This window comes from Sardina pilchardus, chromosome 21 (assembly GCF_963854185.1).
Source record: "Sardina pilchardus chromosome 21, fSarPil1.1, whole genome shotgun sequence".
In the NCBI taxonomy this organism is placed as follows: Eukaryota; Metazoa; Chordata; class Actinopteri; order Clupeiformes; family Clupeidae; genus Sardina; species Sardina pilchardus.
Window position 1 is genome coordinate 19,014,836 of NC_085014.1, and position 72,089 is coordinate 19,086,924.

Here is a 72,089-nt window from a genome sequence, read left to right on the forward strand (position 1 = left end):
AAAGTTCAATGTAGAGCGTCTAATTGATGTTGTTGATAGGCAGACTGTTTAGAATGGGTGGATGAGTGAATGGTTTGAAGAAGATGAATGGATATAAAGTTGGATGGAATTAGGAGGACTTATTTTGATACTGTTGTGCGCAGAGGATACAGGGGAACAGAATATGTAGTCTTCAGAGAGGAGCCTGAGAGAAACTGACAGTTGGTGCCCAGGTGGCTGACCAGCTGGGGTAACATTCTAATTGCTGCCGTGATGTCATAATGAGCAATGTTAAGTCTATGGGGAAATTGTTAATAGTTTTTAAGTAATAGTTTAAAAAGTATAAAAGTTACAAAGTTAAAAAAAACAAAGCAGGCATGGCATAAGCAAGACCTACGCAACAACGTTTGAATGAAGTTTCTACGTTAAACGGTTGAAGCTGAATTGGCTGCGTTAGAAGAAGAAGTTTAATAATAATAAGAAGACTTGGAATAACAGTACAGTGCATTTTCATGCACTGTAATAATAACTAGAAATGCAATTCCAAGGAATTACCAGTGCATGAAATGCAAAAATAGATAGATAATGTAGATGTGGTTACTAAGGTGTAGCTAGGGTAAACATGGTGGTTGCATAGTTTACAGAGAGTTGATAGTGTGAAGGTAGACAGTTTAAAGCTGAAACATTCCCAGTTCTAACTTAACTAATGATTACTATTCATGTTAAAATGTTAACTATGGTAACAATGATAACCAGGTTGATTGGTTAACTTAGCTACTGATTTCATGCAGTAATGGTAAAAATGTTAACTATGCTAACTATGCTCACAGTGCTAACCAGGTTGATTAGCTAACTTAGCTAATGATTTCTAGCAGTTATGCTAAAAATGCTAACTATGGTAGCAATGCTAACTTAAACTAACAATGCTAACCAGGTTGATTAGCTAACTTAACTGATGATTTCTAGAAATAATGTTAAAAATGCTAACTATGCTAACAATGCTAACATTGCTAACAATGCTAACTTGCTAGTGAGGACTTTTATTTTGAAACATTTGTTGCTAGGGTATCCATGGTGGCCACTATCAGGAAACAAGAAGTTACTGCAGTATAATCATGTTGGTTGCTATGGAAACAGTCATAAACGCTTAATTTTAATGGTTGCTATGTTGGTTGCTAGGTACATGGAGTTTTCGTGTAGTTGACTGGAAGCATAGTTGATAACTGACAGTTGGAATGGTTGAACAGTTAAATAGTTGAGTAGTTACAATGGTTAAATGATTTAATAGTGTATTATTGCAGTGAGGACCTTTATTTTGAAACAGTTGTGGACAGAGGAAGTAGTGAAACAGGATCTGTAGTCTTAATGCCTGAGACAGAAGGTGCCTCTCATATAGCGTTTACGCGTCCTCTCTCGCTCCTCGATCCTCACTGATCTACATAAAGAATGATGAAGCGGCAACAATGGGATAGTCTAGCCCTTCTTCTATCTTTCTTTATGTAGATCATTGAGGATCGAGGAGCGAGGGAGGACATATAAACGCTGCTTGAGAGGCACCCACAGTAAATACTTTAAAAGTTGTATGTAGATAGTCTAATTAATGTTGATAGACAGAATGTTTCATGGATGTTGATAGGCAGATTGTTTAATAGATATTGATTGACAGTTTAATGGGTGGATGAGTGAATGGTCTGAAGAAGATGAATGGATAGAAGGTTGGATGGAATGTGCCTTATATTCTTGTTGAGAGACACAGATACAGCTCTCTGAGAGTAGTTGATACAGGTGTAATCAATTTAACTGGCTAGTCTTAAGAGAGCCAGAGTGTACTCTTAAAGCCTGAGACAGAGTAAATAATTTAAAAGTTGAATGTAGATAGTCTAATTAATGTTGATAGACAGAGAGTTTAATGGATGTTGATAGGCAGATTGTTTAATAGATGTTGATAGACAGTTTAATGGGTGGATGAGTGAATGGTCTGAAGAAGATGAATGGATAGAAAGTTGGATGGAATGTGCCTTATATTCTTGTAGAATGGAGAGACACAGCTCTCTACTGAGAGTAGTGGATACATATACAGGTGTAATCAATTTAACTGGCTAGTCTTAAGAGAGCCAGCCTGAGACAGAGTAGATTGTTTAAAAGTTGAATGTAGAGCATCTAATTGATGTTTATAGGCAGACTGTTTAAAATGGGTGGATGAGTGAATGGTTTGAAGAAGATGAATGGATATAAAGTTGGATGGAATTAGGAGGACTTATTTTGATACTGTTGTGCGCAGAGGATACAGGGGAACAGAATATGTAGTCTTCAGAGAGATTGTAAAGCCTGAGAGAAACTGACAGTTGGTGCCCAGGTGGCCGGCCACCTGGCGTAAGATTCTAATTGCTGCCGTGATGTCATAATGAGCAATGTTAAGTCTATGGGGGGAATTGTAATAGTTTTTAACTAATAGTTTAAAAAGTATAAAAGTTTCAAAGTTGAAAAATACATCCCTCCAATGTCCTAAGTAAGATCTACGTAACACAGTTTGAATGAAGTTTCTACGTTAAACGGTTCAAGCTGAATTGCGTGCGTTAGAAGAAGAACTAGAAATGCAATTCCAAGGAATTACCAGTGCATGAAAATGCAAAAATAGATAGATAATGTAGATATGGTTACTAAGGTGTAGCTAGGGTAAACATGGTGGTTGCATAGTTTACAGAGAGTTGATAGTGTGAAGGTAGACAGTTTAAAGATGAAACATTCCAGTTCTAACTTAACTAATGATTTCTATTCATGTTAAAATGTTGATTAGCTAACTTAGCTAATGATTTCTAGCAGTTACGTTAAAAATGCTAATTATGCTAGCAATGCTAACTTTACTAACAATGCTAACCAGGTTGATTAACTAACTTAACCGATGATTTCTAGCAGTAATGCTAAAAATGCTAACTATGCTAACAATGCTACATTTGCTAACAATGCTAACCAGGTTGATTAGCTAACTTAGTTGATGATTTTTTGCAGTTATGCTAAAAATGCTAACTATGCTAACAATGCTAACAATGCTAACTAGCTAACTTGCTAGTGAGGACTTTTATTTTGAAACATTTGTTGCTAGGGTATCCATGGTGGCCACTATCAGGAAACAAGAAGTTACTGCAGTATAATCATGTTGGTTGCTATGGAAACAGTCATAAACACTTAATTTTAATGGTTGCTATGTTGGTTGCTAGGTACATGGAGGTTTCATGTAGTTGACTGGAGGCATAGTGGATGATAACTGACAGTTGGAATGGTTGAACAGTTCAATAGTTGAGTAGTTTCAATGGTTAAATGATTTAATAGTGTATTATTGCAGTGAGGACCTTTATTTTGAAACAGTTGTGGACAGAGGAAGTAGTGAAACAGGATCTGTAGTCTTAATGAGATTGTATGCTTAAAGCCTGAGACAGAAGGTGCCTCTCATAGCGTTTACGCGTCCTCTCTCGCTCCTCACTGATCTACATAAAGAATGATGGAGCGGCAACAATGGGATAGTCTAGCCCTTCTTCTATCTTACTTTATGTAGATCATTGAGGATCGAGGAGCGAGGGAGGACATATAAACGCTGCTTGAGAGGGACCCACAGTAAATACTTTAAAAGTTGTATGTAGATAGTCTAATTAATGTTGATAGACAGAATGTTTAATGGATGTTGATAGGCAGATTGTTTAATAGATATTGATTGACCGTTTAATGGGTGGATGAGTGAATGGTCTGAAGAAGATGAATGGATAGAAGGTTGGATGGAATGTGCCTTATATTCTTGTTAAGAGAGACACTGATACAGCTCTCTGAGAGTAGTTGACACAGGTGTAATCAATTTAACTGGCTAGTCTTAAGAGAGCCAGAGTACTCTTAAAGCCTGAGACAGAGTAAATCATTTAAAAGTTGAATGTAGATAGTCTAATTAATGTCGATAGACAGAGAGTTTAATGGATGTTGATAGACAGATTGTTTAATAGATGTTGATAGACAGTTTAATGGGTGGATGAGTGAATGGTCTGAAGAAGATGAATGGATAGAATGTTGGATGGAATGTGCCTTATATTCTTGTAGAATGGAGAGACACAGCTCTCTACTGAGAGTAGTGGATACAGATACAGGTGTAATCAATTTAACTGGCTAGTCTTAAGAGAGCCAGCCTGAGACAGAGTAGATTGTTTAAAAGTTCAATGTAGAGCGTCTAATTGATGTTGTTGATAGGCAGACTGTTTAGAATGGGTGGATGAGTGAATGGTTTGAAGAAGATGAATGGATATAAAGTTGGATGGAATTAGGAGGACTTATTTTGATACTGTTGTGCGCAGAGGATACAGGGGAACAGAATATGTAGTCTTCAGAGAGGAGCCTGAGAGAAACTGACAGTTGGTGCCCAGGTGGCTGACCAGCTGGGGTAACATTCTAATTGCTGCCGTGATGTCATAATGAGCAATGTTAAGTCTATGGGGAAATTGTTAATAGTTTTTAATTTATAGTTTAAAAAGTATAAAAGTTACAAAGTTAAAAAATACATTGCGCTGATGTCCTAAGAAAGACCTTCGTAACACAGTTTGAATGAAGTTTCTACGTTAAACGGTTCAAGCTGAATTGCGTGCGTTAGAAGAAGAATAATAAGAAGTAGTAGAAGAAGAAGAAGAAGAAGAAGAAGCCTAGGGATAACAGTACAGTGCATTTTCATGCACTGTAATAATAAGAAGTTGAAGTAGAAGACTAGGAAGAACAGTACAGTGCATTTTCATGCACTGTAATAAGAAGAAGACCGAGGAAGAACAGTACAGTGCATTTTCATGCACTGTAATAATAAGAAGAAGTTGAAGACTAGGAAGAACAGTACAGTGCATTTTCATGCACTGTAATAATAAGAAGAAGTTGCGGAAGAAGACTTGGAATAACAGTACAGTGCATTTTCATGCACTGTAATAATAAGAAACCTAGGGAGAACAGTACAGTGCATTTTCATGCACTGTAATAAGAAGAATAGGAAGAACAGTACAGTGCATTTTCATGCACTGTAATAATGATGATGATGATGATGATGATGATGAAAGGGGACAAGTACATTTTTGCTAAAAAAAAAATACTTATTTTGTGTTAGACCCTTCACGACGGTGTGAGAACTTAGTTCGGATACTGTGTTCCATTGGGGTGGTCATATTGGCTGTGGTAATCCTTCTGGTCACGGTTTAATTCTGCCAACAAAGGGGTAATCAATATAATGAAAATATTTCTTATTTTACAATGTTAAATGTCAACAAGTGATCCAATTTCACTGTTTCACTGTGTAACCTGAGTCCTTTCTCCCTCATATGCATGGTGCATTTTCAGGTGTTGGAGAAGGAATGACTGAGACTAACCCTGGTGTGTGCATTCCCATGGTATCCCAGCCAGTGAAGAATGAGCCACGCTATGATCAACAAGACCTTTAATCTGATTCATGTGATGTGACAACTCATGCGATGAATATGGAACATGTCAGTGTCCACCTTACCGTTTGGATGAATTTTTCAGCTCACGTTTTGTAGGGGAAATGTGATGATTGAAGATGATTCTCCACGGTTTGATATGGCAGAGAGTACGCTTCAGGAGGTCATTAAAGAGCACCTTGCAGGTTAAAAAGCCCCTATAAAGCATAGTGTAGATAAATGGTGAAGGAACTAGATCTCAAATCTGCTATTAATTATACTTTCAAGTTGCTGTTGATCAATCATTATTGATATGACAAATAACAAATAGCTAGTTTAACGGCCCATATTTCTTCTGTCGAGACCTTCTGGCAGTGCTGAATGGCAAATAGTATGTGATGCTACTCATTATTGTTTGTTGTTAATATTGATTTAATTAATATATTATTTAGATTAATTTCCTTTATTATTTGAGCACTGTAGCTTTATACTGGCTTGAGGCATATCAGGCTATATCTAGAAAGCAATTGTACTTGGTTACATTGTGTTCTTACAGTTTTCTCTTTGTTTGATTTTTTTGAGTTTGGGTGTTTTGGGCATTTTGATTTGAGTTTATGATTCGACTGTGTGGCTACATCAAAAGGGCCATTATATGAGGTAACATTGTGTTTTCACAGTTTTCTCTTTGTTTGCTTTGGGTGTTGCATTTTGATTGAGTTGAGTGACACTTTGTTCTTTGTTGTTGTTGCATTGTTGCCTATCTATTCAAAGTGTTCTACTGGCCATACTGCTATTTTAAAACTGTGCTGTCTTGATTTTAACTGAATTAAATTAACTGACTGGATTTGGAGAATCCTGCATCTTTTACCCTTTTGTTTGAGTGGCTCAGTAGCAGTTGCTGCTGGCAAGTTCTGATTAAAAAATGGTCAGTTAAATTAATAAAACCAAATATAACCAAATATAAACTGACTTTATGCTCACAAATATGAGAATTTGAGCTGCAACTTGCCTTGCCTCTTGACTAAGGTTAAGGCATCCCAGAACTTGAAACTCTTCCTCTCCAATCGCGACATACTGTATGCTGTTAATCAAAAAGAGTCCATCCAATATGATGGTTCCTCTAATCATCATACAGAAGCTCAACGTCTGGGCCATCCCACTGTCCCATTCACTCCCAGAGACACAGGGCATCTTTGTGGCATTTGTCCAATAAACATCTAGCTTTTCTGCACTGAGATCAGCCCACTCTAGTACCATTGAAAGTCCAGTGAAGCTGAGCGTCTCTGGAGTGGCCTGCTCTGGGGTAACCTCTTCCCCCAGGAGTCATTCTGAGTTCTGGAGTGTCTGTGAGGGCTAACCATTGCTACTAGTGGCCATTCTGCTACATATAATTATGTTCATCTTTGACAGCTTTGCCTTTTACTGTGACAGATTCACTCAGTGCCAATTCTGCCTGTAATTTTGATGTTGACTCTACAGTACATTCAATGTACGGTAATTCAGTATGTGGTAGCTCTCAAAGCACCAAACACTCTAGCAGGAAATCAGCTGTCTAAATTTATCGAGACTTCAAGGTTGCTATTATTGCATCTCATCGTCCAACTTTAACTTGACACTTCAGCTCTAGGCGAAACTCAGTGACTATTATTTCAGTGTAGTGTTCATGTATTAAAAACGAGTAGATACATTTTCTTTTGTTTGTGTTATCTCTACTTTACTGAAAAAGAGCACCAACAATAGACCTCTTGGAAGGGCCCTCAGATCCTGCAGCATGGGTCTTCTACATGTCCCACGCGCCAGACTCAAACAAAGAGGCGATAGAGCTTTTGCGATAGCTGCACCTCGCCTGTGGAATCAGCTGCCACCCCCCATCAGAGATGCTCCACTGTCACCAGTATTAAATCTAGGTGAAAAACACACCTCTTCTCCCTGGCGTTCCCTGTCAGTGTATGATTGCTATTTTTCTATGTTTTATTTATTTTATATTCATTTTATATGAATTTAATGTTTGTTAATTTGCACCTGTACGGCACTGTGGTCAGTGTAAACTGTATTTTATACGTGCCTTTTAAATAAAATGTACTTACTTACTTACTTATTTGACGTCATAGCTGAAGAAATTTTCAAAAATCAATGTGTAAACCACAGCTAATCGATGGGAAATTACAGTAGGGATTTTTTATCTTATGAAACATGTGAAACTGCTTATCGAATGCATTCAAAATGACGGTAGTGTCAACCCCATACTATAGGCTATGCAAATTGAACAGAGGTCATGTATTACTGTCTCAATTAATAAGGCAAGTATACCAACACTGTCCTTTAATCTGTTTGATTGCATCTATAGCTTGATGAAATTGGTATGGTCCACTGATATTCACTGAAATTTGTGATGGTGTCACGGTCTGAGGACCGGCTCGCAGGATTGGACCCAAAAGCAGACAAGAAATCAGGAAGAAATTCGTAGGATTTTTAATGTCAAAACTCAGCTTCAAAAAATGGTTGTTCCAAAAATTAGAATTCAGATAGGGCAAAAACAAACCCCACAAAATAGGCAAGGCAAAAATAGTTCAACACTCAGAAGATTCCTAAAAAACTCCAAAAATCGAATTACATTCCAAAAGACGAAAGGAAATCCAAAAATAGTCAAAACTCACAAAAATCTAGACAGGACATCACAGAGGACACTTACGACTTGACAAGGACTGAAAGACTCAAAATAATCCAGCAAAGAACACACGTAGAGACAGGGTTTAAATACACAGAACTTAACAAGACTAACAAGACACAGGTGAAAGGAACAATGCAATAATCAGGGAACAAGGCTCAGGTGAGGGATCGGGTCAAGGAACAAAAGCACAACAAGAGTAGACAAGGACATGACAACAGGAAACAGGAACACAACAGGAAGTGACATGAAATGACTGACATGGCAAACACAAGAATACAATCAAAACAGAAAACAAGAAATACACGGCCAGGACCTAAAGATCCTGGGCCGGAACCTGACAGTACCCCCCCTCCAACGGACGCCCCTTGGCGTCCACAAAACCCAAACCCAAGGCCGAAAACCCAACCTGGGTGGGTGGATGGGGGTCAGGACGGAGGGACCCATGTCTTAAACCCAGTGGCAGGGCAAGTTGACAGAACGGGTCCGTGACATCAACCTGGGTTCCAGCCGCACTCATGCTGGAGACCGTCTTGGGAGGAACAGGAAACTCGGGCACAGACGGGACAGGAGATTCTGACACTACAGACTCAGACTCTGGAAGGACTAGAGACTCGGACTTGAATAGAGACTCTGTCACAGACGACACAGGGAACTCGCAGTCAGAGACAGACTCAGACACAGGAGAGACAGAGAGACTCAGGAGACACAGACTCAGGCACAGGAGAGACAGAGACAGAGACAGACTCGAACACAGGAGACTCACAGACAGACTCGTACACAGACACGGGAGACTCACACACAGACTCGGACACAGACACGGGAGACTCACACACAGACACAGACACGGGAGACTCACAGACAGACTCGGACATGGGAGACTCACAGACAGGGACCGACTTGGACACAAGAGACTCACGGATAGAGACAGACTTGGACACAGAAGACTCACGGATAGAGACAGACTTGGACACAGAAGACTCACCAACAGAGACCGACTCAGACACAGGCGACACAGGAGTGGGCTTTAACACAGAGGTGGAAACAGACATGGGGTTGGGAACAGACACAGTAATGGGTACGAGAATGGGAATGGTGACAGGGACACTAACAGACACAGTTATAGGAACAGTAATCGGTATCCTTACTGGTACTGTAATGAGAACTGAGACAGGGACAGTAACTGTGACACTAGTGGGGTTACCAACAGATAGAGGGACAGGAACATGGATGGGCACAGTGACTGGGACTGAAATTGGCACAATAACTGGAACAGAGATGGGCACAGTAATTGGGACAGACACAGGCACAGTAACAGGAACAGACACAGGCACGGTAACAGGAACAGAGATGGGCACAGTAATTGGGACAGAGACAGGCACAGTGGTAGGGTCAGATGGGGATGGACACTCAGGCACAAATGTAGATTCAGACTGAGGTGAGCAATCGGGTGTAGAAGCCGATTTGGAGATATTACACTTAGGGATAGAGTCAGACCTAGCGTCAGGGTCAGACCTAGAGTCAGACACACATTCAGTGGGCTTGAGTTGGGAAGGAGACTCTGGGATGGATTCTGAAGCAGACCCTAACTGTTGACAGGGAGGGTCACTGGACTGGGGCCCTGGCTTAGATGTGACCACCAGCACGGATTCAGGGGAAGACTTGGAGGCACAAATACTTTCGGACCCCGAGACAGGCACACGTTCAAGGAGAGACATAAGTTTAGACACAGAATTGGAAACATCTTCAGACAAACATTCAGAATTACACACATAGACATCCTTAGAAATAGTTGGAGACCTAGACACCAAACCGGCGGCAGACAAGGCAGGCAACTGCTCAGCAGGAGGGACAGGCTCCAGGGACTCGGACGTGACCAGCTCAGAAGACCTGAGACCACACTCAAGAGCAGGGACGTCATTTAACATAGCACAGGACCGTCGACGGGCACCCCGACGCTTGGAGCCACGTCGCTTTCTGGGGCGTGACTTGATGGCAAGCCGAGTCCCAGAGAATGGCAGTTCCTCTAGACTTGGGAAAGTGGGGTCTGGCAGGGAACTGGGATGTTGGCATTGTGACTGGGAATTTGCATGCTTATGAGACACAGGCTGAGGGCTTGCTGGCTGGAGACGGAGAATGCCTAGCTTCAGCACCTGGGATGCTCGCTGAGGGCTAGCTGGCTCCAAAAGGGACTCAGACCTGTAGCTAGCTGGTCCAGGGCTAAACGACATGGCTAGGAAGCCGGCGGGAGAGCAGTTAGGTAGTTCCGCTGGTTTGTAGCTATTGGAACAAAGGTAAGCTGACTTAGAAGGCCATGCATCCCCAGTGGACCACTCATCGTCAGTGGAACACTCCTCCTCAAGGTAATATTCAGATTCTAGAACAGGCATGGGCTCAGGGGACAAGTCAGGAGCTAACTGAACACTGGCAGACAGTAGATTGTCAAGTGAGGTGTAGCCAGGGACTGGATGGGGTAGCGCTGGGCTGGCTTGAGGAGGGTCCAGGGCACCTTCAGACTCTGGTTCCGATTCAGGCTCTGTCTCCCATTCACAGTCTGACTCCCAAGGAGAGTCGGCTTGAGTCCTGGGTGGCTGAAGAGGGGAGCTAATAGCCAACTGGGTTCTCCTGGAATGTGAAGCTGGGTCCAGCTGCTTGGTTAGCACTGGAGCCTGCTGTGAGTGCTCTACCGAATCTGGGCTGGCCTCGGCGTCAAACGGTGCTGGATCTGGGCTGGCCTCGGCGTCGAGCAGTACAGGACCGGAGCTGGCCTCGGCATCGAGCAGTACTGGACCGGAGCCGGCCTCGGCATCGAGCGGCACTGGAACAGGACTGGCCTCGGCGTCGAGCGGCGCCGGAACAGGGCTGGCCTCGGCGTCGAGCGGCGCTGGAACAGAGCTGGCCTCGGCGTCGAGCAGTACTGGACCGGAGCCGGCCTCGGCGTCGAGCGGCGCTGGAACAGAGCTGGCCCCGGCGTCGAGCAGTACTGGACCGGAGCTGGCCTCGGCGTCGAGCGGCGCTGGAACAGGGCTGGTCTCGGCGGTCAGCATGCTGCTCTTAAGCTTGCTGATCTCAGAACCCAGGGCAGTCATCATGGGGGTTCCTGAGAGCTTGGATTGGGAGACTGTACTTTCCATCAAAAAGATACAAGTGAGCTTCTGCTCCAAATCAGTAGAATTAACAAACTGAGAGCATAAAACATTGAAAACACTCTTCAGGTCCTCCAGCTCACTAAACTGCTCACACACATCTGCTGGGTCCATGTTTGGCTGGATTATTCTGTCACGGTCTGAGGACCGGCTCGCAGGATTGGACCCAAAAGCAGACAAGAAATCAGGAAGAAATTCGTAGGATTTTTAATGTCAAAACTCAGCTTCAAAAAATGGTTGTTCCAAAAATTAGAATTCAGATAGGGCAAAAACAAACCCCACAAAATAGGCAAGGCAAAAATAGTTCAACACTCAGAAGATTCCTAAAAAACTCCAAAAATCGAATTACATTCCAAAAGACGAAAGGAAATCCAAAAATAGTCAAAACTCACAAAAATCTAGACAGGACATCACAGAGGACACTTACGACTTGACAAGGACTGAAAGACTCAAAATAATCCAGCAAAGAACACACGTAGAGACAGGGTTTAAATACACAGAACTTAACAAGACTAACAAGACACAGGTGAAAGGAACAATGCAATAATCAGGGAACAAGGCTCAGGTGAGGGATCGGGTCAAGGAACAAAAGCACAACAAGAGTAGACAAGGACATGACAACAGGAAACAGGAACACAACAGGAAGTGACATGAAATGACTGACATGGCAAACACAAGAATACAATCAAAACAGAAAACAAGAAATACACGGCCAGGACCTAAAGATCCTGGGCCGGAACCTGACAGATGGGTCCCCACTGCTTTTGTGTGTTATTTGTCTGGAATGTGCACAGACATTATCAATGGCTTAGGCTAAATCTACATTTCATATTATGTTCTATTAAAACGCATGGCATCACTGCCATCGCTATTTGAAATCAATAGGCCATCAATTCTTCCTTCTCATGCACTTATTTGTTACCTGTAATGGAAAGGTATGTGTATATTTCAAACTGTTTATCTTCATAAGCAAGCCATACTTTGTAGCTGTGTTCTGTGCTACATTGTGTACTGCATGTAGTGTAATATTTGCTTTACCTCATTGATTGACCGTTAGCTGCACCAGTGCCAGAGGATTAGTATATCCAGGGTTTGATGATGTTATAACCCGTTAAGGCATCCCCTTTAAGGGAAATTTTCAGTGTAATTTTCTACCTTCACTTTAAAAGCTCTTATCGTTGTCATTATATGGCCCAGCTATACATGCCATATCTTTTTTTTCTCTTCACAAAACAGTCTGGGCTACGCATACCTGGGAAATTATGTAGTTATAATAGCATATGTCTTATGTTTGTCTTTATGTCAAGTACATTGTGTCTTACTAAAATACAGTACATTGTGTCTTTTTCATGTTTTTGCATTCATGTCAGCAGGAAGCATGCCATTTATCTATGGCATATGCCATCATATATGCCATCTGTTTATGTTTGTAACTATTTGTACAGGTAGGATTGTCTGGAATCTGACAATATAAGAATCATGATGGTAGAATGCTCTATGGCTTGTACAGTATATGTGCAAATATATTTGTAAATGTTTGCACTGACATAAACATTTTATTTGTTATGAATTGTTTTATTCACTGACGTTTTGTCACTGACAAATGTGCCTTATATTCCTATGCATGACCTAGCATGATCTGTGCATGCCATTATCGACTTTTGATTCTTTGATATTTGTGTTGTACAGATAAATGCTTCATATCCTTCTATCCAGTAAGGCCTGCTGTTTATTTTGAGTTAGGAGTTTGTGAGATATACTAGAGAGTAATGGAGATGAATGCAGAGCTGTGTGCAGAATGTAAATATAATTCAATTGTATGTAAATTCACGTTAATGATCTCCCAAACCCTTTTATCACAGTGACTAGCCTCTAACATCTGGAATGCTTAGGTTGTGCACTTTAATGTGATATGCAGTGTTGGGCAAGTTACTGAAAATTAATAATCAGTTACAGTTACTAGTTACTTATTTTAAAAGTAATTGAATTACTTGACCAGTTACATAGATCAAAAGTAATCAAGTTACTTTTATGTCTGCATCTTAAATGTAAATATGAACAGTACTGAACAGTCAAACACAATAAACATATTTGTTTAGACCTAGTGGGTCACTGACTCGACAGTTGACAGAGGATGCATATCATCGATAACATGCAGTACAGTGTAGCAATCAATTTATTCAGCTCTGCCTGGCTTATCCGTGTGATATTCAGCACTAGGGGGATATAGCTTTAAGAACACAGGGAATTATTATGGGATAGAGAAAACAGAGCAGGCACGAAAGCAGGAAGTTAGACGGACAGTCTGATTGTATGCACGTTATGCATGAACACAATAAATATGGCAGAGTTACACGGCTATTTGAGAAACGTTATCATCTGTGAGAGCGAGAAGAGGAGTATTACAATCGGCTGCACTGCAGTCCGTGTAAAGTCTGGTTGTTTGCATGGAGTGGCGCCTTAAGTTGATTTTGATTGCAACAGAAACGCTATGGCTATGAATGCATATTTTTTCCATGCAGTTTGGCCTTTCGTTTAGCTTACATGAAAACAGAGGTTTTATCACGGATTCACATAACTATTTCTTACACTTAGACCAGCGTGGATATGTGGGAAAACCAGAAAAAAAAGACCAGAAGATATAGCCTATGTTATTGGCTATTTTGTTGCTCTGTTTGGTTAGGTCTATCCATTGAGTGCAGAGCCATCCCCCTCGCCATGTATCGGTTGAAACACGCCCCATAATCACAGCTGAATGGCTTAGTTTCAGACTCACATTCTGACCAGAATTCTGAGGATGACATAGTCAAGCTATCATTTCAGACCTTTCCAGAAAATTACATCAAAATCCATCCATAACTTTTTGAGTTATCTTGCGAACCAACTGACAATGAGCAGACAGATGAAAACATAATGTCCTTGGCGTTTAATAAAAAGCACGTCATCAAGAAAAATTCAAATCAGTCAAATCGTTTCTCAATTAACCAAATTACCCACAGGAGAAGGCACGTTCAAGTTCAACTCCAACTGACCTCTTGCAGCAGCGAGATCTGCCGGTGACATTAGGGGCGGGGATACAAACGCTGCTATTGTACACTCTACTTCCTGTAGTCTAGATGTGACCATGTGACGAAACATGAGGCACGGACCCTTGTGGATATGAAGAGGCATCTAAACACCTGCACATACGTCAGGGATGTAAAAGCCAATTAGGGCAAAGTCCTGACGTCATGAAGGCAGGGTCTAGGCTCCGCTGTACCTAGAGAGGCGTTGCGCTGCTGCTCAGCAGCCGCCTTGCTCCGCCTTGTTACCTTGATAAGTTGAGGCCATGTGACATCGACTGCCGAGTCGTAAACACGCCCAGTTCTGCGCAGCGCTGCGCCATCACGAACTCGCCTAAAGTTTCGGCAGCAGAAGTGATCTATCATGCCGTACAGCACACACATTTATATCGCTACCGACTGAATAATAAGTTAGTAATTTTCCCAGATTCTGAAATAGCTAAAAAAATGTCATGTGGCTGTTCTTATCAAGATTCTGGTTTACCTTATTTGCACTGAAATAGTTCAACTCTCTATAGGCAAGCCCTAAATATTTTGCACTATATACTGTACTGTGACTGAGAACATTATTTTAGCTGCATGGTCCTTTTATTTGGACAGTAGACTATTTTGATAGTCCCAAATAAAGACGAGATGTTGCAAAATTAGTGTTTTGTCTTTTAGGTAGTGTCTTAATCTTTTGGTCGATGTGTTTAAAAAAGTTTCTTGGTAAATTAGATAGACAATATATCTTAAAGGGAAACTATGCAGGATTGGCGATTTTTATGCTTGCATATTTCTCTGCAGAGCTTCCCCTACAGCTTTAGCATGTATATTGTACAAAACTCCTCAATCGGTCAGTCTGCCGTGCAGGCTCGGCGTCAGGGGGGGGCCATAGGGGTCCAGGCCCGTCCAAACAGGTCTCTGTGCCCCCCCAAACAGAGTGCTCTGTAGTAGATATTTTGCAGTAAGAGTAGGCGAATTCAACTCTACTAGTGGTGAGTTAGTTGTATGAATATCCGACGAGACAATTATCCTTGCGTTAAGCCCGATGCCTCTGACATGTCAAAACGAAAGTCGACTCACGACTGTGTCTGTGTAGGCTAAACTAGGCTATTTAAAGAACTAAACTCAGCTCACAGGCTATACACTTCAATACCCACGAATCCATTGTCCAAAATACTAAATGTGACGGTTGTTCATTTCGGCCAGTAGCCTGATCTTCTTGGTTAGATGCAGCCAGTCTGTCATGTTGCTGCCACTCCGGCATGCTTTTTTTGTCAGACATGCCCCTATTCCAGCATGCTGCCATCCCCACACATTTTAGTAGGCCTACCGCCATTCAAACAGTTTTTTTGCAATTCTGCATCAAATGCAACCGCTATCAATAGGCTAAACCCGAGGCATATTTTTCAACAATTGATATCCACAGCCGCTACCCATACTCATACATTACAGTAGCCTCTATGCACTATTATGCAGACAGTCGCTTTCCCTCAAAGCCCATCATGTGTATTACCTTGTGTCTTGATTGTGTCATGACGTTATGACCAGCAAAGTCAAACCAGCGAAACAGCAAACTCCATCTGGTCCAATTTGCTCATACAGGCCTATCTAGTAGGCCTATGTTTTTTTAATACAATGTTTTTATTAATGCAACTTAAAAAAAAAGTTCGGTGGCATAATGTGCAGGCTGGAATAGCCTCACTGGATCTCAAACCGAATGCATTCTCCGATGCGTCGATCTGCCGACCTGTGGTAAATCTTTTTTTTAAATAAGAAGTGCTTCAATGGAGCTCTAGAAGACAAAGTTTGGACTTTTTCGTTATAAAACAATTTAATTTGAATTATGGACTGCCTTTGAATGAAGTTTGATCGGATTTTAAGTTGAGAGAAAAAGTTTCAAGAGGCTACCTGTTAAGAAACGCACGTTTGCCCCGTGGAAGTCATAAGAACGGTGAATTATTATTTTTTGGAAAGGATAGGCTACCTTGCACCTTGATACCTCACGAAGCCTATCGTTTGTGTGTTCTTACTTGTCCTTTTTGCTATAATTAGAGGTGATGCATCTCTATTGAAATTCACAGGCTTCTTCTAATTATTCTTGCGTGCTTTTTTCAGATCGAACCGCGTAACTTAGGCTAGCATACAAACTTGTTTGAGACGCCTGTAGGCTATTCCAAGGCTTTCTCGGGCTATCCGTTTCTCATGTATGAGAAGTTTATATTTTGAGACACCATCAGCCCCCGTCGATGCTCATAGCCCCCCCACTCGTTGCTCTCTGGCGCCGAGGCTGCTGCCGTGCCTTTTCATGAGACTTCACATGACACTTCCTGGAGTAGACCATGGGTGCGTGCCTGAGGGCTTCTGAAATTGCAAGCGTGGTTCTACCGCTACAGACCACTAGGGCGGCCGAAAAAACATTGTTCGACCAGTAATGACTCAGTCATTATAACAGTATGGAACGAATTGATTAACTGAAAAACGTTGCATAGTTCACCTTTAAGTTTAAAGTTATTACGTCTGTCCCACATTGTCCCACTTTACCAAGCTACTTGTCCTACATTTTGTCTGACTGGAGGTGGTGACACTTGTTTTAGAAGTTGAAGTCATTCTCCATTACTCCTAGCACCATGGTTAAAAATGGTATGGTCCACAATAGGGGTGTCTGAAAGCACTTTATATTAAAAAGTTCTTACAGTGAAAATAGGAGTTGACTTGTATTATAACTGTAACCATTTTTTTTCACAATATCAGAAAAAATGGTCTGACCCCCAAAAAACGAATACTTCTGTCACTTTGGGGAGTACTGGGTTTTCATTTGGGGGTATAGTACCCCCCAGTACCCCCTGTAATTATTAAGAGGAAACCTCTAGTGTGATAAAGGAGTACTCCAAGCTGTGGAGGTAAACATAACTAACTGCACCTTTGAATTTTCAGAAATAGAGTTTATCTACCTCTTATTAGAATTCATCCAAAGAGTAGAAATGACTGCCATATGGCATAACAAACTAATCCCATTTATTTGTATGAAGGATTCTTAAAGTGCTGTGTCTCCTCATTATAAGAATCAGACAAAACACACAACCACTGGTATTGTTAAGTTGGACATTGGACAATAGCCTTCAATTGAAACTATAGGCAGTATATTCATATATACTGTATATATATATATATATATATATATATTCATGCCTTAAAACATTTTTATACTTGTATTACTATGTCTTAACATTTTCATAGTAACTGTTTCTATTTAATTATTTATGTGAGTGACAGTTGGAGGACAGTTGGTGGTTTGGTGTGGTAGAAAATAGAAAATAGTTGCTTCCTTCATTGGCTCTTTAGATGTGGACAGAAGCACGTAGTTGACGACAGCACACATACACAGTCTATGAAAGTTGATTGCCTGCAACTTACTGAGGAGGTCTAATATGGAGCTGTCTGGTGAAGAGATAAACAATTAAGATAACTTGACAGTTCTCAAACTCTTTTGTTCAATTGGACAGAGATCCGAAAGGAATTTGAGTCAGCTGTAGTGATCTGGAGTCACATGATCATTTCGACTTCTGGCATAGGTGTTAATTTCAATGGAGCTACAACTCCTCCTTACATGTGAGTCTGTCTAAGGCAATAAGTGTTGTTTTTCTGTTGTTTTGTAAGTGGAGATCTTTGATTGTAAAACAGATTTTTTGTTTAAAGTATAAGTCTATCTCTATCAATCTCTTTACATCCAAATACATATAGATACCTAAACATATATTTTTCTGGTGCACTTAGATTTAATCAGAAATGCAGAGAGGAGGAGATTAGGAGATATATAGAGACAAAAGTATGAAAATAAATAAAGTGTTGGTCTCATTCATGTTCTTTTTCATCCAACCAGTGCCATGGATTGCTGGCCTGTTCTGTCAGACAGGTATTTACATTTGAGTAACCTGATGTACACCTTTAAGTATATTGTCCATGTAATATTTTTGTTTACCCGTAAATTGAAATCTGTATGGTTATTTATCTTCCTTGGTTTTCAATGAATGAATGAATAGACTATAGTGTCAGGCATGGAAATTGTGTATATTTTTTAATAATGTCATTGTCTAATATATTTGTTTTTAGAGCTTTACACTTTCAAGCATGTTAAAGTTTTTGCATCATCTACAAGCCCAAATGAGGGGGAAAATGTGACTCTGAAGTGTGCTGTATGTGGTGGAAATTCCTCTGCGAACTATCATATGTACCTTTGCAAGAATGGTGTTGCTGTTCAAATGCAGAAACTGACTGGTGATAATGACGCCATATTTGCTCTCACTACTATTACATCACGAGAATCAGGCAATTACAGCTGTGTTTATGCCAATAAGAAAATTCCATACAGTGAGGTGAATTCAACAGGCAAATATTCCATAATCATCCAGGTTAAATCTGAGAACAAATCCCTGCCAGGTACACTTACTACTACGTGTAAGTACATGTATGCATCTTTGGTTAAAATTGACTGACAATTATGTGATGCATTTTCAAGAGGACTGCTTTCTATCTCCTACAGTAGCTCCAGATGGCCAGAAATATGAAGTCATTCAGTTGATTCTAATCTTGATTGCGATTCTGTTGGCATTACTGGGGATGTGCTATATTGCCTATAGAAAAATATACAAAACAAGTAAGTATTGAATCAATTATAAGCATTATAAGTCAATATAAGCTTTATTTCTACAAGATGAGACCTATATCTCAGGTAGAGTAAATCTTAAAAGATAAAATAAATAAAATAAGAAAATGCTTTTAATCCCACACTGGGGAGATGTACTTGTTGCAACATTCAGGGCACATGGTTTCAGAAATAATAAGATTAAATGGCAGAGATATTTCACTATAACAATGACAAATACATGTTTGAAAATAATATAATAGTGCATAAATGCCTGTGTTTGTGTGCTGAAAAAGTGCAGTGCAAGCTGCATTGTGGTTAGTTTTCATAAAGTGTATGCCGTGTGATATGAGTGCTGTTTATTTTCACCCTAATACGTTAGTGGCTTTGATTTAGGACTTTGGCTGACTTCATAACTGGATATCCCAAGAAATAAGCTTCTGAACTGTAAATATGCATTACATGCTACGATTATATAGCTCATCTGTTTGACTTCTTTGTAGTTTTGTTTACTTTCCCCACAGTCAACACAGCATCAGCAGATAACACGTAAGGATATGTACTTTATGTCATATAAATTATTTTAACATAAAAACTAAAACATCCTGCTAAAATAACACAACAATCCTGATCTTTTATGTATCTTCTCTCCCCAGCCTTGATGATAATGTTCTATACTATGACCACACTGGACAGCCTGTTCAGGACATCTACGATAGTTAGCATTGAACTAACATTGAGGCATCATCATTCAACTAAACAACATCTACTGTAACTAACGACTAAACTGTCGGACCAACAGAGTTTGAACCATGATAGTTTAACAACTTCAGGGGGATATTCCAGAAAGGAGGTTTAACACTGAGATAAACTGTAAACTCCAGGTTGTCTTAACCTGTGACAAATAAATCTGGACTGTCGGTTCCAAAACACTGGTTATGAATTAGTTCAATCAATCAAGTGTTTATAACGAGTTGTGCGAGTTCACTGAGAGTCAAAATCATGAGTGAAAGCGAAGAGCACCATATTTTTCAGAGGCGGAGCAGCAAGTGCTCTTCGAGGCTTATGAGGAGGAGAGAGCTGTATTAAGACAAAAGTGTGTCTGCTAAGGAACGCAACCTTGCTTGGCAGGTAATAGCCTAACAGACCACATAAATGTGTACGTTTAGGATAGACATTACGTATTGACAGCTTTGTATGATGCACCTCCATGTTCGTGAGAAGAGGTGAAGTAGAACATCACATATCACATAACTATTAAAATAACATTGTGCAGTGGAAATAAAATATGCCTAGTTTATGAAAAGCTTCTTGATTGGCTCTTGTGTTGTGTCCCATCAATGCAGCCAATGACATTTTGAAAGCCTGAAATAGCCAAGGCCTATTAATTGAAAGCTCACCAGCAAAGATAATTTCAATGAAAATTTGGAAAATTTGTTCTAGCGGACATAACCTGAGAACCTGAACAAAACCCTACCCCCTACCAGGTTAAGTTCAGAGTTACCATAGTGACTTACATAGCCTGACTATTTTGGAGCTGAAAACCAAGGTTCACTTCTTACTCTGGGTGACCATGCCCTGATAAGCCAGTAAACCTGCTTTCTGGAATTACCCCCCAGTAGGCTGAACTGACATGAACAATGACACCTGCAAATGGCAGCTTACCCAGACATCCCCTATTGTAGTGAGCAACATTGGTTATGTGATGTATTGTGTTGCTTTTAGTGTACTTCATTGTACAGTGCTTCTGTATTTCTTGAACCATATTAAATCTTGTTTTGTGTCTGAATGTTGAAGGTATGTCTTTTATGTTATACAGAGAGAGCCAGAGCACACATATTTCAGTGTTCTTAGTATGACTAAAAATGTGAACTTTAACCACAAGGCTTCAGCAGTTCAAGTTGAAGTTCACATGTTTATAGAAATAGCATCTTTACCTCGCCCTGCGTCAGTCTGCTCCATCAGTATTTTTGTACAGGTTGGGGTTTCTATTTTATCAGTCAGTCAGCATAGCAAAAAATAACAGCATACCCCACGAAAGCTATCTAAATGCATTAATAGCACAAAACTGAAGCCCAAACTGAACCCAAACTGGTATACAGTAAAATAAACACAGATGAAGACACAGGACATAAATTCACTGTATTCTGAATTCTATTCTATTTAAATTTAAATGTATTCTATTGAAATTAAAACCAGATGTACTAGGCCTATATAATTGACATGGTGCCATTTACTGTCTTGCCATTTGAAATGTAGATGTGCAATAGCCTGCAAATTGAAACAAATCCTGGTACATGTTGTAAATGAAAGCAAATTTGATTATTTCTGCATGAGTGATAAAAAACAAAAATGTGAAGCTTTACACCTGTGACAACTTCTGGCCTTTGTATGGCCTATATGATCTCTGATGGCATCGTTGTTAATTTCCATTAAAACCACTCTAGGAGAGTAATAGCAATTTTAACACATTCATCAGGCAATACACAGGGACACATACAAGGAACACACCAATACTTTGGGAAGTGAATTTATTCACTGCCTCTCTTAGAGTTAGATACAGTAGGATGGGAAAAAATGGCAGTGCTTTTTCCAGGCTAATTTTGATCGTGTGGCGGCGACATCAAAGCGTGTCGCAACTCTCTCTTTCTATGGCTCAGGATAGGATGTTTCAGACCTTTTTCATCTCTTTGCATGCAGTAGCCTAACTCAGTCTGGCACACCTACCGATAGCCTAGTTTAGCATAGCTCATTGGCTAGAACCAACTATAGCTCCCCAAAGGAACAAAAGAGCTAACATCATTGTATTTTCATGTTGTGTTCAATTACAATGACTACAAATATCTTAGCATATACAGCATACAGGATGCCATATTTGGAACTATATTCTCATTTAGACAAAGCAACTGCTACTTGTGTTGAGTGACTTGCATGCAGCACCTGAAAAGCCTAGTTGTTGTTTTTGCACATCCCAAGTAGCAGTTCTTAGCCTGAATGATACTTGCTATGCAGATCTTGCTGATTTTCACACGTAAGTTTATATGTTGCATATTCTATATTAATGTCTCTACATGTTAATACTTTGTTCATAGCATAACCATATTTATGTTGCTCTATTACGGTAATACACTGCACATATTTATATTTAATCAATATTACTCTAAACCACCTTCTGTAAACCAACTGTATACTTGTCTACACTGCACTATATTTTCTTGTCCTGTCTATACACATGTATATTTTGTGTATATTTTGTATCACATTGTACTTTTCTGCTTTTTGCACTTCTGGTTAGATGCGAACTGCAATGTGTTGTCCTTGTACTTGTACTCTCCACAATGACAATAAAGTTGAATCTAATCTAATGTAATCTATTCTGATCTATTTTGTATATATCTTTGTTATAATAAGTTTGTAGGCTATATGTTCTTTCTATTTCATACCCATGATCTGTTGGCATTTAAACATTTAATTTGCATTCGAGTAAGCATGTGAACACTTGATATTGATTACATAAACAAATAGACGTACACTGTTACTTTTGTTTATTATTGTGCTGTCATTGCTATATCAGAATGTTGCAAAAAAAGAAAGAAAATCAATAAACTCCACAAACACTTCACTGTGAAGAGATATTTAAAAGAGAAAGTGAAATAATCGCAATATGTGGTATTTGTTTTTCAGATTGAGACTTATGTACTGTAGTTGTAGTCATCATGCAGTGCTCTATATTTTGAATGAGTGGAATTTTATCATAATCTTACCATGAATTTGCAGGCTCCTTCCTCCCCCTAGTTTTCATGTCTATTGTGGATTGGAAACTTAAATCAGGTAGTCTATTTCTGCAGCATTGGTGTGCTTATAATCCCTAATTTACTTTCTAACACAACACACTAAATGCCTTTCTGTTATTCTCACTAGCTTACTGTAAGGAGGAGCACTTTGAAACACCAAGCCCAGCATCGGTCGCAGAAGGGATCAAATACACCAGTCAGGTTGCCGATACATCTCATGTTCTCTGGCCAGCCAGGATCTTTGCAGTTCATGTTAGTGTGCTTGAGGGTGAAGATCTGACCTTGAAATGTCTAGCTGGCCTGGCCAACAAGGGGGCAAACCAGCACAAAACCAGCATGAATATGTACCTATGGAAAGATGGCACTTGGATCAAGATGAAACCATTCAGGGAGACTGACGACATGCTTTTCATTATCAGTAATGTCACCTTGAAGCAATCCGGCAACTACAGCTGTGTCTATACGAAAGACAGACTTGAACCTGAGCAAATCTTTGAACCTGGGCATAACATCCTCTCCATTCTTGTCCTCCGTAAGCAAAGTCAATAATATGAGACCCTTAATAATATACACTTTATAATGGCTTGATAATGTCAAAATAAAATGTAATGTAATGAGAAAGACTTTTTTTAGTCCAACCAAGTGATATCATTCAAGTCACATTGGCTACACCATCACAGTGCAAATTAATCATGTCTTTTGCTCAACAGATGAGAAGATTTCAGTGCCCACTGGTACGAAACTACTGTAGGCTACAATCTGAAGTTTAGGTGATAACTGACAAAAGAACTGCTTGATGAAAATGAATGAAGCAAGCAAGGGATGTGCTTGCACAATACCAGATACAGAACAACTCTTTTTTTTCTCAGCAGAAGATAGGCCTAGCAGCAACATATTTTTTTTAAAGGGATGTTTTGGAGGGATGTTTTGTAACCATGTCATTCTTGAAAAATTAATATTTGTGAGTTAGGGTCCTGTCATCCAGTGGGGATTTACTTTTAGAATGACTGGCAGACTACTATTATCCCTTACTTGTATAAGTAGCCTACTTGATTAATCAAAGCACTCAATATGTTATTCAATATGTTATAAATGGTTTTAAACTAAAATTAGATTAGAATTATTGCCTAATGGCAGCGTTTTCAATTACTTGAGTGCTGTTGAACCATGTCTCCCCTGGGGTGTGTAAAATCCAGCTTAACTTTCTATGAGTCCAAGTGGCTGTGTTAATGTAAATATCATCTACTTTCAACATTAAGGAACACCATTTCAATCCTCAGCCAAGCCATCGTCTGATGTAAGCTTAAGTCACGTGTGGAGGGTTAATGTCTTCAGACTGGTCTGTTCAGCTGGAGTGATTGTGAGTGCTGCTCTAGTGCTCACCGCTACGTACGCATTCAATAGAAAAGGTAACAGCTTTGAGCATCTTTTTTATTTGTTCATAAAAAAACAACTGAGGTCCAATACAAACATCTGAATGAATTGCATGTCATTTAACTGAAACAGCTTATCTCAGTGATGACTTTAAATGTACAGTTGGCAGAGATAAAGGAGCAGACGCTGAGGATTGTGGGTAAGTTATCTTGCACATCCATTCTTAAAATGAATTCTTACAAGAAACTACCAACATCATGTTCAGCTATTTAACAGATTGCAGACAAAATATAACACCATTGCATTGAATCTCTTCTGATGAATGGTTTTCTTACATAAAAACTTTCCTACTTTTATATATTGTCTAAAAGGTTAAAGATTGATCAGTCATCTCCCAGACCAATGATACAGAAAAGCCCAAAGGACCTGGAATCAGGCGGCCCCCAGAATACAGCAGGCGATTATGAAGCGGCATCACTGTAATCATACAACTTTAGACCTGCAATCCAATAACAAAAATACTGGGGACTGATACTGCTTCAATGCAGTGTACTGGAACATGAAATTATTGGATTTGTGTCTGCTGTTCTTAACATTCTGCTATCGAGACTTAGTGTAATGTAGTGCAGTGGTCGTGCCAAAGGAGCTGGGCTAGCTGTGGCCTTCAGCAAGGCTCTTCACATAAAGTTGCTCAAGGAACAATGGCCTTTGTAATATACTTGTCATATCTTTGGATAGAAGTATCTACTAAATTAATAAATATGACGCATTCTCACCAATATGCCTCTTTTCTTGTGTTTAAATATTTTATTGCCAATACAGTATACAGTATGTCCAGTTTAATTATGAAGAAATAAAACAATATGCTGGAGATTACTGAATTGCAAATGGGAAATTACTGAATCCCGAATAATCTTTAGGAAAAATGAGCACACATGTAATAATGATAAAAAAGAGAGCAACATTTTAAAAAAAAATGTTTTTACATAATCTTTGATGGGCCATTTCTAGCCTCATTAGAAAGCTGAGAGCCTCTAGTTTTGTAGAAACATCGGAATTAAAGTGTGATTTACTGGCAGAGTTATAGTGACTATGTTGTGTTTTTATTTGTTTACCGGGTTACAAACATATTTGAACTGATCGCATTTTAGCCCTCTAATTCACATGTGTCGCTTGAGACACACAACTGAGCCCTAGCATCAGGTCTTGTGATGCTGTGTGTAAAAGTAGATCAATATAGAAGAAAAGATGAGTGATACACAGTTATTTATAAAGGTATGTCCATGTGCTTGGCACGGAGACTCCCTATAGGACTTTTGGTTACCCAAAATGCCTACCGACAATAAAAGGCCTATATTTGAACCCCTTGGTGTGGAAGCATAATCATCAAGTAGGGAATAATGACACAAACGTTTTTGTTTCAGTGGGTGTGTATGAGATGGACTATACAGTACATCTGCACAACCTATATTGAATAAAACAACATGAATATTTTGTTTCTATGGATTCTTGTGAATATTTCAAGACCCGATATGCAGCATCTACTTATTGCTAGGGATACACTGAAGCAAGAAGGGAAGTATGAAAGGCGGCGGAGGAGGAGGACGGCATTTTTTTTTTATTAAATAATAGTAAGATTAATTTGACAACGTAAAGCACTATATGGATGATTGTACATGAAAAAGGTTGTCATGTATGGATTCCCAAGAGTCTATGCTTTCAAATGGTGTATAATGCTACAGTGCTACATATGGTGCATGCATTTGGAATGTGAGAGGGGGAGATGTGCCATGGAAGGCACACTCAGAACAGGTTCTTACACTCGGGCTGAGATGACCCTTTCCAAAAGAGAGTTGATACATTCTTACACATAGCACATCATAATAATGGTCTGCACAAAAGGTACAAATTGTACAATAGTAAAAATCTTTTACACAACACCTTCCAATGTGTCAAAAACAAACAACTGTACTGAAAGTGCTCATATCACTCTACCCAATACTTACTAACTGTACAACTTCCTGTCTGTTGACTGTTTATGTCAAGTGATGGCTAAAAATGACCCCTCTACAGGTGTTATTGTGCGACAGCCAGTTACATCTGCTTCTTCACACACTGCTCTACATCTCTCAGAAATGGAGTTCCTTCCCATTGTAATATGTGAGTACATTCAGACATTAGTTGTTTATTTGACATACAGGCCTCACATGAATTGTATAAGCTATGCGGAGCATGTGCAAGTTGCAGTCAGTTTGGGATTTAACTCTGCATGCATGTATATATCTTCGCTTTCTCTTCTAGGTAAAAGTGATTTACAATTCTAAGAAGTTAAAATATACAGTATATATTTTTTTATGTGTGTGTTTTAGAATGCTTCAATCAGATCCTTCTAATCAGTATTTACTTTTTTACCAAGCCTTTTTGTGTGTTTTGGGAGCATCTTCTGGGACAGGTATATAAATATTTTTTTCTGTTGCATTTTTAGTTGACATTTTATAAAACAGTAATATCACTTAGGACACACTAAAATCACTTTATATAAAGTATGTTCAGGACAGACTTTCTTTATCATTTTAGATATCAGCCCAGCCGAAATATTTTCAAGTGCAACTGAAGTGTTAGAGAGGGACACCTTGGAACTGAGATGTGCCATTTTTCACACAAATGTAGCTCATAAGGGTGAGCTAAACATGTATCTCTGCAAGAATGGAGTTGGAAACAAGATGAAAATAATTTCAGGCTTAAAAGAAGCAACATTTAGGCTTCCAGATATTAAGAAAGAAGACTCCGGGAATTACAGTTGTGTGTACTCCGAAGTTAAACATGCGGCTAATAGAGTGAATGCTGTTGGCCAAAAATCCATGTTCATCCATGTCTCAGGTAATTTTTATTTTCATGCATTAAGTGGACTGTTTGAACAAAACCATATGCATGTAACATTTCTGTAATTAGAAGCGGTCATAAATCAATGCCAAGTCATACAAGGATGTTGATTTAACGCACACATTAGTTCATATTCTAGTTACTATTTTCTTATGTTTCAGACTTTGTGGTGGCCGGTATTTCTGTAGAAAACAGTCATGCATTTGAGGGTGATGATGTGGATGTCAAATGCACTATCAAGGCCAAAACGCAAAACACATTGTACATGTACCTTTGCAAGAATGGGACTGGAGTCAGAATGGAGGTAACTCAAGCAAAGGAAACCATTTTTACACTGAACAAAGTCAAGAGAGAAGATGCAGGCCGTTACAGCTGTGTGTACTCATTAAACAAATACCATCATGACAACGTGACCTTGACAAACAAAAACTACATTGTCATCACCATTGGCGCACACAAAGGTTTGAAAGGTCTCACGGGTTCAAGAGGTATCAATAGCAAAATAATGTAAAAATTTACATTTTAATTCAATGGACGGTCTTTGAGAATGATTTGGAGCTGATGATTTTGTTATCCAATTCAATAGATTCCATAATGGATGTCCATCACTGGTGGGTGAATGTCATCAGACTCCTGTGTTCAGTAGGAGTGGTCATTGCAGCTGTGGCAGTTCTAATCATTCATAATTTCTGGAGCGGAAAAGGTAACATTCATTCAACATTGTGTTGTTTCATTTGCATTTCAGATGTAAAATCGGATACTTGAGTGGAAACAGAAATCAATTTTAAGGTTAAAATCACCAGGTGATAAAAATGTCTCTCCCAATGTTTTTTTTCTTTCGTCACTGTCTTTACTCAGAGGCAAAAGGCATTGTTCAGTACCACCCATCTACCAGTAAGTGCCCAGACCTGAGGCCTGAAGACAACAACCCCAAATGCATAGAGAGCTCTAAAGAGATGGCACCAACATCACTGCTCCCACCCACATCTGCAGCCTTGGAATCATCTTTGACCCCACCCTCTCCAGAATACCACATGTCAACCACATCACAAGAGCTGCCTTCGTCCACCTCCTCAGCATTGCAAGCCTCCGTCCTAGCCTCCACCTCACCACAGCTGACACAGTAATCCAAGCATCACCTCTAGTCTTGACTACACTACACTACAATAGCCTTCCCTACAGCCTCACACTACCAAACTATCCCCAAACTTCAATAACTTTACAACTCAGCAGCTCCCCGCCTGCTCACCTCTACTTGCTGTCGTGACCACATCACCAAAGCTCTTCACAGCCTCCACTGGCTCACGAGTCACGACCAAACACAGGACTCATTCAAAAAAATAATCCTCACCTACAAAGCCCTCAATAACCTTGCCAATCCACACTCTTACTCCCTCATCTACCACACCTCCACCCATCAAGCTCTGGAGCTGAGTAAACAACAGCAAAAAAAAAAAAAAACTGTAAGTGCTATGATCTTATGTTTAGGGAAGTTGCATCGCACAACTCTCTGAGGCAGGTTCTTGTTTTGTACAACTTACACCTCCAAGAAGCAGCTAACCACATCATAAAAGTGAAATGTCAGACATCGATAAAGCAGAAGTGAGCAGGCCTTAAAGCCAGACGTTGTTGCTGTAACCTAGGTAGCTCTGTATAAACCCTGAAACCTGCTGTTGTCTGTTTAGCAAAAGATATTTCTTATACCTATCAGAATCAATATCTCACGATTCCATTACTTTTAATTTGTCTGACCAAACACATTTGTATCATAAAAATACACTTAATTTCAGTATATTGGTCGAAATTTCCGCTCGTAAATGATGCCTGCAATCAACCTAAAGAAAGCAATTCTAACTGTTACTCAGCCACTTCCTCTTTTTTGTATGACTATGTTCCTAAAATAGAGCCACCTTCAGTATAGCACTGGAAGGTAACAAGTTAATCTTGTCATTCAGCCGCCCTTGTCTCAACTATGAGGCTCCAACTACTTATGATATGTGAGTATGTACTGTAACTGCATCCATATGAATGTTTATATAACGTTTAAGTTGTAGGTTGGTTCTGCCTTTAATCTCTGACAAACTTGAAGACTTACATAAAAACCTACTAAAATTGTATAATTTGTTGACACTATATGATATTTAATTGGAGACCTAATTCAGAACATTTCCGCCAAGGCTTCTTCAACGGAGCCTTAGGACTTCAAAATGACTCTTCTCAAGCAGGTATGATTTATCTATGATCTATGATTGTTCCACATGTTATATCATACATACTGTATGCAATATGTCATATATATTTCTGAATCATTTACATGAGACATGCTTCGCTATATTTCAGAATTCAACCCTGCGGTAATTTTTTCACACGCAACAGAACTTCTAGAAGGGGACATCTTGCAAATAAAGTGTATGATTCCAGTGACAGAAGAAACACAGGGTCAGTTATGCATATATCTCTGCAAGGATGGTATCGGGACCAGAATGGAAAGACTTACAAAGTCAAAGAGCACACAAGAGTTTAACGTTCAGCAGGTTGCGATAAAAGACTCTGGTAATTACAGCTGTGTGTGGTCAACAAAAAAGCACTTTGTGCAAAATGTGACAGCTGAAGGCCACAACACCGTCTTCATCCAAGTCAGAGGTAATGCGTCACAATGTATTATAGAAATATTGTATTACTCTTAAATGTACTTTGTGAACAACTCTTTACTTGAAACAAGAAATGAGTGATAGACTAAATCTATCATCAAATATATATATATTGTTATGTTTCAGAATTTGGTTTGGGCAGCATCTATCTAAGAAATACTGTCGTATTTGAGAGTGCCAGTGTGGATCTGATATGTTTCGGTTGCAACACCAAGACAGTCAAATCTTTCCACATGTACTTGTGCATGAATGGAGCTGGGGTCGACATGGTTGTGGCTCATTCCGATGGGATAGCGCGTTTTACACTTGGACAAGTCAAAAGAGAAGATTCTGGCAATTACAGCTGTGTGTACTCAATAAAGAAAAATCCTCTTGGCAACGTGGCTGTCACAAACGAAAAATCCGTATTCATCCAAGTCACAGGTGATGTATTATAAAGGCAATTACACGCAATTACAGGCAATTACTGCTGTGTGCACCCACTTCATGTATGTATTGAAATGAAAACTACAAAATCATTGTACATAATGTAACCTTCTGCACTAAAGGTCAATAGCACATCTGTAATGGACACTCTATATAAGGGTTATATGGATAAGCTGATGTTACGTTACCTGTTTCAATAGAGATGGATGTCCACCAGTGGTCGGTGGAGTCGAGAAATGTCATCAGACTCCTGTGTTCAGTTGGATTGGTCATTGCAGCTGTGGCTTTCCTGATCATTCATAATTTCTACAGCATAAAAGGTAACAAAGCCATTTTTAGAATGTTTTTCATTTATGTTTTGAATTTAGATATCAATTTAAAGCTAAATTGGTGAAATTTAATGTAACTTTTTAAAAAAAAAAAAACCAAAAGCAATGTTCTGTACAACGAGTACTCCAGCAACGAGACCCCAGACTCCAAAACCAGATGACACCGCTAGCTGCTCTATAGAGACTCGGCAGCTGAAAGAGAGAAGAGAATCCGGACAAACGCAACTTTCTTCAACTGTTTCACCACAAGGGGAAGAGTCCTAAGGACTTCAACCTATAGCTTTCACAACAATTTCTATTATTTGTTCACTCCCCTGAACCAACACGTGTGACTGTACGCATATTGATTTGGCATTTCATTTCTGTCTATCTTAGAAGTCACATGGATTATGTGTGTTTGAATGGTCTGCATGCATTGGTCTATGATACAGTAGGTTTGTGTGATGAGTTATCAGTGATGTTTGTATACTGACTTGCGTGTTGTTCATGCACAGTACATTTAGATCTACACAAAAAGTAACAATTACACATGTACCATTTAACTTACAGAACAGAAATTAATATTTATATATAATTTAATATTTTTGTATATATGTTTATGTTAACTTTTATTTAAAGCAAAAGGTCTTCAGCCAGCAATACGCTTCAGAGTAATACAATTATAGCAAAACATTTAGTATACAATACTGATTAATATAACTGTATACTGTATACCGCATGAATAATCATGTCTTGCATTTCATTTATTTTATTTATACTTTATAGCATATTTATACTTTATACTTTGGACACATCTTCTCAAGAAGCCCAAACTGTTACATTTGTTGCATATTTGTCTTTTTTCCACATTGCAGATATTGTTTGTTTTTTTTTACTTTCATTTTCACTCATTCTTTTTTATTATTTTATTTATATTAACTCTGTATAGCTGATTAGGTTAAACAACTGGAAAGGGTGTGGCAATATGTTCAGTGAAGCTAAACTTTTCTGTCTGTCATGTAGGCCTATATTAAAAATGAACAGCTAACTTTTCAATTAAAAGTTGATGGCAAAAAAGTGTCTTAACATCTATGATGGATATCCTTCTCACTCAGTGCGGGCCCGCAGGAAAAAAAATGTCATTAAAATGTTGGTTTAAAATGTTGGGAGCAATAGACAAGAGAATCAAAACAACTAAAGCAGAAACACATAAAATATCCAGATTAGGTCAAGACGAGACTTCGGAACGTTGTCCTGGGAAGCAATAGTGGTAGAATCTTGGCTTAGTAGGGCGGACTGGCAACAAAAAACAGTCTGGGAAATACTCACCCACCCCATCAGTATTACTACATTGTTAACTGGCAGCCATTGCAGCCTACCTTGGCCTTGTCTGTGCTATGTGACCTCATACCTCAGGTAATCTTTAGTTGCTAGAAATAAAACATATTCTGACAGCTTACAGCCATTTGTCTAACAGCATTGAGTGCAAATTCACCCCTTTTGCTTGGCACCCTCATTGCTGCTTGCAGCTACAGTTTCTACGAAGTTATTATCATTTAACTGCTTTAGTTTCAGAAAAGTGCACATACAAACGATGCAGAGAGATGGGGCAAAGTGTGGGATTGGAAACACAAACACTTGTTTATACAGTCACATAATTCAACCTTGCAACATAGAAAAAAACCTATATAACCACTTCCTATCTGTGATATTTCTGGTGACTTCACTGTGACCTTAATGGCTAAAACTGAGTCTCCTTCAGTGTTACTCAGCGAGGCACCTGTGCTCAGATCAATTTCTTCAGCTCTGCATGTCTCAGCAATGCAGCTCCTACTTCTTATGATCGGTGAGTGAAACTCAACCAATCAAGATGGAATATGCTATAAAATATGTCATGTGAGGCAGTTAACAATTAAGTAGAATGACACAAGCTATCACAATTCATAGTCAATTTTTAAAATTTGACCAAAAATACCACATTAACAGTATATTTTGAAGTCAAATGTGTAATTCTAATCAATGGTTCCTCTTCAATAAAGCATCTTCATGTGCTTTGGACAGATCATCTCTGACAGGTATGTGAAATGTGATTAGTTCATCTAAATTATTTGTACTGTATATTCATGGATCCTGAAAGCTTTCCCCTATAATTTCAGATGTACATCCTGCTGAAATCTTTGCAAGTGCGACTGATGTTTTAGCGGGGGATCATTTGTATCTGAAGTGTACGTTTTATGCAAAAAGTCGTGGTGGCCTACACATGTATCTCTGCCAGAATGGAGTCATAAAGAGACTGGAAATGCTTCATAAATCAGAAGAGACTACATTTACCTTTCCCAGTGTGAAGAAAGCAGACTCTGGGAATTACAGTTGTGTGTACTCAGAAGTTAAATATACACCTAATACAGCGACTGCTGTTGGGAACAACTCCATTTTCATCCAAGTCAAAGGTAAAGTGTAATTTTCATGCTTTCATGGCCTGTTTAATCAAAACCATGTTTCTGTGATGGGATACTCAAATCCAAGGTCAAGATAAGGGTAGTTTTTATGAGTGGAATTAGTTACACAGCTACAGTAGCTGTTAAACACACTCAACTTAATTGGATTGCATACAGCACAACTGTTTCAAGAGAATCAAAACAACTAAAAAGCAGAAACACATAAAATATCCAGATTAGGTCAAGATGAGACTTCGGAACGTTGTCCTGGGAGGCAATAGTGGTAGCATCTTGGCTTAGTAGGGCGGACTGGCAACAAAATACAGTCTGGGAAATACTCAGAAGATAAACATTTACCATGGGTCCCTACAGGGGCTTCTTCCTCTGACCTTTCCCTGTATGTCCTTGTTAGAAATGTTACCTAGAGCCTACCAGACATTGTTGGGGACTATCTAACATGATGATTAAATATTTACTTAAATCATGATGATTTAATTGGCATATAGCAATGCAACAAATTTCAAATAGCCTGTACTGATCATCAATGTGTGGCGCTGTTTGACTTCAAAGCAACATGCAATTGCATCCCAGGGAGCTTGTCGCAACATGTAAAAAGTGTAACTTGCAATGCAATTAGCTTGTTGGGGGAAAACAGGAAACTTGAGGCTTGTAATGTAAATTCTCTCATACATGTAATGCACACACACACACACACCAGCCATGTTGCTGTATCTGTAGAGGAATGATCACTGCCCTCGGAAGACTGCAATCGACCATGAAAACTGCTAATGTGCCACTACCAGTCTGCGCCTAATAGTGCATCCATACCCAGAAGATAGTAGTCTGAACTCACTGGACTGGTGGTGGTGGCTAGGGTGAGCAGTGATTGGTTGGGCCTTTTTGTGATCCTAATTCTGTGCAGTTTGGATTGGTCATTGAATTAGCTGAAATCTTGCTACACAAACTAACAATACCCTCCAGTCTGTTCTGGTTTTTCACTAACAATAACCCAAACCAGCAGAAAAAAAGGGAAAATTACAACACACTCAATAAAACAAGAATAAAACATTCTCATATAAGTGGGATCATTGAAACTCTTTTTAATAGGCTTTATCACAGACACACTCTTAAAACAAATGTGTTGAAAACAACACAACTTGCATTGTCTGTTAGTACACATATCTGTGTCCAGATAGGAACAACACAATGTGAGCTATATTTTGTCGATCTAAAACTCATGGTCACTAGCGAATAATTTAATAATTTGTCCAGTCAACACTGGGTGTGGTTCGGTTATGAGATGTTATCAAACGTCCAGCGCAAGAAGATTGGCCTTTTGTTTCTTGGGTGTGTTTTGGGCGTAATCCTTTTAAACCAATGAGAATGACATCTGTCATTCCCTTTAAAGTTTAACTGCACCCCATAACTCCACCCACATTTCTGAAAAAGGCTTTCAAAATGGGCGGGACATTCTGAAATAACCATGGTGATTTTGTGTCAATCTGGGAATGAGTGCTGCAGACATGGCTTATTACAGGTAGGCTAATCAGGGCAGCAGGTGTTGGGGCGTTTCATTCCTAATTTGTAACTACCCGGCGACGTAGACTTGCCAGAAAAGTGCAGGACTACGTCAGCATTCCAGAAGCATTTTGGACCAAAATGGCATGGCATGTTTCAACCTGTAGAAGGCGCGGTGAGCTATCTCCAATACAGAATCATACGAAATGTCTCTTTTCTCGGGAAACACGTTTTTTGTCAAACCCTGGTAATAGTGTAGTTCACCACTTATGAGTAATTTCAATCAATCAATCAACAGCTCAAAAAAACATATTTTAGGGTGCAGTTAGACTTTAAAAGCAAGCAGAGCAACTTCAAACAGTCTGTTTGAATGTAATCTCACTGTATGGAACAGGTATTCCACTAAACTGTTAAACTTAGCAGAGTATAGCACACACATCTGCACTAGTCTATTATTTGAAGTCATTGACAAAGTAAAATTAACTTCACCGTGGTCTCATGGTCAGCTAGAAAAGCACTCAGAGAGTGCAGACCTCCGCCTGTATTGTTCTTCCTAGGTTGTCAGACATTTGAACCTAAACTATATTCAGATTGCCACCACGTGGCCATACCTTGTCATTACACCGCTAAGTGAAAAACATAAAGGGCCAACTGCTCTGTCGGTTAGCATTGCGCTAGCTGTGCTACGCTTTAAAACCGTGCTCCTTAAAATGGAGGTTTTGGAGTTTAACACACAGCTGCGCACAAAGTTGAACGTGATTTTTATGACTCTTGTGGCTAAATGCGCTATAAGTGCCAAAAAACGTTGGAAATGTAAAGTACATTTTAATAAAACACAAATAATGTTGAAATATATCATGAAATAGTAGGCTACTTTTGTGGAAACCTGAATCTGCCCTAATCTTATCCAGTATGCTATTTATAACATTAAATCAGTCAGTCAATCAATTGTCACGAATTAAATAGAACATTACACAAGGAGCAAAAATAATAGCCCATTAATCGCCACACTTCAGCCCAACTATGGACAAACTATGCTGAGCACTATTCCCACATTCCATGGCTCTGAGTGCATTCCAGCCTTTACGAATCGATGTGGGTAAGACTATGTATTTTGTCTGCCTAAACTGTCTTTAATGCATGTGAAATGCATGTTAGTGTGTCAGATAGGGGCAGACATTTTCAAATCATATTACTAAGTAATAGCATTCTTTATATATATATAATATTGCCGTTTCTGATGTTAACCTACAGCTAAACCTGACCTAAAGCCAATCAAAGGGCCTCCTGCAAACAGCGGGTGGAAATCCCTTTCAACAACATGAAACTTAATAGTGAACCTTCAAATACCCCCCATATTTCAGTGCCCATCAGTCTTAAACCCCAAACTAAACCGAAAACTACTGCTTTTAATAGCCTACCGGTGCCGCTAGAAACAAAACCCATATGTCTCTCTGGTCTCACAATAAAACACACGTAACAAATAGTTCTTGCCTGGAAGTCTGCCTCAAGGCCTTTGCTTTACGCAGCCTAAGCAGCCTAAATAAAAACCATATTTTTTTTCATTTTCAGGTTTCATTTTTTGCCTTACAGTACCCATGTCAAAAGACATACGTGAATTCAGCTAACTGCCCCACACATAACAATTTTTAGATGTTAATGCTTAAAATATATTATGCGGCTTCAGCTTTTGAACTATACATGTCGAAACACATCTGATGAACCCAGCTACATGTACTGCCCCACACATAACACAGAGCTTCTTTTTTTTTTCAAACACATTTGTTTTAAAAGTGTACCAGTCAGTGGCTATAGAATTAGTTTGCTGTCAATTGGACAACTTCATCAGTCTTTACATTTTAACAATTTAACTCATTTGTAAAATAGATATGTTGTTCATATGTTTCAGACTTTATGATGGCTCAGATTTTCGTAGAAACCCTTAATGTATCTGAGGGTGAAAATATGGATGTGATATGTACTATTTCCAAGGCCAGAACCCAGAAAACATTGTACATGTACCTTTGCAAGAATGGGACTGGAGTCGACATGACAGTAGCTCAGGCTGAGGGAACCAAATTTACACTCAAGCAAGTTGGGGGAGAAGACTCAGGCAATTACAGCTGTGTGTACTCAATAAAGAAACATCTTCCTGGCAACGTGACTTTGACAAGCTCCGAAAACTCCATCATCATCCAAGTCACAGGTAAATTCATATTTAACTTTATCAGTCTGACCAAAACAGTTCGAATAGGCCATGAGCCAGACCCTGTAAAGCTTGAGAGCTCTGTTGAATAATTCTTCAGTGACACTTTGATAGCACTTACAGTACATAGACTAAGAAGGGTTTTGTTGATTCATAGCTGTCATTTCTGTTACAAAATATGATAAAAAGGCCCCAGCCGTGGCGCAACTGGCTGGGGCACCTGCACAGCACGCCAGCGACCCGGGTTCAATTCCCGCCCCGTGGTCCTCTCCAGATCCTGCCCCTGCTCTCTCTCCCATTCGCTTCCTGTCTTTCTCCACTGTCACTGTTAATAAAGATAGATAGATAGAAAATGTTAATGTCCTTAAAAAAGGCAATTTGTTTTGCAGCACAGCATAAGATGGCATAGATACAGACATCAATACAAGACACACAAGAGACACATACAGCACAAATACACACCACTGCCTTAATTACTTAAGGCATAGACAAAGGCATAAAATGGCCAAAAAAACTAAACAAAATATGATAAAAAGCTATGACAATGTAGCCTGACCAGCCAGACCCACATCAAGATGTAGGTCTGGAAACTCACCGTAAGCAGGGCTCAATCGCAGGGGTGGGATAAACAGTTGTCTTTCAAATTCCCTCTCCGCAATAGGATAATGCTAAACGAATCATCGTTTCATCATCATCCGAATCATAGGATGCGTAACATTCCATCTCCACACATTAGGATAACGCTGAACGAATCATCTTCCTGTTTTTAAATAGCAGGATGCGTTACCGTCGCAACTTCTGGTCACATGTCAGTCACCATTATGTTAAGCCCGCCCACCGACTCTATACACGCTGCGATTGGCCCGTCCGTTTCTCAGTTTCTCAGCTCCTAAGCTCAATTACATTTGCTGCCGCTAGGTTGTCTAGATTTAGCTAATGCCAATGTTGAAGCTCTGCTTATTCAGTGTTAAGATGTATAGTCATGAAATGGCAGATAAAGCTTACTTAAGGCCGCCTTACATTGTACAATTTTGGTCTGTTTTCATAGTCGACAACTACATTTCCAAAGTTGGACAGAAATCATGGAAGTTGTACTGGAATCGCAGTGGGCTCCTGTCGACTAGACTGTTTGGTGTACTGTAAGGTGCCAATCTTAGCGGTTTTAAATCAGTCAGAGTCAGTCTTTTTCTAGATTCCCATTATGACAATATCAAACATATATTATTGCAAGTCTTTGCAAAATCATAGTCTGTGACTAGTTTGTGACTTAAAACTCTGACTTGTCTTTAGATGTGAGAGGGTCTGAGACTGTAATGTTTCAAAAATATTTTCCAAATCTTTGCAAAATCGTACAATGTAAGCATGGCTTTAGCTGATTCTTGTGATATTCAAATGCAATTCTTGAAAACTTTGTTATGTATAAAGATGTATAGGCCTAATATTGTTAACGTAAGTATCAACTTCTACTGTACATGGTTTACCTTATCAGTTCTAGGGTTGTATGCCTTACCAAAAATCACTGGGAATTGTTCCCCCCAGATCAAACCAACCTCATCAACACATCTACTCCCGCATGTCTAATTTCTTCAGGAGAAACTGCTGAAAAGACAGTCTTGCTCCCTAAGGGTCACTTAAAAATAGCTTATTAATAATAATAATAATAATAATAATAATAATAGGAATTGATTTTATATGAATATGATCTAAATTTTTGATTTTGCTGAGGGATTCTGCCAACCCTTTATTTTCTTGAAATTACTTTACTGAATTTGAAACTGTCGCTTTGTCTGAATGTTCTGAAAGTCTCTCCAGACTCAAAGCAGGAGAAATCATCTCAAAACACCCCTTCTCTGACATTGAAATGGATTATATTGGTTACCATTCCTGTAATTTTGCTGTGCGTGCTTGGAGCCGTGCCCTGCTTCTACAGAAGCCGTAAGTTATGCTGATGAGTGCAAACTGCTCTTTATTTTCATTGAATGAATTTTGTGGTAGAATAATCATTATTTATTGATCAAAGGCTCTTATTCCTGTTCCCACTCCACATGTCAATTTATCTGTAACTTCTATAATCTGATATGGGATATGCATAACAGATATGCTATCAGTGTCAGAAGGGTATGGCCATATATTTCTCTCATGCCATTCATTTCTTTTCTCTTTTGTAAACAGGTTTGCTGTCAAAACGGTAAGAATATTAACTTGGTATCATATCACAACATCCACATCATCACACATCATATCACAACATCCACATCATCACACATCGTATCACAACATCCACATCATCACACTGTATCACAACATCCACATCATCACATGCTGTATCGCAACATCCACATCATCACACTGTGACAGGTTGAAGCAATAGCTGGAAAACAAATGTGGAATTCCATAAACGTGTGATTACTGTTGTTTTATCTATAATCTTTCTCTCTCTCTCTTCTCCCCTCCAATACAGACAAATAGAGGAAACTCAGGTACCAGGAGTAATCTACAGCGACCCAAGACTTGCGCAAAGTAACTGTTTAACTTACAGTACACTTCATACTTTTTCTGTTTTGTTTGTTTTTTTACATTTAATTTGGAACAAAGACAATGACTGATGAGGTCATAACCGATGAGTTGATAGCTAATAATGTTTATATTCAGATATGTTATGTTCTAATCTTGTTATAATCTTTCTGTTCTGTTCACAGGTAACAGCGAGCCTGAACCAAGTAACAGGTACATGACTGTGGGTGGAATATGCTAAAAGTGAAAATAGACTTCAGGACTCAGCTGAATGGCCCTTCGAATCACAATACCATGAAACATACCATGACACTTTCCTTATTTCTTCTTTTCTTTAACTATGTCTCTTTCCATCTCATTCTTCATTATCTTCTCTCTAGTGCGGCCCAGCAGACGGATGAAGTCTTCAGCAGACCAACAGATACTAAAGGTGTGAGCTCTTTCAAATTCCATGCTCTTTCTGTGAGTTAGTATGTTTTACAGAGTAACGCTAATCTCTTGTGTTACTGTACATTCACAGCTAAAAAGACACCTAAATCTCATAGCAGGTATGGTAATTTGCATAAATACAGTATGTCTGCATATGAAGTGCCCTCCATAAGTATTGCAACGCGGTTAGTTGACTCTAAAGAGGGATATAAAATAATCTTTCGGAAATTGATCATAAAGGAACCGTATGTAGGATTTTGGCTAAAACTGTTACTGCAATTACTTTCAAAATACGGTAGAGCGGTGTATCCCCTCCCCGCTGAGTTGCGGTTGCCAGTTAGGCTGCAGGGTCCAGTAGGAACATAGGCTGCTACAGCTTCCGATGGCAACAGCTAATGTTGTTTTCTTCAGCGTTTCAGCATACTGATAGAGAAACGGACTCTGATAATGCACATGGCTAATGTTAGCAATGATTACTCACCGTTTTTATTTCCCAACCAATTCTTTACCTTTTCAATTCGATGACCCACCTCCTCCATATGCGCTAACATAACGTTACTTTGCAGGAACATAACTTCTTTTGACTGTCATGAATATTTGAATTTTACATTAAGTACAAATAAGTTATCCAAACATAGATGAATCTTTACCTGTTACCTAAATTCACCATAGGGGTCCCAATGACCCCTGTATTTTAAGGAAAACATTGCTTTATTTACAATGCATTATTCATTCACAAATACAATTGATGTCCGTAAAGGTTAGATATTTCCTCATTTCTGTTATTTAAAGCATTCAAATCTATTTCCAAAATATGATTTTATATTCCCCTTTATAGTCAACTTTAGCATGTTTTTCAATACTGATGGAGGGCATTGTATCATCCATTATGCAGATGTTCACCATTATTGACTGACCTCACCTCTGTTTTTACCTATTTCATGGCTCTCTCCTCCTCGCTTTCCTCTATCTTCTCTCAAGTGAGAGTGAGCAGACAGATGAAGACTTCAGTAGACCAACACATACTAAAGGTGTGAACTCTTTCAGACGCCATGCTCTTTATGTGAGTTTATGTTTTACAGAATAACACTATTTTCTTGTGTTCCGTTCACAGCTAAAAAGAAACGTAAATCTCGTAGCAGGTATGTTAATTTGCACATACGTCTGCATTTACAGTATCATACATTTCCAGCATGTTTTTCAATATGGAGGGCATTGTATCATCCATTTCGCAGATTTTCGCCATTATTGACTGTCCCACCCATAGACCCATAGGCTATAGTCTATGATCTCACCTTTGTTTTTACCTATTTCTCTCTCCACCTCACTCTCCTCTATCTTCTCTCAAGTGAGAGTCAGCAAACAGATGAAGTCTACTGCAATCTAACACACATGAGGTAAACATCCATTTAGAACTAAGGACTGACCTTTGGCCATAGCAACCATACATTTAATGCTAGTAATGACAGTTTGTCCTGTAAGTAGATAAATTAGTTGAAATGTATTGGAGAAAAGTAGTTATACAAACAGAGAGTTGCAGTGATTAAACATTTAAATTATAACCGAAAATGAAGTATAAGGATATATACATTTTTGATCCCGTGAGGGAAATTTGGTCTCTGCATTTATTCCAATTCGTGAATTAGTGAGCACATAGTGAGCTGCCTGTCCAAGAGCGGCGCTCGGGGAGTAGTGAGGGATTAGGTGCCTTGCTCATGGGTACTTCAGCAGTGGACTGGTTGGGGATCGAACCGGTTGACCCCTGTATTTTAAGGAAGACATTTATTCATTTACAAATACATTATTCATTCACAAAGAAAATTAATGTTGGATATTTCCTCATTTTTAAAATTTAAGGCATTACGATCAATTTTCTAAATATGATTTTATATTCCTCTTTATAATAAACTTTAGCATGTTTTTCAATACTTATGGAGGGCATTATTGACTGTCTCACCTCTGTTTTTACCTATTTCATTATGTCTCTCTCCTCCTCACTCTCCTCTATCTTCTCTCAAGTGAGAGTGAGCCGACAGATGAAGACTTCAGTAGACCAAGGCATACTAAAGGTGTGAGCTCTTTCAGATTCCATGTTCTTTATATGAGTTTATGTTTTACAGAATAACACTCATTTCGTGTGTTCCGTTCACAGCTAAAAAGAAACGTAAAACTCATAGCAGGTATGTTCATTTGCACATATGTCTGCATATATCATCCATTATACAGATTTTCGCCATCATTGACTGTCTCACCCATAGACTTTAGGCTATAGTCTATGATCTCACCTCTGTTTTTACCTATTTCTCTCTCCACCTCTCCATCTCTCCTCTATCTTCTCTCAAGTGAGAGTCAGCAAACAGATGAAGTCTACTGCAATCTATCACACATGGGGTAAACATCCATTTACAATCAATGGTCTCTTGAATCCCCAAGAAAAACTGTGATTTTCTCTTTGTCTCTTTATCTGTTTAATACTTCTCCTTCCCATCTCCTTCAGTGTGACTGAAGAAACTCAACAGACAGATGTAGTCTACAGTGAATCAACGCGTTCCCGATGTAAGGGTCTTGTTTGTCCTTTGTCCTTGTCTGTACTTTTATTTTGTATTCCATCATATCGGCTCCTCATGTCACTTCCTGTTGACCTTTATTCATGTCTGTATCCTGCACAATGTCAGGTCAGGTATACAAAGGCTACGTTTACACATGGCCTGCTATTTTCATAAACAAACTTGTCACCCTCTTCGTTTTCAAAAATAACGTTATGCACACTTGTCAGTTTTCAGAAAAGTTTTAGTTTATACTAACCAGCATTCCAAATTGCCTAAAACTCTGTTTATCTTCATTATTCTCAGTTTACATTCATACGCGAAACAAGAGTTTTCCTAAATCTCACTTTTGCTGGAGTTTTTTAGAAAGAATTATATTTCAGAGGTGAAATTGAAATTTGTGTGTAAACGAAAGGCACAAACGAAGGGAAAAGTCTCTGTTTTCAAGATATCCATGTATTTGTAAACAGGGCGCAATAGTTCCGCACGAGTCTCTGAGCACTGTAAAATCCAACCCGACTTTGCGTGCAAGTCATTTTTCTGCTCTAAGGTGTTTTATGCCCCCAACATCGTCTTCCAGGCAGTGCTATCACCGTCCACATACAGGCACCTAATCCTAACCCTAACCCTCATGCCTAACCCTAGCACCTTCCAGAAAATGTTGGGGGCTTAAAACACCAAGGAACCATTTTTCCTTTATTGGAGCTCCAAATTTCCGAATAACTGATGTAGCATGAAGCTGGCGATAATCTTGTTTAGTTTGTTTAATATGTTTCCAGTTCTTTATCAGTCTTTGTTTGTGTTAGTGTGTACACGTTGTGATGTTGCTCATTGTGTTTATAGTCTGAGTTTGTAGGTAAACATTCTCCTTTTTGATTCAAAGTCATGTTACAGTGGTCAGTGGTGGCCTATCATATTTTCTGTTCTAAATGTCAATTAAAGTTTTACAGAATAAATGAAAAATAATAAAATAAATGTTTTTGTCCCATTCACAGCTAAAAGGAAGCCGAAATCTAGCAGGTATGTGTGTTTGTATGACTATTGTATGCAGATTTATATTTCAAAGCATCAAATTTCTCTTAACCACAAGATCTTCACTTTAATTTTGGCATAAGGTCATTTGGTAACATGTTTGTAATAACTACACACAATTATAACATATTCAACATATGTAAACTACTAGTAAATGGCTTGCTCATCATTTGTAAAGTTTTGCTCATAGTTTTTTTTCTCATCAGTAAAGCATTTGTTCACACAGTTATACTGTAAATGGTTTGTTCATAGTAAATAAGCCTAAATCTAAAATACGCATTTATAACTGTGTGTACAAATACTTTATTGAGGAGTAATACTTAACAAATGATTAACAAGCCATGTACTAATAGTTTATAAATGCTTTCCAAATTATGAATTGTGTGTATAGTTTGCGTGTCATTTTAAAAGACAGACTGTCTTTCCCATTTTGTGACCAGGGTATGAAACCAGTTGAAAAAGCTATTAGCTTGCATGCTTGTCCTCCTGTTGGTCATAAAACTCCTTGGGATTACCAAGGCCTTGACACACATCAAGAAACACTATTTATCTATCCTTCTGTATATAACAATGACTGTTTTTTTTGTCTGTCTATATAGTCCAGCAGAGATGGAATATGCCAATGTTCGATATAAAGGTATGTTTGCCTGTCTGTCTGCCTGACATTAGTGTGTTTCTATGGGAAAAGCAGGTGTTAAGTGCGGTTTGCTGTTATGCATCTACTGTATAAGAGAATCATTCAAAGACAACACAATCGCTAATTAGACCACCAGTTTTGTTTTTTTGTGCTACATCAAAAGCAACCTTAACTTTCGTTTGCCTTTCAAACGTCTACTTTCACTTTCACGCCATCCGCTTAAACTTTCTTACTTGTTCGATTTGATAAATCTTCCATAGCCTACGTGCACAAGTAAACCTAGATTGAGTAGAACTACTGCTCATCATTATCTTCCTGCTTGTTGACATTATGCATTGTATTATTTCATGATCGCTAAACTTTGGATTCCTTTTAATGTTGTCATGTTAACTTCATTCAACTGCGCTTCTGATTGAAGTGTCATTCAGTTGTTGTCCTTCGCTAATTGCGTTAGGGGGCGGAGAACGGCGCAGATTACCCAACGAATTTCAGGATTGGTAAATAGGACGTAAACTGAAGTATCATAGCGTGTGCTTTCCGGGTGTTGGCCTTGGCGCAAACAACGTTACGATCGCTAATCTACGTACATCTGGCCCTTTATGTCAAGAGTAAAATGATGACACCACCATGTTGGGATATGACATATAACAATATTGTGATGAGTATGGGTATGTTTCTGCCTTGCATGGATATTTCATGACAATCAGCCTGACTGTTTCTATTACTATTACTAGTATTATTCTTATTATTATTATTCTTATTATTTTTATTATCATTATTATTAGCACTATCCAGATGGAGAGACCAACCAACAATTGTGTTTGTCTTTAAGACAGCACTGACTAATAATGTTTTTACCTGTTTCTTTTACACAGAAAAGAAGAAACGACGTGAACTCCCTCCACCTGAGGATTCTGTCCTTGGTGAACATGTTGTGACAGGAGGTCATGCCTAAGTCACATTTTTTCATCACACCAGTCACATACTAATAGCAGCGTTTAATCTGAATATAGCACAAATCTTGCTGTGCATGTGTGCCAACATTGCTCTCTCATCTGTTGGTCTTTAAAGACCTTTCATAACATTGATCCTTCACAGAGAAGGGCAACTTTGGCAATGTAATTGACATGACTTCTTGATCATCTACCTTCTGAAAAATAAAAAAAATTTGTGTCCCTAATGCGTGTCCCACTCTGCGAAGAAGAGAGTCTGGTCTCCTGTCTAATCTTTGTCGCCAAAATGAAAGCAAACATGCAGACAGTAATGCAAATGCACAAAATGACAAGCATGTACTGTATTATTAGGTTATTTCAGTGGCTAGTTGTTTACTTTCATTTCCGAGAAGTATCTTGAGAAATGCACAAAAAAGGCAAAAGACAAAAATGAAAGTGGAGAGTCCTTGTTGCATCTACCATCTCTGTTTTTATGTGAAATTCACCGTTCTGTCAGTTGTGCATGTGAAAATAACATGAAAGGCCCTATTGTGCACCAGGCGCAACGTGGGTCAAAGATATGTGTGTGTGTGTGTGTCTGTCTGTCTGTCTGTCTGTCTGTCTGTCTGTCTGTCTGTCTGTCTGTCTGTCTGTCTGTCTGTCTGTGTGTGTGTGTGTGTGTGTGTGTGTCTGCCTGCTTGCCTGCCTTTGTGTGTATGTGTCTGTGTGTTTGCATGTCGACTACGCCACCTGGAGGAGTTATGCTCCTTGATTGAAAGGCACACAGGTTCGTTGCAATTATGAAACAGAGACAGTATTTTATACATCAATAAATACTTTTCATTTTATTCCAAAAGCACATAATTGTCAGAAAGGCAATGGCTTTAGAATAGAAATCAGATGGTCAGTTTATGGTCAGCCAGATGTTTGTATCTGTAGGAGTAAGCACACTTTATGCACTTTTAAGAAGTTTAATGTATAAGTTTTCACTACGCCTGGATGAGTCGCCCAACAATATCATGGTGGCACTCTCAAATCCACTTATGAGTAGCACAAGGTACACATCCAGACTGAGAGCGCACTGGAGAAAATGCCTGTATACATTTTAATAATTGTTTTTCTATAATGTATTATCATTGTTTTGTGTAGCTTTTTGACTGTCCTAAGTCTGTCCTAATATGTATTTGTACATATTGAATTGAATTTATTCTGCACAAGAGAAAATACACAGTATGGATGATAACCAACCCAAATCACATAACAGAACCAGAAAGATAACCGGTGTGGGGCTTACCCAGGGGAGGCAGGCTATCTGGTATGGGGGGTCAGCAAGACCACATGTGGAACTCTGGAGTCTGGACACACATCCACCCGGGTGAACGCTACGCTGGAAAACACAGTGAAACACATATGCAACATGGGACACCCACCACCAGGTGACAGCCTCCCTGCGGAAAGACCCCAACTTCTGTAACCAAAAGAAAACAATGAAACAAAGACAATATCAAACCAATGGTTCAAGACACAGATTAAACAGACACTCTCACTGTCTGACTAATTGGACAATGACACAGAAAAAGTGAGCATAGGGGTAGTTAGATTAGACATACCACGCAAAAACTGTAATAAATACAAAACTCAGAGGCGCCACCAAAAGCGCCTTACCCAAACTCACAGCGAGCTTCGTGACAAATACAGCATGCCCATGCATACAGAAAGGACTTGCCACTGGTAAGATATCATACAAAGAAAAGAAACAAATAACAAACGAAACAAAAAGCAGCACCAATGACCCGTAGACGCATTGACGGTGTCCACAGCAGACAGAGACAAACGAATAAACCGATACAAAAACACAGGTACACAGGCCCACATACACACAGACAATGAATTACCGTGAGATGCCTATGTCAGCACACACGCTATGGCACCACGTCGCGGACGGGCAGCAGGCGAACTCAAACATAAAAGTCAGAGAGACAAAACAGCAGCACAAGTATTAGCTGGTAGAAATCAGCTCCAATTGAACTAGCCAGCGTACAACCTGCTGAGAGTGTGAAGTGGATACAAATGTTAATACTACCAGTACTAATCCAATACATGATTATCAAAGTAGCTACATACCACAACAGCTGATGAACTGGGTTTCCCCTTGATAATGGGCACGTACGGAGTGTGTGTGTGCTATGCACGTGTGTGTGTGTGTGTGTGTGTTATGCATGTGCGTGTGTGTACATGCGGAGCATGACGAATGTGCATACCTGTGTGTATGTATGTATGTATGTGTGTGTCTGTGCTTGTCTGTATGTGTGTGTGTGTGTGCCTGCATGTGTGTGCATGTATCTTTAAATGTGTTTGTGCATGTGTGTGCATAGTCTACAGTCAAAATGTACACATATATTAATTTATTGAACGGTCCCCCATGAATAAAATTACACAACCAAAAGATACCTGTGATTACAATGCCTCATTTTTGCTTTTTCAATTTTGACTAGGTGGCGCTATACATTAAAAGAGTGGTTATGGGATGGGTTGACATGGCCCCTACGGTTCTCGAGATATTCACAGAAAACTGTGTCTGGCCATCTACAAGCCAGTTACAGTCACTAAATGTACACATAATTTAATTAGTGTGCTTGCAAAAGCACACTATTGTTATCCGTGCGTTTCATATACTTATTTATCTCAAGTCCAACTTTTGTCTCCCTATCTTGTCCTAGGGATTTAGAGCTAGAGACGCCGTTCCACCTCTCACGCGTGGGTCCTGATGCGAGGATGGTGGCTTGTATACAGCTTTTTGATACGGCGTGTCGTTCTCCCGTTATTCCAGTTTTTCCGGTCGATTTTTTCCCATAGGAATGAATGGAAAAGCGATTTTTGAGCGCTGATGCCCACACATTTTTCCACCTGTAGCCCAAACCGTAAGACATAAAGTCATGAAATTTGGTATGCTGATAGAGGAGACTACCCTGATTGACACCACCAGGTTTCATGCTTGCCACTCTCACGCTATAGCGCCACCAACTGGTCAAAGTTGGAAAACGCGTTCATGCCCGTAACTTTTGATCCGTATGGCCGATTTTGATAAAACTTATACCATTGGAATCCTCTGACCTAGCTGATTCCAACGCACCATGTGACGTCATTTTCCGCCATGATGGATTTTCCACCATTTTGAATTTTGTCCAAAGTCAAAGTAAAGTGACTCTGGCCGCATAGTTCATCCGATCGTCATGAAACTTGGCACGCGTGATCTACAGACCAAGGCGGATCAACTGCCTCGATTTCGCCTTCAAACGTTCAAGCGTTTGCCTGTGACAACCAATTAAATTCAGCAAGCGAAGCCGGCAAACAGGAAGTGTGCCTATCTTGGAAATGCTGTGACGTATGAAAGCCATATTTGGTGGGATGACTTGAGATCCCATCCAAAGCACCCTCAATAAATTTGGTGTTATTTGGTCTTTTGATGGCTCTATAATTAGCAAAAACGTGTGTGTTGGCGAATGTATACTATTACGCAGAATAGCTCACCTTAAATTGCTTAAGTAATGCCAAAAGGACGTTCCAGAGTGATTTAAGATACAATGTTGATATTTAAAAAAAAAAAATCAAAGTATGCCAATTCTTGCAAAAGGACCTGGCACGAGTTCCATTATGCAGGAGCTTTTGTATCACTATTTAGCCCAGCTCCATTATACCGCAACCACTGTCTGCGTCTGAGCTGATTGACTGAGAGAGTATACATCTACGCATGCTACCGACTTAGATTGTCCGCAACGATGTCTCATCCCGAGACTGGGTAAATCTTAACGACGCCATGGCCCCGAGAGGCAAGTACGGACTTACTCGTTGTTAAAACGAACTGATGTCCAGGTGCTATTTATGGTGGCAATCACACGAGCTTTCACTGTGACGGTGTTTTGTTTTTGACCATTTGCAATAGTTTCTCTTCGTAATGAATTACTATTTAGGAGATTGTAATGATTACAGGACATCGTTTGATATATTTGTGATGTTTTGAGATTTTATTTCTTGTTATAGCCTATGCAATATTGACTTCGAGCATTCTGGGTAAATCACGTCGCTTGTTTTCCTGTTAAGTTTCGTTTTCTGTTGTGATGATGAGCAGACGGCTGTGCACTGAAAAAAGAGATAATTAATTTACCCTCAGACAATTCCTGCAGTTATCCTGAGTATAATCCAGTCCTTGACATTCAGAGATGCAATCATTGACGAAAAGTAAGTTTGATGTTTAGATCATTAGAGACGTTAGATCTAGAACTTGTATAGTATTACCACAGTGTTGGTGAAGTTCATGACGTTAGTTTTGAGTGAGTTTACTGCCAATTACCTTAAGTTGAAGTTGTGTGCGTGTATGACAACAAAAGTAAGTGAACGTAACCTTCGGTCATGTGTATTGGGAGTGGGATGTATCTTTCACGTTGATATGCAAGGACTTAGCATGCTAAACGGAGAATTAGCATTAAGGGTTTGAAAGCCTGTTAATGTTACTTGTGTGAGAAGTTGTGCTCATAGAATGAGAGATAGCGATACAGTTTATTTAGTGACCATATTAATGACAGTTTATTTGGTTCTTTACAGACCACTCTTCATTATACGTATATTCATGCTGTTGTATGGTGGAAGAAAACTCAATAAAGAAACTAAGGAGAAACTACTGCTTCACAACCGGTGTTCTAACCAAAGAGTCTAGCGCTCTATGATCTTTGGTTCTAACTGACGCCACCCAAGCAACACAATCAATCAATACAGTCCTTTAGCCCCATAGACAGTAAAAGATAGCCCTCATTAACAATCTCCGACTGGAGGAAGTTTGTACCTGTGCGAGTTAACTCTATTACACAGTACCGTTTACGCCGCTAGATGGCGTAATTGACCACATAATAACTTTAGTCACGAACAAAAAGGTTTCTTTTCTTTCTTGAAGGGGTTAGCGTTGCCGTTGCTGTATATGTGTCCTGGCTTACAATTCCGTTTAATGAGCTTAGTATTCAATGCATTTCTGTATGCTGCAGATATATTATATATCTATATAAATAGCCATCTACCTATATTTCTCTGTATGTATGGAAATCCTGAATGTCTCTGCTGGAACAATACAAAGTTAAACCCCATCTCTTCTCCGTCCTATTCTAACTGATATACCATCCAGTATAGTGCCACTACCCTACCCGAATCAGTGCAAACCTATAACCTCCCCAATAATAATAGTAATAATAATTAGGTAAAAATAATAGTTTCTGCTTTAGGGAGAAATCTCAGAATTCCCCTCCAGCTAAGGAAAGTGGGAGCTACTGTATGTTTTTAGACTCAGTAGGCAAGCTTAGGCTATGTGTGGAGACTTAAACTGTGAAGTTTGGCCCACTTATTGTATAGCAGTTAACAATTCTAGGTTCAATTAATTACATCCAACACAAAGTGTTATAGAAAGTATTACTGTGTGTTTCATTTAACTATTGTTCATTTAACATTTAAATGAACAATTTAATTAATTTAGGCTATGGGTGGTACAGGTGAATTATTACCACACAGTTACTATTTAGAACTACGTAATCCTAAATTGAGATTTCATTTAAAGTTTTAAACTTTTAAAAAGGGGTTTAAAAACTGTTTTTGTACTTTCATTTTATTATGTCACACTGAACTGAATTCTAAGAGTTAAAAACAAATGATACAATAAATGTTTTGTGATGCTTGCATTGCATAGTATTTCATTTAGGATAAGCTATATCAAAGCAGGTAGAAGTAACTGTAGTCACTTGACATTTCTGAGGATTTGCATATTTCCACCAGAGCAGTGGTAAAGACATTCTTCAGTGGAGGCACCACACTAGTTAATCACGCTATCAACATCTTCTTACCTTTTCTTCTGTTATTACTATTCTTTAACTTTATGGTAGACAGTGAGTCCAGCAAATTGAGAACCTAGGATCCTGTTTATGTTTATGAATGTGACTATGTGTATAGTATATACACAACCAGATCGGCACGTAACTTGGGTGTCATAATTGATGACCAACTTACTTTCTCTGAGCATGTTGCCTCAATTGCAAAGTCATGTCGGTATACCCTGTACAACATTAGGAAGATCAGACCTTATCTGACACAAGATTCCACTCAGCTTCTTGTACAGGCAATGGTTATCTCCAAGCTGGACTACTGTAATTCTCTGTTAGCTGGCCTACCTGCTTGTGTATTAAGACCACTACAGTTGATTCAGAATGCTGCAGCACGACTGGTCTTCAATCAGCCAAAGAGGACACATGTAACCCCTCTCCTAGTTACTCTCCACTGGCTCCCTATAGTAGCCAGAATTAAATTTAAATCCCTCACTCTGGCCTATAGGACACTGACTGGATCTGCTCCCAGCTACTTCAGTTCTTTAATCACGATGTACATTCCCAACCGCCCATTGCGATCTTCTGAGGAGCGTCTGTTATGTCGACCAACCATACATGCTAGGTCAAATTGTAGATCCTATTCTTCAGTGGTTCCGTGTTGGTGGAATGAGTTGCCCAGTGCTCTCCGTTCCAGCAACAGCTTTGGATCTTTTAAGAGGGGTCTTAAAGGGATATTCCGCCATTTTTGGAAATACGCTCATTTTCCACCTCCCCTCGAGCAAAACAATCGATATTTACCTTGTTCCCGTTCATCCAGCCATTCTGTGAGTCTGGCGATACAACTTTTAGCTTCAGCCTAGCATAGATCACTGAATCGGATTAGACCATTAGCTTCTCGCCTGCTAGCTTCATGTTTAAAAGTGACTAAGATTTCTGATAATTTTCCCATTTAAAACGCGTCTCCTCTCAAGTTAGAAAGTGCAATAAGACCAACTGAAAATGAAACCTGGCGTTTTTCTAGGCTGATTCGACATGGAACTACACTCTCATCTGGCGTAATAATCAAGGCAACTTGCAAACGTACCATAGGCGCAGTGATATCGTACGCAGCATCTGAAAATAGTCCCCATAGACATCAAGCAGTAGTAGTGCCAGTAGCTGCAAGTTGCCTTGATTATTACGCCAGATGAGAATGTAGTTCCATGTCAAATCAGCCTAGAAAAACGGCAGGGTTAATTTTCAGTTGGTCTTATTGCACTTTCTAACTTGAGAGGACACACGTTTTAAATGGGAAAATTACCAGAAATATTAGTCACTTTTAAACATGAAGCTAGCAGGCGAGAAGCTAATGGTCTAATCCGATTCAATGATCTATGCTAGGCTGAAGCTAAAAGTTGTATCGCCAGACTCACAGAATGGCTGGATGAACGGGAACAAGGTAAATATCGATTGTTTTGCTCGAGGGAAGGTGGAAAATGAGCGTATTTCCAAAAATGGCGGAATATCCCTTTAAGGCATATTTATTTAATATGCACTTAGTCCTTTGAGTTTGTGATGTGTTATGGTTTGTATAATAGTATTGTTTTGTTATAATTTGTCTATTGATAGAATTTGAAATTTATTTTGCTATTGTCCTTACATTTAGCCATACCATGCTTTAGTTATTATTATTATATATAATTAACTGAGTGACTTATTTGATTGCTATTCTCATTTCACTGTTTTATTTCTCATTAGGTTAGTGCTTAAAATTATTGTTTTACTGATAATATTACTATTCTCCCTAGTTTGTAATTGTTCACTGTTAATTTAATTTGTATTGTTATTTATTTGTATGTCGCTTTGGACAAAGGCGTCTGCTAAATAACCATAACCATAACCATAACCATAACCAGTATATGTTGAGACATAAGGGTGGAAAAATAGGTTACATTTATATAATGCAAATGATTAAGTTAACAATGTCAGTGAATATGTTGTACAAACAAGAAGAGCGAAATGGTAAACTTTTAAGAAATCATCATCCACATCATAGTTTGACGCTGTGTGGGGTTATGGACTTGACAGTTTTGCATGGAATTGCTCATACAGTATATACATATATATTATGTATATGTATATGTGTGTGTGTGTGTGTGTGTGTGTGTGTGTGTGTGTATGTGTGTGTGTGTATGTGTGTGTGTATGTGTGTGTGTGTGTATGTGTGTGTGTGTGTGTGTGTGTGTGTGAGTGTGCCTTGTTGCCGGTGTACAGTATTTCTGAATATGAATGCTGTCTGGACAGGAAATGGCATAGCTTTTATCACATGCAACCAATCCAAAATCGATTTCATATTAGGGATGTTAACCCGGTGACTGTTTGACCGATGGTTGACCGTATCCACGTTAACCGACCAAAGTTGTCGCTAGTCGGTTAACAAAAAAAAAAAAGAGGCATCTTTAAATTAGCCTAAAGACAGTGGACTAAACGTTACTACAGCTAGCCATCTCATTCCAAGAAGATCTTTTTTTCGTGAAGTTAACAAATTATCCCTCACACTCAATTTTTCATAACTCGCCTGCTTGTAGGCTAGGCTACGTAATAAACCAATAAAAACATTTGGTACGAGGTCACAGCGGTGGCCGGTGCGTCTTTTGCAATCTGGAAGTGCGCTGTTTTATCCATTGGTTTTATCGTGTTGCAGTCTAGGCAACTTTCCGCATAAGATGGGCTTAGATTTGGAAAGACATTACATCTACATTTCAGGAAGGTTCATCAATGGTAACAGATAAGGTAATGATCATCTTTCGTTATTATTGTTAGCACTTCCTCAAACTAAGCTGCGTCTCTTCGGAGCTGTCATTTTCATAAGTGAGCCGCGGCCATTTCAGCTTCAAATGAGCTTCCAACGCTAGACAAACGCCTTTATTTGCAACGCGATCACCTTGTACCCAAACCATTTTCGGAGCGAAGGAACCATTTGTCCTCCACTTACAAGCTCCTTGGTTTGCAGGACTCATGTTTGGTGCTGTAGGGGATTTAAAAAAGTGACGTGAGTGAAAGGGCGGCGCCGGGGCTGTGTGTAGCCTATGAGCGGGGGACAGAGAGATGAGAGTTGGGAAATTGCGTGGCTGTTATTTCAAATAGCATAATTTATTTTAAACAAATCGGTTAACCGGTTTCAACCGGCTAATGAGCCTCGGTGGTCGGTCAAGAAAATTTGTAGTTTTCGCCATCCCTATTTCATATTCAGACATGTTAACCAGTAACAGCCTGGTTGCTTTGACATATCAACACCAAATTTGATCCTATTACACCATTTGAACAGGTGAGTCGTCCTATTTATTCTACCATCAATTTGAGGCTATAACACATTGCAACTTACTCAACAGTGAGTAAACAGCAGATATTCCTGCAATTCTCCTAACATTACTCGTATTTGTTCTAGAAACATGCCTAGTTCCTTAGGCTCCTTCCTTCTTTCACTGGTTACGTGTTTCATGCTGGCTACACGTGAACAACTCATACATAATTCAACACAAGGTCTACAGACCTTAGAGGTGTACATTTCATTTCCATACATCAAAGCATTCGCCCATGGCAGCCAATCAAATTCGATGGTGAAGCGTCCAAACAGGAAGTGAGGTCAAATCTCGGAAATGCTGTGAGGTATCGAGACCATATTTGGCGGGATGATTTTGGACACCATCCAAAGTAGCCTCAGTAAATGTGTTGTAATTTGGCCACTAGGGGGCGCCGCAATTAGCAAAAATGCATTTTGGCTCATATCTCTTTACGTCTTTGGGATGACATCTACATTTTTACATTGGAGGTGCTCTGGGACATACCACTGATAAACCTAGGCAACTCGTCAGGTCAGTGTAAGAATTCGGCAATCGAGGGCAACGTCGCCAAACTCGAAGCAGCTTCGCGTCTTGGCCAAACTTTGGCGCTTTGACCTGAGGGCGAGCTGTCGCGTATCCTGCCGGGACGCTCTCGCAGCGCTTCGGAGCAAGCACACTTTGCACTTTCCCACCGGGAAATGCATTCTAGTTTATTTTATGGCCCCCCATGATAAGAGTTCCACAAAACGTGCAGAAATTTGCTCCACAAAAAAAAACGGAAAAAAAAAACAGACTCAACCTATATGACCGCCACTTCGCTGGGTGGCGGTCATAATAACCTATATACACCTGCATATGTTGGTTTATCGTTATTTTTACCGTGCATACGTTCTAATCACGGTATTAGTTAATAAGCAGATGTGATTAGACCTGTTTTCCAGTGTAGCCTTCTGACGTTTGGCATTAACCGTATTGGCATGCTGACAGCAGGAATGTCCAGAGCTGTTACCCGTGAAATTAATGTTCATTTCTCTTCCCTAAGCCGTCTCCAAAGGCGTTTCAGAGAATTTGGCAGTACACCCAATTGGCCTCACAATCGCAGACCACGTGTTACCACACCGGACCTCCACATCCAGCGTCTTCACGTCCAGGATCATCTGAGACTAGCCACCCATGAGAGCTGCTGCAACAGTCGGTTTACGTCACTAAAGTTCTTCTACACAAACTGTCTGAAACTGTCTCAAGGAAGCTCATCTGCATGCTTGTCGTAGGTCATCGGGGTCTCGACCTGACTACAGTTGGTCGTGGTAACCGTCACAGATTAATTCTGTCTTTCACTGTACAAGGCAGATGGCAGACCACATGTACATGTATGACATGTGTGGCTGAGCAGTTTGCTGATGTGGATCGAGTGGCCCATGGTGGCGGTGGGGTTATGCATGGGCAGGCGTGTGTTATGGACAACCAACACCTGCATTTTATTGATGCCATTTTGAGTGCACAGAGGTACCGTGACAAAATCTTGAGACCATTTTTTTACCTTTCGTGTATGTAAGTTTTTTAGTTTAAAGGAGATATTTTATATTGTGTTAAATGGGGCTTAAAAACAAAAGTGTTGCGTTTATCATTTTGTTCAGTGTAAAATGAGATTGGCTGTGTTATATGTACCAGACAGGGTTAAAGTGGGGCAATCAAGGATCTTTGGTTATACCGAAGTTCCACAGTTGACGCTAGTGTGTACTGTACGCTGACAGTGATTAGATCAGAGGTTAGGGTAACTTGGTCAGTAACTATAGGGCTGTCAATCGATTACACATTTTAATCTAATTAATTACATACTCTGTGATTAATTAATCTAAATTAATCGCATGTAAAATGTAATCGCAAAATCGCAATGTCAACACTATTTCTTTCAGTGTTGTGCTTGAACGCGTTCATTGAACGAAAGTTCATGAACTCGTTCATAATTTTGGTGAACGTGAACTGAACGAACTGTATTTCTGCCTGATGAACGATACCGTGAACGCGTTCATTCTGGTGTCTGTGAACGTCACGTTCACTCTTTTTTAATTTCGCTAGGTTCAGGCAAAAAACACCGTCACTAAAGTGTTGCACAACCGTTGCGTGTGCTTCTTTGTCTATGCCAGATTCTATGTCTGAATTCATATTTCCGTATAGGCTACTACCGGATTTTTCCCCTGCTGCCGACCTATGTTTCCGTAATGTTGCTGCTACAGCTGCTATTAGGCCTATGCATGCAATCGCGGAAAAAATCGCACTTGATGATCAAGTGAAGTATTACGTGTACCCTTTTAAAGCGCCCTATGTCAGTGGACAGTTCCATCTCTCACGCTGCAGCTAATGCAGCAAGGTATCCTCCTCTCCCGGTGTAAAAACTACACTCTTTTGCGCGGCCGCATTTCCGCCCAGCGAACCAAAGCCCAATTCATGGAAATTTTACATTAGATGTGAACAAACGGAGGCCGTATACATTTCGCATGCTTCATGTCTGAATTTCCGCTCTCGTCAGAAATGAGGCAAGCAATAATAGCAGAATGTGCGTAAAACCTGTCTGAAAATGGCTATTTCATGTTAAACTAATGAAATATTTGCTGGCTGTGGCAACAATTTTGAAAGAGTAGGCTATGGTTTGCAATATATTGAAAAAATTAACTGAACTAGTTCATTTTTTTGAGCTGTGAACTTCGTTCATAATTTGGAATGATGAACTATGAACTGAACTAGTTCATTTTAAAATTTGTGAACGATGAACTGACCTAGTTCATGTAGAAAGTGAACTTTCCCAACACTGATTTCTTTGCAGTAATGTGGTACTTAGGAGTTGACGAACTCCGGTGATATGCAAATTCTGTGCTGCAGACATTGCAGAGGACTTCGTTTTTTCTTTTTAACACCACAAGGCCGTTTTTTTTTTAGTAAATGTTCCAATCAATGATCCAGGCAGCACATTCTCATCTCCCCATTTTACGGTCTAATGGTTACTGACTAGAATGGCTCCAGGTCAAAGGTCATCGATTAATCTGCGTTAATTTTTTTAGTCAGTTATTTTATCTCAAATTAATTCATCTAAATCAATCAGTTATTTTGACAGCCCTATCAGTAACACATATTTCTTCATACCCGTTGAGTTAGTAAAAGGACTGGAATTCCAATTGGAATCAGTGATATGATAAAAGGGGCATGGTGCAGAGAAACTTCTCTGTATGCCAAAACGCCGGTTGTGATTTATTCAAAGGAACTCCAATGATTTCAAACTTCAAACAATTCTTCACCCACATTCTAAGATGGTTGGCAATGGGGCTCTCTGGGGGCCCCCTGTCAGCTTCACCCTTAGAATGGTCCTAACCCCTCGAATAATTGAGATGTTATTGTATGTGAACAAATAGCTTATGGGTTTTAAAATTATGTTGTATTGTATTGTCTTTCTAAAACAGCTGTTTTTAAAATATTTAGCTAATGAATAGTTATATTTTACAAGCATTTGTTTATATGTCAGTTACACATTTAGCTAATTCATTCTTGCAACATAGATAAAAAAAAATACAACATTATAACAAAGCCACTTCCTGTTTATACCATTTCTAATGATGAAACTTTCCTAGCTAAAACTGAGTCTCCTTCAGTGATACTCAGTGAGGCCTTGTGCTCAGATCAACTTCTTCAGCTCTGCACGTCTCAGCAATGCAGCTCCTACTCCTTATGATCGGTGAGTGAAACTCAACCAATCAAGATGGAATATGCTATTAAATATTAGTCATGTGAGGCAGTTAACAAGTTGAATGACACAAGCTATGATCTCAATTGATATGTATTTTAAAAATGTTTAGCTATCTTCAGGTTTTATGATTTTTTATTTTTGACAAAAAATACTACATTAACAATATATCTTAATTTTATACACATCATTTTACATATACACAAATATACATAATTTTCATCAATGATTCTTCTTCAACAAAGCATTTTCATGTGCTTTGGATGGATCATCTCCGACAGGTATTTGAAATGTAATTATTTTTTCTAAATTATGTGTACGTTTGTGTAATTTTTTCTTAATTATTTGTACAAGCTTTCCCCTTAAATTTCAGATATACGTCCTGCTGAAATCTTTGCAAGTGCGACTGAAGTTTTAGAGGGGGATCATTTGTGTCTGAAGTGTGCTTTTTATGCAAAATGTCGTAGTTGCCTACACATGTATCTCTGCAAAAATGGAGTCGGAAACAGATTGGAAATGATTCAGAGCTCAGAAGAGACTACATTTACCTTTACCAATGTTAAGAAAGAAGACTCTGGGAATTACAGTTGTGTGTACTCAGAAGTTAAACATGCAGCTTACACAGTGACTGCTGTTGGGAACAACTCCATTTCCATCCAAGTCAAAGGTAATGTGTCATTTTCATGCTTTCATGGTCTGCTTAACCCTTTCATGCGCAACGTCCACATGCGTGGACAGTAACTTTAACTCTGTTTTCTACTTATTTATCATGTTGATATACACCAATCCACTTCAGGGCAGTTTTAGTAGGTCCTTGGCAATATATTAACAATATGTATCATCTTATATTTGGAATATTGACTGCTTGATGACATCATCAATTCAACATGAGTGACAGTAATGGCCATATGCTGAATGCTCCAGGCATATCTGTAAAAAGCTAGTACTCAAGAAGGCAAAATCATGTAAAAAAAAATATTATGCTGTACAGGAGAGTGTGTTGAACAACTCTATGTTTTCAGAAATTAAATCGGATGTAAAATAGAGTTTGTAGACCCTAAAAAGCAACTGTCCACGTATGTGGACGTTGCGCAACAGAGGAGTTAAATGGGCAAAAATTAGATTTTGTAACTAGGACTTTTTTTTTTTTTTTTTTTTTCAAATATGATTTTAATTGCTTTAAATTACAAAGAAACAAACATTTGGTAAACATATTTATAAATAATGACCTAATTACATGTGGTAATGCCAAGGTGGTATGGTAATATGGGGGTAGTAGAGGGTTGGGTGGGTAGTAGAGGGGTGGGTATGAGAGTACTAGAGGGGTGGGTGGGTTAGTAGTAGAGGGGTGGGTAGTAGAGATGTAGTAGAGGGGTGGTTGGGTAGTGGTGGTAGTAGAGGTGGGTAATAAGGGGGTAGTAGAGGGGTGGGTGAGGGTCGATGAGCAATAATGGGGGTAATAGAGGGGTTGGGCGGGTAGTATGGAGGTAGTAGAGAGGTGGGTGGGTAGTATGGGGGTAGTAGGGGGCTGGGTGGGTAGTATGGAGGAAGTAGAGGGCCATAGTTTCCACATTTTCTGTCATTACATTTTATCCTTTTTTACCCCTTTGTTGCGCACTGTCCACATACGTGGACAATAACATAACTTCTATATAAAAGCATATTTTTAAAAAATTCCAACTGATTTTCAATATTGGGCTCATATAGAGTAATAAAATCAATACTAAAAAAATCTAGACACTTTTTTTCATAATGCGTGCATGAAAGGGTTAATAAAAACCATGTTTCTGCGATGAGATGTTAAAATCCAAAGTTAAGATCAGGTAAGTTTTTATGAGGGAAATTACACAGCTATAGCAGTTAAACACTCAACTGCTTCAAAAGAATGAAAACAACTAAAAACCAGAAACATAAAAATCTAGGTTAGATCCGGATGAGATAACGACATGTTATCCTTGGAGGCAATAACAGTGGTGGCAGCTTGGCAGGCTGACTGGCAACAAAAAGTAGCCTGGGAAATAACTCACCATGGGTCCCTGCAGAGTCTTCCTCCTTCTCTGACCTTTCCCTGTCTGTCCTTGTTAGAAACGCTGCCTGGAGCCTATCAGACATTGTTTGGGAATATCTAACTTGACAATCAAATATTCACCTACTGTATATTGTAGCCATTCAATTCAGAATGAATATCCCACCAAGCAAATAAACCAAGCAATATGTTATGCAACACAGGCTAATTGCCATCATAGCCAATATTGTAATGCAACAAATTTCAGTCCAGCCTGTCCTGATCATCTATGTGTAGCACTATTGGTCTCTGCACAACATGTCATAGTGCCCCAGGCAGTTTGTTATTAACATGTAATTAGTGTAACATGCAATGTAATTAGTTTGCTCGGGGAAAAAGAGGACACATACGGCTTGTAATGCCAATTCTCTCATGCATGTCACACACACCAGCCGTGTCACTGCATCTGTATATGATATCGATCTAGGATTTGTTATTATATGTGACCCTGCCTATGATATCCCAGCTAAAGTCATTTTTTGGTGATTCACTGTTTTTTACATGAAGTAATTCTACATAACTTAAAAAACATTTTCTGAAAATGTCACTTTGATAATTTTAATACTGACCAAGTTAGGCCATGAGAAAGATTAAGCAAATTACGGGCTCAGAAAAAACATGCATATTTTCAACACTGATGCATTTTTTAACCATAATTACCCTGCAGTGTCGTATACCAAATTAAAGTTTACATTCTCCCCTTTCAGGTGATATATGATATATTAATGGAAAAATTCTGAAACTTTGGTAATGTGATACTGAATTTTATAATGTCCGTGGCGAAAAAGCTAAATACATTTAAGTGAATAGGGGAGTGCTAGCACATTAACTTCATCATGAATGCAATTATACAAATCATGTCGCTTAAAATAAGTTCTGTAATTTTATTAGTTAAAAAAAAACAGTAGATAGGATCTCACCAGCCTCCTGAGCATTATGTAACATCTGGACTTTACACTATATTATATACAGTATAAAAATAATAAACAGTCGGAATTCGCCATACAATATGAACTGTTCAAGCTGTGAAATATTTGACAATAGTTTCTATTCAGACATGTAACAGTTATATCAAAAGTATATCACACACAAGTAAATCATTTTTTAAAACTGTACATAACACATACACTTTATTGCCAAAAGTTTTTGGTCACCTGCCTTGACCCCCATATGAACTTTAGTCAGATCCCATTCTTAATCCATATGGTTTAATATAACGTCGGTCCACTCTTGGCAGCTAAAAACGGCAGAATGGTCAAAAATGCCAATAAACACAGCTTGGACTGTGTGCGTGCGTGCGTGTGTGTGTGTGTGTGTGTGTGTGTGTGTGTGTGTGTGTGTGTGTGTATGTGTGTGTATGAGATGGACAAGGGTTTGTCAGGAAATCTTACATACTGTAAAACACTTGTGTTGTGTGTGATGGGTGCAGGAAAACATCAGTTTGATGTCTGGACTATCTTCAGATTAAACAAACTAGCAGCTTGGGACTCAATCACCAAAACTGGAATGTCCACATCATCGTTCAGCTCACCATCTGAAAAAGCAAGAAGGTGGCGTTAAATAGATATTGAAGCAAACTTTAAAAAATAGATTTACAACAACAATACAATTCAATTTCAATTCAATTCAATTAAAAAAACTTTATTTATCCCCGAGGGGCAATTTCTCTGTGCAGGCATAGTGACATATAAGACATAACACAACATAAGACGGGGGGTAGGGGGGGGGGTTAGTCCCAGGAGAGGGAGGAGGGGGCTGGGGGCATTTTTGAGTTCAAAAGATACAGCAATTAATGTGATCTCTTTAAAGGAACACTTCACCGTTTTTTCATATTGAACTTTGTTATTCGCTTAATTAAGACAAGTTGATACATACTTCTCACGTTTCAATGCGTGCAGTCACTGGCTCTGGCGCGCCGCAACTTTGATAGCACTTAGTTAGCCCAATGCATTCATTAGGATCCAAACAGAGATGAAGTTAGAAGCGACCAAACACCTCCATGTTTTCCCTGTTAAAATACAGTTACACGAGTAGTCACACGACCAAGTATGGTGAGACAAAATAAAACGAGGTGCATTTCTAAGCAGGTAAGAGGGATAACTATATTGTGTGGCGCAGTAATATCCTCACTCTTGCACTTTCAGTTTCACTTTGGAGTGAGGATATTACTGCGCATAGTCTACGTGCTCCCAATATTATTCCGCCACACAATATAGTTATCCCTTTTACCCAAGGGGGCAGGCATATTCCCGGAAGTAGAAACACAAAATGAGCTGGTGATCAACGCTCTGCTAACTCCCTTGGACGGCCATAGATTTCAGATTTTTTTGCGATCCCATAACTTCATGTAACATGTGCCCTTTGTCTCCCTTATAGCTTCTGTGTATTCTATATAGGGTATCGAAGGCAAAATTAATTCACTTCTTCCCCGTATATTACGTTGGTTTCCCGTAAATAAGTATTTTAGCATGTCGGTTGTAGGGAAGCTAACGTTCGCCCGTAATGTTTGGATAAGAAGCTGAGTGAGCCTGCACGAAAACCATGTCGGAGAGTCATTCGCAAGATCAGTGAAAATGCGTGTAGCCTACGGTAGCCTACTGTTTGATATGGTAAAGCATTACCTAGAGGCAAGTACACATAATAATAATATTAAAAAACGAACGTTAACAATTTCAGAGGTTTTCGATCTATCAGACGAGTTACAGCAGGCTAACGTCACGAAGTGAGTACGAGTCTGCGCAGTACGACGGAAAGTAAACGGAATTTTGTTTCAGCCCCCTTCCATCGAAAACAACGGAGTCTGTTTGTCCATTTTTTTTAGGTCTATGCTTCTACCTGCTTAGAAATGCACCACGTTTTATTTTCTCTCACCATACTTGGTCGTGTGACTACTCGTGCAACTGTATTTTTATTTTTCCTGGTCAGACCATTAAAAACTGGGACAATCAGGTGAAACCGGGACAGGTGGCAACACACTCTTGGACAATTTCATCAGTCTGACCATTTCAACAATTAGAAGTCACAAGGATGCTAAAGATATGTTATTCATATGTTTCAGACTTTATGATGGCTCAGATATTTGTAAAAACTCCTAATGTATCTGAAAGTAACAACATGGATGTGAAATGTACTACTACTAAGGCCACAACCCAGAAAACGTTGTACATGTACCTTTGCAAGAATGGTACTGGAGTCAGCATGGAGGTAGCTCAAGCAAGCAGTGCTAGTTTTACACTGGAACAAGTCAGAAAAGAAGACTCAGGCTATTACAGCTGTGTGTGCTCAATAAAAAAACATCCTCCTGGTAGCGTGACTTTGGCAAGCTTCGAAAACTCTGTCATCATCCAAGTCACAGGTAATGCATTTAACTTTTTCAGTCTCACCAAATAGTTTTAATAGGCCATGAGCCAGACCCTGTAAAGGGTTTGGCGATCATGGTTCATAGCCTGGCTGTTGACAATCATTTCTGTTAAATAAATAAATACAGACTGAAAAACTTATATTAAAACTGTTTTAAAACAGTTTTTCATGTTCTCAATGTCTTTCCAGACTCAATGCAGGATGATAACACAACATCACATTACCCTTCATCTCAAAACCCTTCTCTGATATTGGTTATATGGGTTACCATTCCTGTAATTTTGCTGTGCGTGCTTGGAGCCCTGTCCTGCTTCTACAGAAGATGTAAGTCCTGTTAAGAATTAGATGTCACAACTACTGATGAGTCAATTTTCTTGTTCAAGTCTAAATTATGAAAAGGAATTATCCAAAAAGGGACCTCACACTGAAAATATTGGCATTTTGGTTTTCCTCCAGGGCAATACATTTAAAATCACATACAGTATGAATGTCCTAAAAAAAACACTTTATGGTAAGGGTCCATGAATTATCATGCATTCATTCATAAAATCCTCATGATTTATGCATTACTTCATTCTTTATATCTTAATATAAAGATATAAAGAATGAATGAATGTTGCATCATGAGTTGGTATGAGCACGTATCTCTCATTCATGACCCTTGAACCCGGGTCCGGTCCAGAGGACCTAGTGTGAAAGCGCCCTCAGATTCCATGCTCTTTCTGTAAAGTTTTACAGAATAATGCTAATTTCTTGTGTTCCATTCACAGCCGAACAGAAACCTAAATCTCATAGCAGGTATGTAAATTTGCACATATGTCAATCATCCATTATGAGGGTTTCACCATTATTGAGCCAGTCGAATGGAATTGTTCAAAAAATAGTAGGTGGCAAACAAATGTAACAGTGTTGTTTTCTCTCTCTGTTTTCCTTCTTCCCTTCATTAAAGACGTACAGAGGCAACCCAGGAATCAGAAGTAATCTACAGTGAAACAAGATTCATGAAAAGTGACTATTTTATTTACACTACCATTTCTGTCATCTCACATTTCACTTGGAACTAGGACAATGTTACGGTCATATCATGAGTTGACAGTGAACACTGTTTATGTTCAGATATGTTATGTTCAATCTTTATGTTCTGTTCACAGGGAACAGAGAGGCTGAACCAAGTAACAGGTACCTGTCTGTGAGAGGAATATGCTAAAAGTGAAAATACTCTTCTTAATAACTCAGCTATGAATATAGCCTGGTGAACGCCAGACGAGGTCTGGGAACCAGACATTCATTTTCTCGTATTTCAAGTGTTTTACGAATGCCTAGAGCAATATATTGGGCACTACAAATGTCTATTAAATGTGTCTGTACGTAGCTCATAGCTAATCACATTAATTATACCAGATGACTTAATGTAGAGTGTTTCAATATTTCTAAATAACATTTGATAAAGAACCTTACATTTTTCAGTAGTGATAGGTGTGTAGATTTGAACAAAAGCTAGTACGGTTCTTAACCAAAATACCAGCTTCGGGGTACCGCTTAGACATTGTCATCATCTTGCTAATCCCTCCAGCCTGTGTTGTGTGATTGGCTCCTTTCCTGAGGTGGAAATTGGGTCCATGGAATCAAGGCTGCCTAGCAGCACGAATGAAATTTCACACGAGGCAGCTTGGGTATAGGATACCCAGGATACTATGAATGCCCCCTTGAATCAAAATACCATTCCTTCCAAATACTGTACCATCCTTCTTTTTTCTTTTCTTTTCTTTAACTATGTCTCTTTTCACCTCACTCTCCACTATCTTCTCTCTAGTGAGATTCAGCAGACAGATGAAGTCTACAACAAACTAACATGTGGGTGTGAGCTCTTTCAGATTCCATGCTCTTTCTGTAAATTCATGTTTTACAAGATAACTCTAATGTTGTGCTCCTTTCACAGCCAAAAAGAAACGTGAATTTCATAGCAGGTAGGCTATGTGAATTTGCACTTATGCCAATAGTCCTTTATAGCTTTCAGGTTTTGACCATTACTGAGCCAGTTAAAGGAGATTTGTTTAGGAAAATGAAAATGACCTACAGTATAGGCTTTTCAGCATATATTTTTGTTTGCTGAGTGAGTCTAAAACCCATGAAACCCATAAATGTTTTATTAGTGCTCTCTCTCTTTCTTCTCTCTCTCTCTCTCTCTCTCTCTCTCTCTCTCTCTCTCTCTCTCTCTCTCTCGCTCTCTCTGTTTCCCTTCTTCTCTTCATTACAGACAAACAGAGGCAACCCAGGAATCAGAAGTAATCTACAGTGAAGCAAGATTTATGAAGAGTAACTATTTTATTTACATTTCTTACCATTTCTGTCATCTCACATTTCACTTGGAACTACTAGGACAATGTTAAGGTCATATCATGAGTTGACAGTGAACACTGTTTGTTCAGATAGGTTATGTTCAACCTTTATGTTCTGTTCACAGGGAGCAGAGAGGCTGAACCATAACAGGTACCTGTCTATGAGAGGAATATGGAAAAAATTAAAATACTCTTCAGAACTCAGCTATGAACACCCCCTCGAATCACAATACCATGAAACATACAGTATGACACGTTCCTTAATATTTTGTCTTTTCTTTACTATGTCTCTTTCCACCTCACTCTACACTGTCTTCTCTCTAGTGAAACTCAGCAGGCAGATGAAGTCTACAACAAACCAACACGTACGTACCAAAGGTGTGAGATGGTGTGAGAAAGGTGTGTTCCGTTCACAGCTAAAAAGAAACCTAAATCTCATAGCAGGCATGTGAATTTGCACATATGCCAATCATCCATTATGCACCATTAATTCACCATTAATTGTTCTCTTGAGTATCACGACATGCCATCTTCTGGTTTGGGAAAACACGAAGGGCAACTGAAGTTAATTTGAGAAAATAAATTCACAAAATATTTGCCCATTCAGTCGGGTCATGCATCTATGAACAAGCTGGTAGTTTGTAAGGGCACTCACCCAATCCAGGTGACGTCAACTTATAATAAATGTTTTACACGTTTCTTTTACACAGAAAAGAAGAAACAACATGAACTCTCTCCACCTGAGGATTCTGTCCTTGGTGAATTTGTGACAGGAGGTCATGCCTAGATCACATTTTTCACCACACCAGCTTCATAATAGCAGTGTTTAGTCTGAATGTAGCACAAGAAATGTTGCTGACAACTCGTCTTAATTAAGCGAATAACGTAGTTTAATATGAAACAACGGTGAAGTGTTCCTTTAAGCATTTTCCCTGTATAGATTACCATCAGTAAGTTATTTGTAAACACATGAATTCATGTTTTGTTCCCTACTTTTGACACTTTTTGTACAGTTAATTGTTAAACATTTTTTTGCACTTTGTGATGTATTGATGATCCGTTTTCTTGGAAGAATCTAGAGACGTTGTGTGTGTTCGGTGACTACTAACCTTTACAACTCATTTGGAAATGCTTTGAAAGGCAAATAATGTCCTCAGTTTAAGTCACAAAATGGTCACAAAATATACTTATAGCCTAACTGAATTAATCATGATTTGCGGTATTAATGTGTAATATATTAACACACCTGCTAGCTTTTGTCAAAATTGTATCATTTAATGCCTTAAGTCATCAAATTAAACATTGTATCTAAGCTACAGACAATTAATTAGCATTTATTTGTGTAATAATGTCACTAAATAAAAATGTGTATGAAAAATAAAGAGATAAAGTGTTACCATATGTGTATAATGTGCATTTTTCACATTCCATAAGTTTTTCCTCAAGCTTTTTATTCCCCAATAACTGTTTAGTCAGTAATTAGAAAGGCTCTGACAATATCCGAGAGAACTTCTCAATTAAAAGTACATCACAAAAAAACACATCTTTACAAGTGTGTATCGTTAATTTACAGATCTACTATAGCTTTACTTCTGCCTGGAGTGTTTTGCCAACTTGTATTGACATGTGTCAAGATTTAATATGTCAGCCTACCCTTTGCAGCTATATCTTCACCTCTTCTGGGAAGGCTTTCCACAAGGTTTAGGAGTGTGTTTATGGGAATTTCTGACCATTCTTTCAGAAGAGCATTTGTGAGGACACATACTGATGTTGGACAAGGAGACTTTTTTTTTTTTTTTAGACAAGGAGACTGGCTCTTCTATTGGGTTGAGGTCAAGACTCTGTGCCGGCCAGTCAAATTCATCCAGGTATCACCAGACGGCTGGATGAACTGGAGAAAGGTCAAAATTAATTGTTCAACTCAAGGGGAGGTGGACAATGATTGTAATTGTGTGATTTTCCTATATTTCATTCATAAAAACACCCGTCGATCAATTTCCACTGGAGTTACACTTTAATTCAATGACAGTTTTTGAAATTTTGCTGGGTGTTGATCAAGTGGTGGCACAAAATAGGCTTATGTTTTTATTGACTGACTCTTTCACATTTTCGAAGCCTAGCCTAATTGTATAGTTATTGTAATTCTATACGATTACTATTGGAAATTGATTAAATCTTGGCATTTTTACACTTTAACCGTAACATAATCAACTGTTCGCCAAAAACTGTTCGCCACAGGCTATTTATACATTTTGGCTTCTCTTTTCTTTTCTGAAAAGAGCACAGATGTTTGTTTTATGAAATATTCAACAAATGAATAGTCTCATTTTATAAGCATTTGTTTTTAGTATGTTATTACATACTGCATTTAATTCAACCTTGCAACCTAGATTAAAAAAAAAAAACGGTTGTATTGTTCCTGGTGACTTCACTGTGACCTTAATGGCTAAAAATGAGTCTCCTTCAGTGTTACTCAGTGAGACCTCGGGCTCAGATCAACTTCTTTAGCTCTGCATGTCTCAGCAATGCAGCTCCTACTCCTTATGATCGGTGAGTGAAGCTCAACCTATCAAGATAGAACATGCTATAAAATATTAGTCATGAGGCAGTGAGCAAGTTGAATGACACAAGCTATGCATGACCATTTTTGCGTAGTTCAGATATTTTCAGTTACCGGTATCTTTATGTTTGATGACAGTAAAACAATAATGTAGTTATTGAATTTAACCAAAAAGTACACATCAACAGTATTTGAAGTCAAATATGTCATTCTCATCAATACTTCTTCTTCAATAAAGCGTTTTTGTATGCTTTGGACAGATCGTCTCCAGCAGGTATGTGAAATTGAGTTTATCTAATTAATATCTGATCAGTTCTTATCACTTACTAACACATATTTACACATCATGTGAACTTGCACTATTTTCTAAATTATGTGTATTTTAATGGATCATGGAAGCTTTCTCCTTAAATTTCAGATTTTAAACCTGCTGAAATATTTGCTAGAACGAAAGAAGTTTTAGAGGGGGATGCTTTGGAGTTTAGGTGTGTTTTTGGCACAACAAGTAAGGGTGAGCTGCACATGTATCTCTGCAAGAATGGAGTCGGAATCAAAATGGAAATACTTACTGACGGAAGAGAGAGTGCATTCAAGCTTATCGACGTTAAGAAAGAAGACACTGGAAATTACACTTGTGTTTACTCAAAAAATAAACAAACAGCTGACACAGTGACTGGTGTTGGGAAAAACTCTGTCTTCATCCAAGTCAAAGGTAATGTGACATTTATATGCTTAAAAGATACAGTACTGTTTGATCAAAAGGCCTAAATAAGATGTCAGCATTTTGTTCTGGGAGACAGAGTAGGGAACAAGTGAGTTGTACTGTCTGTTGGTCCTGCATCTTAGCACAGTACACAAGGGTGGACTGGCAACAAAATGCAGCCTGGGAAAACCTCAGGAAAAAAAAAGTCTGTTCTTGTTAAAAAAAATAATAAATAAAAAAAAACAAGAGCATAGAACATACAACATTGTTTGGAATAGCTAACATGATGATCAAATATTCATCTATTTTGCAGCCATTCAATTTAGGGTGACTACCATCTCCAAACTATTAGCCGCATCTTAACCCTATGAGCCCGACGGACGCAAAGTGCGTCAAAAAACGCACACATTTTCTTTGTTACATTAGTCACAGCGAGATGAGACTTATATTGCAGGAAAGAGCAGAACCGGGGCTTTCCAACGATACTAGACATTTGTCTGTACGATCAAGTATGAAAATAAAATTAAATCATGAAGTTAAATCAAAGTATATCATATTTACGGTCTATATTGCTCTGCGTTCACCGGCGCATCCAGAACTCTCGCTTGAATTACTCGCGGACCACGCATTGCACAGACATGACACGCATATCAAATGAAAGAGGAGAAGCGAGCTTTGCATTGATACCAACTACATCGATCATTTCGTATGATAAAATCAGACGAAGTTACAAACAAATAATAATATCATATAGCTTTGGCTACCTTTACTCTCGTTTGATTTCCTCGTGAAACCGCGATCAAAAAGATATGACACGCATGTCAGATGAAAGAGGAGAGCTAGAGCTATCCACAGATACCAAATACAACCTTCTAGGCCATAAAACAGATGAAAGTGACAGCAAAATAATAACTTCATTTAGCTCCACTTACCTCGTGTTTTTGTGTGGCATAATAGCCTATGTTCATAATTCAATGTTATCATGTGTTTCTCTATGACAAGTCACGTTCATAACACGGTTTTGAGATCCTAGCAAACTCCTCTATGGTATCCAATTCAAGACTCATATTGCATCCGAATTTGTTTGACAAATAAACACTTTTTGCCTTTACTTTGTTCATTGCGATGCAGTAAAACAAATATTATAGAGAATCATCATGTGCACGTCATGTGTGCTACCGCAAACAAGTCATGTCAGATCAGCTAGTGTCACAAATACGGAGCGCAAAAAGTGCCAAAAAGTCATTTTTTCATCACTAAATAAAAATTGCCATTTATTTCTGGAAGGCACACGCCACATATTTCTGTAAATTGCTCAGCCCCAAAGTACTGTATACCTCCACCATGGTTCTTATATTGCCATTTTCAGGACAGTCAGGCCTACACAACCATGCAAGTCATGTCGAGCTGTGGTGAGATACACGTCAAAATGTAAGAATTTGTATAGTACGCTTTTCACATTTTTATTATTTAACACTAGAAGCGCCGCGCCGTTCTGACCCACTTATACCTAGAAGCGCCGCGCCCCGGTCATTTGACCGCTTTGACGACCTACTAGAAGCGCCGTGCTGTTGTGAACTACTTAACACTAGAAGCGCCAAGCGCCGGTCATTTGACCGCTGACGCGTATTCCTAGAAGCGCCGTGTGGGTTTGACCTAGATATACCTAGAACTGCCGGGCTGCGGTCATTTGACCGCAGCGATTTCAAAAAAAAATAAATCTTTTCACTCGATTAAATTCCAGGACCCTACGTTCACGACTTTTCCTAAATACGCCTGTTTTGTCAGCCAGAATTTTTACATGATCAAAAGCACACCGGTACAAGCTAGTTTAGAGCTATTTTGCGCTCACTTATGTGACAACACTATGTTGTCTCGCGTTCGGCCATTTTTGTCCAGGCTGCTATTCTCTTTTCTCACAGCAGATGTCGCAAGGATTTCCTGTCAGTCGGGCATGAGTATAATATTTTACCATAAAACATATCGTTTATATATGTGCAATATGTATTATATATGTGCTTTATTTTAATAACTATTTTTCATTTACATGGCATAGTCTATGGAGGCGATTTACAGTGGTAAAATGCGAGTTTGTTTTGAAAACGTTGCGACAGGCCTACATGTGTAAAACATATTTTCGTCGTAGCCTATTTATGTACGTAGCCTAGGGCGCGTATGCCTACGTACATTCATAGTTGTATATCTTAGGCTATCTTCTATTTGTAGGCTATCTTTTAAAGCTCAGACTATATCTATGCTAATGTATAAGCATTTTCTTACATATTTGCTGGACAGACTGAGTTACATCAAGTTAATCACCTATCCTAACATGGTCTTTGTATACTGTGAAGTGGCGCAGCGTTAGCACTCCTGTCTACAACGCCGGAGACCCGTGTTCACATCCTGGCAGGAGCGAAATACAGAATCTTCGATTGCATTTACTGACCGTTTTTCAACGTCGATGAACAATTATTTTTTGTTAATGGTTTTTAATAACAACCTATCTGAAATAAACGGATGAATCACAATATGTTTAGCCCTACCATTAACGAAAAAACATTTCGCCAGCCAATCATTTTCTGCCGCCATCTGACAAACTTTGACTAAGCCAGTTAGACTTTTTGCATCTAAAAATAATTATATCATAGTGACACGCGAAAAAATAAACGATAGCTTAGAAACTAGGCCTGCATGAGATTTTCCCACTGGACACACCACATCAGTATTGTGCTCGTTGCTACGATACACAGGACTCACAGTGAGTTGACGCCCAATGAAAATGACATGGGGAAAAGAAGGAAGCAAAGTAGGACTACTTCTAGCCTGATTTTGATCTCACCTTAGGCCTACATACTTTCCTAATTCCTACGTTACTCAGACTTTTGTTAAATCGTCAGGGCCCGGTTGCACAAACACCAAAACCAAAGATTGATGATATGAACCAAATATTCTGGAACAGATGGATTTACAGCATTGAGCGTGATAGGCTATTAGGCTACTGCTGCGACTTCCACCGTTTCCTTTCCAGAGATTGCTGCGCGTTCACAACGCAATGAACGCATGCAGTCTACATTGAAGTGAAACGTGCAGAACGTTGTCCAAAACAATACAATAACATTGTTGATATCTAATACAATATACACATCTGTAGACATGAAGTGGCAACTAAAGCCATTATCAGTCATGAAAACTTTGGCGGCTGCATTAAAGGGATAGTTCGGATTTTAAGACACGAAGTTGTGTGGGTTCCCTGTCAGCAACGTAGTGCATCAGCACTGACTTACCCCCGACAGCGTCCTGTGAGCCGAGATCCAGCCGGTTTTTGATCGTTTTTGATGCCGGACTATTTTCTTCAGCAAGTTTCTGGGGTCACGAAAGTAAAGTGTTTTTCTTCTCAAAACCATATGCGTTCAACAGTGTGATATATTTGCACCACAAAAACGTTGTCCAGCTGTCAGTAGCGCGCAGTGATAGGAATCGCGAAAAATAAGTAAGTGATAACGAGGTTTGAATTTTTCCTGGACAACGTTTTTGTGGTGCAAA

General features: G+C 39.1%; 3 protein-coding genes and 1 long non-coding RNA gene across 6 annotated transcripts; all 4 read left to right on the forward strand.

The window, feature by feature from the left end:
• The first annotated feature begins 17,805 nt into the window (after nucleotides 1-17,805).
• LOC134069122 (uncharacterized) lies at nucleotides 17,806-20,582 on the forward strand. The gene is made up of 6 exons (XM_062524989.1): nucleotides 17,806-17,878; nucleotides 18,150-18,182; nucleotides 18,380-18,724; nucleotides 18,810-18,923; nucleotides 19,415-19,460; nucleotides 19,568-20,582. Exons 1-6 carry the CDS (start codon nucleotides 17,854-17,856, stop codon nucleotides 19,632-19,634), a joined length of 630 nt encoding a protein of 209 aa, XP_062380973.1. The 5' UTR covers nucleotides 17,806-17,853; the 3' UTR covers nucleotides 19,635-20,582.
• A 3,397-nt stretch (nucleotides 20,583-23,979) lies between these two features.
• Nucleotides 23,980-25,026, forward strand: LOC134068361 (uncharacterized). Its single transcript, XR_009936696.1, has 3 exons — nucleotides 23,980-24,114; nucleotides 24,242-24,278; nucleotides 24,451-25,026. It is a non-coding gene; the product is annotated as an uncharacterized LOC134068361 (long non-coding RNA).
• Nucleotides 25,027-28,872: 3,846 nt separating this feature from the next.
• LOC134068947 (uncharacterized) lies at nucleotides 28,873-31,409 on the forward strand. Of its 3 annotated transcripts, none has more exons than XM_062524769.1 (6): nucleotides 28,873-28,959; nucleotides 29,140-29,187; nucleotides 29,303-29,605; nucleotides 29,740-30,036; nucleotides 30,240-30,359; nucleotides 30,472-31,409. In XM_062524769.1, exons 1-6 carry the CDS (start codon nucleotides 28,935-28,937, stop codon nucleotides 30,630-30,632), a joined length of 954 nt encoding a protein of 317 aa, XP_062380753.1. In that variant the 5' UTR covers nucleotides 28,873-28,934; the 3' UTR covers nucleotides 30,633-31,409. The 3 variants fall into 3 exon arrangements, with proteins under 3 accessions (XP_062380753.1, XP_062380756.1, XP_062380755.1); XM_062524772.1 differs by having other exon boundaries at nucleotides 30,491-31,409; XM_062524771.1 differs by having other exon boundaries at nucleotides 30,499-31,409.
• Nucleotides 31,410-32,547: 1,138 nt separating this feature from the next.
• On the forward strand, nucleotides 32,548-44,798 carry LOC134069090 (uncharacterized). The gene is made up of 18 exons (XM_062524947.1): nucleotides 32,548-32,797; nucleotides 36,213-36,509; nucleotides 38,313-38,444; nucleotides 38,682-38,697; nucleotides 38,971-39,029; nucleotides 39,209-39,236; nucleotides 39,404-39,453; nucleotides 39,544-39,571; nucleotides 40,434-40,483; nucleotides 40,567-40,594; nucleotides 40,802-40,849; nucleotides 41,472-41,521; nucleotides 41,605-41,632; nucleotides 41,796-41,843; nucleotides 41,950-42,008; nucleotides 42,994-43,018; nucleotides 43,630-43,667; nucleotides 44,543-44,798. Exons 1-18 carry the CDS (start codon nucleotides 32,608-32,610, stop codon nucleotides 44,620-44,622), a joined length of 1,254 nt encoding a protein of 417 aa, XP_062380931.1. The 5' UTR covers nucleotides 32,548-32,607; the 3' UTR covers nucleotides 44,623-44,798.
• The last annotated feature ends 27,291 nt before the right edge of the window (nucleotides 44,799-72,089 follow it).

Coding starts and splice junctions, on each gene's coding strand:
- LOC134068947 (XM_062524769.1), top strand. CDS start 28,935: ATGAGGCTCCAACTACTTATGATAT. Junction 30,037..30,239: donor CGTATTCATCCAAGTCACAG/GTGATGTATTAT, acceptor CTGTTTCAATAG/AGATGGATGTCCACCAGTGG. Junction 30,360..30,471: donor TAATTTCTACAGCATAAAAG/GTAACAAAGCCA, acceptor AAAAACCAAAAG/CAATGTTCTGTACAACGAGT.
- LOC134069090 (XM_062524947.1), top strand. CDS start 32,608: ATGTATCTCTGCCAGAATGGAGTCATAAAGAGACTGGAAATGCTTCAT. Junction 32,798..36,212: donor CATTTTCATCCAAGTCAAAG/GTAAAGTGTAAT, acceptor CATATGTTTCAG/ACTTTATGATGGCTCAGATT. Junction 43,668..44,542: donor TGCCAATGTTCGATATAAAG/GTATGTTTGCCT, acceptor TCTTTTACACAG/AAAAGAAGAAACGACGTGAA.
- LOC134069122 (XM_062524989.1), top strand. CDS start 17,854: ATGGAGCTACAACTCCTCCTTACAT. Junction 18,183..18,379: donor TGGCCTGTTCTGTCAGACAG/GTATTTACATTT, acceptor ATTTGTTTTTAG/AGCTTTACACTTTCAAGCAT. Junction 18,924..19,414: donor TAGAAAAATATACAAAACAA/GTAAGTATTGAA, acceptor ACTTCTTTGTAG/TTTTGTTTACTTTCCCCACA.